The sequence below is a fragment of the Vanellus vanellus genome (genome assembly GCF_965231255.1).
Source record: "Vanellus vanellus genome assembly, chromosome: 4".
Classification (NCBI taxonomy): domain Eukaryota; kingdom Metazoa; phylum Chordata; class Aves; order Charadriiformes; family Charadriidae; genus Vanellus; species Vanellus vanellus.
This window is the reverse complement of record NC_138909.1, coordinates 39,430,376-39,502,464: the sequence shown is the minus strand read 5'-3', so window position 1 is coordinate 39,502,464 and position 72,089 is coordinate 39,430,376.

The following is a 72,089-nucleotide window of genomic DNA, read 5'->3' as shown; positions in this document are numbered from 1 at the left end:
TAAAACTTGAGGACTAAGGGTAAAAGCTTTGTATGTAACAGAAGTTATTTTAAGACTGAGAGGAACAGAAAGGAAAAAAACCATTGTAAATTGTTTTAGATTAACCATGGCAGGAATTTCTTACATTTCTTTTTTGTTTGTTTGTTTTAAATGTAGCTACAAGTAGAGTAAACAATAACCTTCCTAAGGTCAAAATGAAAACACTGGACCAGATAGACCTCTGGTGTAGTCCAATATGGCAATTCCTAAGACAAAGGAGATTAAAATTATCTAAAAATAAGAATGACGTTACATTTTTTGACAGAAATAGATCAATAGCAACAATGGTATCTTTCAAGTAACCCTGCTGCTTAAAGTTCCAGGTAAACTGAATACTATTGTTTATATGACATGTTTAATTTTTTATTAAGCAATGTTTTTTATATGGCTTTATTCCTACACTTTCCGGTATGATTTTTTTTGGCACTTGAGTTCAACCGCATGTCATACATTCTATCTTTACCTTAGCTCTACTTTGATGCAAACTTTATCCTAAAAAGCAGCTTACTGCATGATTAGGTAAATTATAATTCATGGTGCATACTTTATTGCACATACTCATCTATATATCGCAGATATTAGGCATTTCGTTGTTTTAATGGCAGTATAGCTATTGAATAAAAAACAAAGAGATGTCTTTTAGTAGGTAAAGGAAACATTTATGGCCTCGCTTCCAAAAGTTATGTCCCAATAAATATGAAGAATAGGAGAATAAAGTGTCACGAATTCCACAGTCATTTGCTGATATTACAGTATGGCTGTGATAAACAAGGGTAACCAGTCTGTTGAAAACACTATTTTTGTACTCTTCAAAATTGTGTACTTTTATACACCGATTCATTTTAATGAAACGTAAATTTAAAGTCTTATTTTTCCATTTACTGGTAAATTACTAAAACATTTTTCATACGTCCATTATAACCCTTTATTTCTTTTGTCATTAAAACATTCATTCTTCATCAATATATCTGTTTTTTCCTCAATGAGTTTATTTTACCCGCATATGTCCAAATTGTTTTTTTTATCACAAAAAGACACAAGCTTAAATGCACCAAATTCCCCAACATTTTGCAAACTGATTTTATTTTTCTTCAGTCACTTCAAAACATATACCAGCTTGATTTTCTTTGGAGAATTAGAAAGTTCTACGCCTGCCCTGCAAACAATCGCATAGTCAACTGGACTGCGGCATGCAAAAACGTATCAGACACTATGTACTGTATTGCGGTCACCATGTGCCCCAATTAGAGCTTATGATTCCTGAACTAAAGTTCATTTCTTAAATAACTGGAAGAAATAACAACAGTTGGTGAGATGTTTATATATCCTGCAACATCTTATAAAATGAAGCCTTTGATTTTCTTTTTTTTTTTTTTTAAAAAGAATGGCTGAAAGAACATTGTCATGAAACTTTACACTTTCTAGATTCCATTTGAAACTAACTAAAGTGAAACATTTTTCCTCTGCAGCTCTGTTGGCATCATATAACCACAACCTTTCTTACATTAACATTTAAGCAGGTACAGCTCTGACTTTATATCATGCTGCATTTCTGAATGGTTAGTAAAGTGGTTGCTGCTTTTTTTTTTCTTTAATAGAATATTATAAAGCTTTGATTTTAAAAACTCAAACACAGAACATCTAATGGCCTCTTTTCATTTTATTTTTTAAAGAAGCCAAGCAGTCTCCCAGACTTGATAGGGGATCAGAAAGATAGAGGTGTTTTCTCCCTTTTTCCCTGTTAATTTACAAATTTTAAAAAATACCAATACATTTTGAAAAATTTTATTGTGTTGTTAATGCATTATTAAATGTTATTTTTCACAATTAAATATTTTAAAGGGTTTAATTTTGAAATTTTATCCATGATCTCTGCCATTTTTTAGAAAATTAAACCTGGGAAAGCGTATTCAGATATATTTCTTTACTAATATTTTGAAGTAACAATTCTGCATCATATTCACTGAATTTGTCTGGAATGCCACCACGCATAATCTTTGCATAAGCACGTGAGTTTCAAAATGCTCTTTGGATTTAATTTGGCCATACTGACAGATGAGAGTTACAGAGTAGTGAAAGGATAAGAGCATCTGCTGTCTCACAGTAGCTGTAAATGAGTCCAGATTGGACAACTGAAAAAATCTTGATCTTGCTCTAATCAGTGACAAAATTTGCACTTTAGTGACGAGACCACAGTCTTAATCGATGTAGCATACGCATCACACAGAGTGACATAACACGCGTAATTGCTCTACGTTCTGTTCAAACTGTGTTGAAAAGTATTTCAAAGATATCTTTCTAAATATCAGTACCTCTCGTTCCTAAAAGATTTTTTTTCAGCAGCCCCCTTTCTTCCCCTGTGTGTTCTGCTTTTATTTGTTGAATAGTATTTCTGTCACTGGGTGGCAGTCTCCATTGGCAGACCTTCCTGAGACCTTATTTTTCACCCACATTAGCCCTTAAATGCACCGTCCAAAATAAAACCGAATCTAGGCAGCTGATACATTTCTGCAACTGTAAAAGAAGTACACCCAGCACAAGAATGAGGAACTTTGAAAGTAATTACAACCACTTCTGTTCTACTTTCACCCTAAAGCATCCATTCTCCTGCAGATTATAGCTCAGCAATTCAGATACACAGGAATCGGCAGGGCTCAGAATGCTCCTATACTCTCAGGATTTTAAGTCAGAACACTCAGCATTGTGGCTTTTTAAGCTAAAGCTTTTTGTTATGCACTTGAGCCAGATGAGGAACATCCAAACTTGTCTGTTATTACATCGCAGGTAACCCAAGAGAGGATGAGATTTTCTTTGCTGTTGGACTATGCCGGTGTGCCCGCACTGCTCAGCACCAACGCACCTCCACACCGTGTTCAAAGGGAACAAGATCCCTCTGAGGAAGCTGGGCAAGGGTTTCTCAACATCTGCAGAGAGAAAGAAGCCTTTCTGCCACCACAGAAGGCTCAAAGGGCTTTCAAATTTCACAAACGCTTCTGATCACTCCTGCTACAGGTACAGAGAAGAGCTATAGATCTGACAGAGAAAGGGGTACTATGGGAGAGAAGAATGAGGCTTTTAGCCTACCAAAAGGCAAGTCCAAGGTTTGATATGATTGCTCTCTGCAGATATATCAAGAGGCAATGTGTCAAAAAGAGAGAAATGTTATTTCATATCAAGGGTAATGCGGCACAAGAACAAACAAGTATCAATTGGGCATGAAGAATGACATTGTTTTGGAAATTCAAAGCAAGTGCCTTGTTACCGGTCACTTTTCTGAACTACTGGGAAGCCCAACCATCAAACTGCTTTTAATGCGGACTTCAATAAATTGATTAATGGCATTGCACGATGCACTTTCTTCTAATATTAAAAAAAGAAAAAAAAGGAAGTCATGCTTATCTAACCAGGATATAAATAGGAACATCTGATATTTCATTGATTGCCTCACAAACGGCAATGATTAAAGTCGATGATTCAGGCGCCTTTACAGCCAAGTTGATCATCCTACTCGCTGAAGACACCAGTGCTGCAATTCATTTCTCAGTGTTCATAGTCTGCTATGCATCATCTCCACCTTTTCAAGGAGTAAATATGCAGCACAAGAAGAAGGATTCGCATTTCCATTCTGCTATCAATAACCTCCAAGTAATATAAGAAACTACTGTACCTTACTCTATAGTTAGAAAAGCCTATAAAGGCAAAAAAAGGATCACTAGGTCACTCATTTTCTACACGTAAGTGGTCTTTCCCCACCCCCCCTCCCCAAGTGTTCTCATGAGAAGGAAATACTAGATGTCACCATCTTTGATGGCAAAGCAGTACAGATTTGGAGTCCCGAGGAATTCAATTTAAAACAGCAAGAGTTTTTTACAGGAAGTTTTTTTTGTAAGTGTATCACTCCAAGCCTTGTCTGCTAATGTGACCTTTGAAATTGTCTTTTCAACTGAATGTGGAGTACTTATATTTTGTCTTAGTTTTATATGCTTACTAGACACTAATTGTATAAATTATACACCTTGTTCTCTAGTGTATATCTTTTATACGAAAGCTCACTTCCTTCATGAAAGCCACTTGGATTCATTAAGAGTTAAGTAAATAAGTTTTGGAGAAGTACAGGAGTCCTACAGGCAGTATCCTAAAAGCCAAACATTTTCTGGAGAATTATGTTTTTTTCCATAGACTATGCTGTAGAATATATACAATTAACTACAAAATTTTATACAAAATTTGAAACAACTCACTGGGAAAGGTGTCATTGCTCTCAAATTCCCTAGGACATTTCTACAAGGTAACTGCACAGCAGCATTTTAAAATAAATATTCTTTAGTGATTACATTTGGTCCCATTGCAATTCGATTGCACTTGTGATAAACGTTCACGTCTTTATAACACTGGGTTTATTCACCATTTCAGATACGTACCATATTTTTTGACCATGGTGTATTATCAATACTGAAAAGACTACAGAGATTTGGGGGTCAATCATTCTCAATCTGGTACAATGATCATATCATAAAAGAAACTGGAGATAGTTTGGTGATCAATGGCTAAACAAAACTAATTCAATGAGAAAGAAATTTTAGTAATACCTGTAAAATTCAGTTCAGAAGGGAAACATTTTTGAAGTTCTCTATAAAATGAAAGTATAGGCATATATCAAGCATTGTTAAAGACAGTCAGTTTATTGATTGTGCTAATCACAACCAGAGGAAGATGACCTAAATAGGCAATTAAACTCCAGTGGACACAAAGCATTGCACTATGCTTATTGGCTCAGTACTCACTATCTTATTGGTCTTTAGCCATGAGACCACCTTTGCTTTTGGCACCTGTAAAATTGCCATTTTAGAAATCACAGCACACAGTCATAATGATCCAGAGAGATGAAAACAAACAAATATATGATTAAATAGGGAAATCTTACACAGGGAAAATAATGGAAACACCTTTGTTCAGTACCTGATGCCTACAGATGCTCTAACCCGAATTATATTGTCAATTACATTGACATAATTTATGTAAACTTAAAGGCAACAGGACAGGCATATAGAAGCAGATATTTCTAAAATTTTATAATTATATAGGAAAAAAACTTATGAAAATAAAATTGATTTTCAAATCTGTGGACCAAATCTAGAAAGAGACAAGTTGGCAACACATATTAAAAGCTCTGAAAAATGAGACATGTTATAATTGCTACATAAATTGTATAATCTTTGTGCAAATTCATAATCTAGCTTTGAAATTGGCATTTACTGGCAGTGAGACAAGTAATAATTATCTATAATGCTTACTGACAAGTTGGAGCACTAAAAGCACTAGGTGCCACTTTTTTTTTTTATTCTCTAGGTCGGCCAATATAAAGAGAAAACCTCTGCTTTTCCAGCAAGTTTGAAATACATGACAGCACCTCTTCAATGCATGTCTGTAAAGGTGACATACATTTCACAGAACATTAAATATGCCATTTGAATCTATTAATTCTTAAGAATTACTGATTTTACAGTTAAGATGTCTTTTACTCTATCACCAAATCTGATCTTTATGTTTTCTTTTGCTTAGTTTGGGGGAATACGGGTTGAATTCAATGTCTCAGATATAAGATACTTCTCATCCAAAACCATCTCAATTTTTCCTTTAAGGTACATAAAATGTGAGATTTTGGGGGTTTTAAATCAGTGGCAATATTGCTGTTGATCTTAATGGGGACCACAGAAAGGAGTGTCTTTGACTACACTCTTTTAAGAAAGAGGAAAAAAATTACAAAAAAATCCATAAAGTATTGACAAGTTCCATACTGATGAAGGAATACGTGCTTCAGACACAAAGAAGAAAAAACAAATTAGCTTCAGCATCTCAGCTGGATCAAGTTTCCAGTAATGATTATCTCCAACCTCTTTTTATGCAGTGGATAATGGAACTGTGTCTCAGTATCCTATTTTGGATCCTTGGCTTAAAGATTTCAAACACACAAATGTCTGAAATCGGTGTAATTGCTTAGTCATACAGGGTTTTGTGCTGAGAGCACTAATTATCATTACCACTTACCACCAGTACTTACATAATAGTTCAAGGGCATGTTGGCAACTGTTTCAAGTCACCTGTGAGAGTTAGACATGCTGCATCAGAAGAAAAATTGTGGAAAGACAGCACCAAAAAAAAAAAAAAAAAAAAAAGAGGTGGGGTGGGGTGTAAGAACAGTGAACATCACAGAAATTCAAAATATTCAGCTATACAAAGAATATATTCAAATCATAGAAGCCTATGTAAAAGAGGACTGTAAAAGCACCTGGCAATTATATAGCAAAAATTTATCTCTGCAGACCCAAGTCTGTGCATTTCTCTTGGTGTTAAATTTTACCTGTGGAAAAAAATTGAGATTCCGTGAAAAATACCTTTTTTCAAGACTGAAAAATAAGTCAAATGAAGCATCCCAGCTGCTAACTGAACCAGGAAAAAAAAAAAGTAATTTTGCATTGCCTGAGAATCCTGTTTCTTAATTAGACTCTAGATGTATCTTGGAATGAAACAAACTTTTAGAAGCACTGGGGTAAGTAATAAAGTCAAAGCGATGCCTTCCATCAGCAGTCCACAATATGTCTGACCTTTTTCCCCCTTCTTTCCCTGTCTTAAAGCTAATGGAGTAAATGCTCCAGCTTTTCTGGGATCCCCTTTATGTATTAACAGCCAACATAACATCAGGAGAAAAAATACAGCAGTAATAGGAATATTCCTGTCTCGAGAGGCAAGAGGATACAAAGGAAGGACGTTTCTTGTAATGGAAGGAACACAGGCCCACTGCTCCTCCTCTGTGGTACAATCTGACTTCATCAGCGTTACACCTTTTTCAGCTGAGGATTAGACTACAACAGAATTTCTCTCTTCAGCCAACCTTTTTCTCTCCCTTCCATCTCCTACCTCCATCTACACAATAGGCACTGATCAAGAAACTGACAGAACGGTGAATGAAGAGAACAAAAGATCTAAAGAGTAATATATTGATCTGTTCCTTCCTCTCAAAGTTTTGGCTAATTTTACACCACTTGACTTGTTTTAGCTAGAAACCACTTCCCCCATTTTATCTAACCTAGGAAAGTGATGTTATGTATTCATATACACGTATCACTTCACAAGGATCTCAAAGGTCTTTACAAATTGAATGTATACCATACAAGAATCTTTTCAGACACCCAGGAACTGCAATTTGTTCTGGGGTAAATTGCCCGGGCTATAGTGATTTTACACAATAGTTGATAATACCAATTGAAGATTGCATACATTTGGAACTGTAGGTGAAGTTAGGTAAGGAAGAAATAATTACCCAAATTGGAATTTGAATAGAGTGATAACAACTCCATTCTTGCAGAACCATACTGACGTTCTTTTGGTTTTGTCATTCATGTGAAAGATGTAATCACCTCTGTAATATGGAGCCCCTTACTCACTGCTGAGCCATAGATTCAGAATTGACTCAAATGAGTATGTTTAAAAAAAAAAAAAAAAACAAAACCAAACAAACAAAAAAAACCCACAAAACAAAAAAACACCACCTACCACTTGATTTTCTTTCTGGTTTTACTAGGAGGAAACCAGCCTCTTTGATCACGTTCTTTGTTCAGGAACCAGCCTGTTTGATTGCACAGCTGAAAAAATACAGCCCCAAATGGATTTTGCCAATGGAAAAGCCATTATAGATGCACTTTTGTGGTTGAGCCCAGTTCTCTGTAGCAGCACTAACATTATTTTCTTTGTCTTCAGAACAATCCCAGAAGCAAACACTCTTTGTATGTACAGCACAGGACCAAAGACCTGACTTATGTGTCTGTACTGTATTTTAGGGTTGTCGTAAGGTTGCTGTCAACTGTGGACTCATGGTCTGACAGTGAGCACTGAAGATCCAGGATCAGGTGAAGGACTGGGGTTCAGGACCTTCACATACCTAATCAAATTAGTATTCTGATAGACATGTCCCATTTGGCAAGGCAGAGAACAGGAGGATTGCTCTGACTAAGCCCTGTGAACTCTCCGTACTCCTTATGAATTTCCATATTTTTATATGCAAGGAGTTAGTTGTGATTTTCATACAAACACTAACTGTAATTTAAAAGACATCAAATTTCCATTAAATAAACCAAAAATTTGTTTTGTTTTGTTTTAGTTTTACCTTTACATGAACTCAAGAGTCAGTCTTCTCATCCAGAAGCAGAGCCTTTATGCTGATGGATACAATATCAAAATTTTACATGTACATTTCACAGAATGTTAAAATCACATAGGTTTTTCTCTATCACTGAGAAAGTCATAATTGTATTTAAGCTTGAAATTAACAAAATCTTTAAACATTACCAGCAATTATATTGAAAAAAAGCTTCTTATTGTGGCGGTAATAAACAACACCGCAAAAAAGACCCGGACATGCTTTTTCAGTTCCCTTTCGGCAGTTCAGCAGTTATTCTGTCTGAATTAGATATATCCATTGCAAATATCTTATATATTATAAGAAATACTGAAAGGAAACTGCAGCCTGAATACAGACAGCATATGTGGTTTAGACAGGGCTTCCAAGAATAGAGTACCAAATTACCAGAGCTTCTACATCATGCTTCAATTGGTGTTAAAACAATGGAGGGCAATACTTACCCTATCATCTCTTCATAGGAGGTGACGACAAATACATCTGTGCCCTTGAACTATTTCTGAAGAGATGAGAACAGCTGCAGAACAGGTCAGAAACAGAAGGGGTTTGTCAACCTTCTCATTAACCAAAACCAGATGACATATTTCCAAGGAGGTAATACATATCAGAGAGAAATGTACTGAGATTCAGCAGCAGAAGCTCACTACTCATTTCTATTCATCCCATCTTCTGATGGGATTGTGGCACCATGGAGAAGCTATTGCAATCCACTCCTCTTCTTTACTCAGTGGGACTAGGGCCCAGCAGACACCCTTTGACTCTGTTGCGCCAGGTCACACAGGCACTTTGAAGCCAATGCAAAGGTGGCTCCAAAGGAGCTGTGTGCTCAGGGATTCACCTCTCTTGGTGAATTTTTAGACCCAATTAGAGCAGGAGGACAGAGCACAGACTAGAAGAGGAACTGTTATGAGTTATTATAACATTATAATAGTTGGTCCTGCTCCTGCCTTTCATAACGTATAACACAAGACACTCAGCATTAGAATATTATTCAACATTTCTGTATAAGCCTTACGATCAATATTACACTATAACGACCTACCTCTGCTATTGTCCTTCAAGATTTGTACGTATTTTCCAATCCTGACATTAAACTATCCCATTCACCTTATCAGTTTTGTTACAAGTACTTTTCTTGCCGCTTTCCCACGGCCTTGACACTTTTCTAAAGAATAGAGGAAAACTTAAACAAAGAAACCTATACATAAAATCTCAGCAGCCTTTCACTGAGAGTTCAAATTATTTTAAGATGTAGTATAAGACTGTCGGAGTTGGGCTCTTGATCCGCTTCACCTAAAATTCCCACTGACTTCTTAGAGAGTGGAATTAGTCCGATGCTAAGCAGTTTTAGCAAATTAACCACAACTGCACCTTTCCTCCCATACTCTACATTTTTCCTATTCCAACCGCTCTCCTGCCCTTTCTTTTTCCTTGGGATTATTTGTGTTCGCTGACCTACATAAGTTTAATGTTATTTCACTCAGACTGTTTCTAATGTAACCTCGGGTTTTAATCCATGTTTAAATTGATATTCAGATATTAAACTTCAATACATGACTGTGCGTGATGAGGGGTTTATTTTAAAGTTGTTATCTTCAGTGTCTTGCCTATTCTCTCATCTCCTCATTTAAAAAGTAAATTAGAGTAATTAGCAAGCAACACCCATGTGGAATTTACTTGTGACTGACAGGTGAATTGTGCAACTTAATGATGGGTGAACTGATATAAAATGGATAAGCGAGAAGACTATCATCAATTCTGTTCCCCAGGATTAACTCATCAGTGAACACATATTCTGTAAGAGAAACAGCTCGATCCCAGTTTAAAAGACTTTTCTGCTAAATAGAACATGCTAAATAATTATAACTAATCTAACATTCAGAAGATTAGCCCCCTCGTATGGATTTCTGAACTATGCCATACATTCACCCTACCTAGAAAACACTAGCCCGTAAATCTTACTTCAACCTCCTGCTTTCTATCTTTTCAATTTAGAATTGGGGTACTTCCGGTTAAAGAAAGATCTTAATTTTCCTGGCACTTTTGATTCTGCACTGTCCAGATATAAACGTCAATACAGCACACCTTAATTAATTTCCTTGTTTCAGTTTTAGGTTCACATTTTCCTAAAAGCGAAAACCTCCACATTTTGGGCTTGACTTCATAAATGCAAATGACTCGTTTAGAAAATATTAGGCTGAATGCAAGGAAAGTAATTTTTCTTTACAATTACAGTACAAGTCTCATGTGCAGTATACTAATCTTCACTTCATTACACAACTGCAGTTATATAAAGTACTTTATGCCCAGAAAAACAATAATTTGGATGTGATTTCATGCAACAGAACAATTGCATCTACAAGATATTTTCTATTTAGAGTAAGTGCACTCTAAATGGGTTTAATTTTGGAGCTACAACTAGAAAATCTGCTGTTTAAATACTATTTCCTCACCAAAAATCTGCAGTAAATATCCCTTTTTTATCTAACATATAGCAACTGAAATAAAAGTTTTATGGAGAATGCTTGTTATATTCTAGCACCTCTTGTTCACAGTAAGTACAAAGTACAGAGTGAGATGGATCACTCTTTCCTTCAGACCCAGCAAATAAATAAATATAGTTCTGCAACTGACAGGAGAAGTATTGGTCCTTGTCAGAACTAACCCTAGCAATTTTCTGTGGATCTACTGGGAGTCAAAAATAAAGTCCTCCATAGACAGGTAATTTCCAGAGTTAGTGTAAGATTTGGGAAGAATTAGGAAAAATATTCTCTGGGATATACTCAAGTGGGACATTGTAAGAAGCGTTAGAGTGAAATCTATGGCTACAGAGTGAAAAATGAGACACTTAGTCTAAGTCAAACCTAGACTGGATTCAGATTAGAGATTTTTTCCTAACATTCTTTATCACACTTGAGGCCAGAACTGAGTGATGCACACTTAAAAGGCAAAATTCAGAACTCAAGAGGTAGACACATATAATAGAACTGTCTCAAAGTCTGTATCAGAGGTTTTAAAATAGATTTGTATCAGAAAGTTTCAAATTAACTAGAGATAAGTTCCTGTAAGTTCTTAAACTCAAAAGAAAAAAAAAATAGGCTTTTGTAACTATTAAAGGAATTCTACAATGTAGTAGACAAAGGTTGGATTTATTTTTTTATTATTATTACCAGCTCTGTATTTGGTGGCCTTATTAACATGCTGGAAAAAAGGCATCTTGAATGCTAGAGCGCTTTTTAAAAATCAGAACCTTTTGAGAATGGCATTAAATCCTCTGATAGTTTGTGTGTTTGCCTTTTGATTTTTTCCTTCTAAAATTGTTCTCTTTCAAATATGGATGAAAATTGCAAGATCTAATTATTGAACATGAGGCTAACGTGGGGCAAGAAAGAAGCCAAGAAAACCGAAGCTGTCACACCCTTTGATAAGTAAGCCCAAAGAAGGTGGTTTAAGGCAGAAAATAAGCATAGACTACCACACAGAAGAAAAGCTATCTGCTTTCAAAGTCTTCTAAGTAGGTTTATGTAAGCGGTGCACCTTTTTCATTGGCCTTCTCCAGAAACTGAGAAAGGAAAGATTAAACAGCCATACTGCTATCTAAATAGCCCAGAGTTGTTATATCTGTGGGGAATCCTCAGGGTCTGCGCTGAGTATTCTTGAAAACAGAGGGAATTAGAAGGGTAGAGCTCTTGAGAAACCCAGATCTCCTAAAACTTATGATGATTGTTAGTGCCCAGTGTGAGCGCCTCATGCTTTTGCCACTGCAAAACATGATACCACTGGCAGTTACGTCAAACATACATGTAATGAGAAAATGTCCACAGAGAACAGGACTGTGCCCTTCTGCAGCTTTCCTGGGGCCTGCGGTCACTCGTAGGCGTGTAGATCGCTGTAGGTCAGTAATCAAAAGTCAAATAGTCGCTAAAGACTAGTTCAGAAAAGCAATGTTGCTGATTAATGCTTTTTAACCGAGCCTCTATTTAGTACCACCAGTATAATATAAATTTGGAGCATAGTCCTAGCAGTGGAGTTCTGCAAATCTTCACCTCCCAGCCAGGCAAAATAATTTCAAAAGCTAAATGTGGAAAACCACATACTTATAAAAAAAAATAAATCTATTATTTAAATCAACTAAGTTCTGATAGAATCTGTCACGCCTTGTGCCGTATAAAAAAGACCTACTGAGCATTAGCTGATTGATATATGTAACACGAACCTTTCCATAAGAACTAACTCCAAACAGCTCAGACAAGAGCCTCACAGAAATATAACTTTCCACACCTTCCCCCCATCAGCTGTTTGAGGCTTAAGTGCTGCAAAGGTCATACACTTTCTCCTTTAATGAGGAATAAGTTACCCTATGCACACATCTGTTCCTATTCAGTTAATGAAACTTCTCTTCAATTGATTTACTTGTTGACATATAATATCTTGAAGACCTTACAAGCGATATGTCAAATTGTGAGATGTGGACATATAAAGAAACACGCCGTTGGCAGGAGTGAAATACAAACTTCAGGGGCAGGGAGGCAGCAAGACACATGATCGTTTTTAACTCCAGCCTTAAGAAAAGATGGGTTTGGATATGGGCCAAGAGTACTATCGAACTTGTCACAATGAATTATAAAATATAATACTATTACCTTTGGGAAAAAAAATAAGAATAATTAAAATGGCAAACCGGACGCAGTCAGTGACGAAAAAGAAGTAGAGGGCAACATTTTATATTCTCCACACCTTCTACGTTTTAGGAAGGCAAAATACCAGAGGAGGAATTCACACCCAAGGCAGCTGCACTTGAATAGACGGGCAAGGTGCACAAGCGCAATCGGAAGCTGTCTGCATAGCAAAGTGGAGGGAAAGAAGAGAAAAATATTCTTCTGAAAACAAACTCTACAGAACAACCGTACTCTGTGGACACTTAGGTGATGACTGAATGGTTCGCACATACAATAAAGGTACTCTCAGGAGCCAAAGTGGCAGGAACACTACAGGTCTAATTGAAAGGTCTGGAAAGGGTATGAAACCTCCAGAACATCATGTTTCCACACTGCTGTAAGGAGTCATTCAGTGGCAAGTAGAATTGGATTTCTCCATCCCCGTTTCCAAGACGTTTGCAAATTCTCCATCCCAGACACCAGACATGCAGACAATTGATTTAAGTCAATTGATTAACTACGCACTACTTAAGATCTACTTTGAGTTTCAGTGGAAATACAAAGAGGGCATAAGGTTTGTGCGAATCCTTTTACCCTGACTGCTCAGTGGGGCTCCCGTAACAGAAGTCAAAGCTGAAAGGAGTGTGAGTACAGTATTTTAGTGGGGTACAGATCAGTCCAGTGGAGGATACTGATTTGTACAGTCCCAAGCTACCAAATTGTCCTTATTGGGAGCAATAGGTCACTTGCCTCAGGACCTCATCAGGAGCTGCTGCCTTAATACGATTCAGTGGCTCTCAACAGAGTTTTGAGTGGTGGAAACTTGTACAGTGTGCAGCAGTCTGTTTTACAGCTCCTTTGGTAATTCGGCAGGAGTGGAGAGCAATTGCTTTATACAAAGGCAAGACGATGGCCCATTAATCAGTAAATCAGTGCCGTCAGGGTGGAAGAGTGACAATTTTTAGGTTGTTGAGGCTAGCAAAATACCTCACGCTAGCCATGCCTTCTCTTCAACTGAACTTTAGGACAAAAAGCATATGCTTTTGAAAGTCTGGATGGATTATTATTACAGAAAGTGATGATAAATATAGGAAGAAGGTACAAAGGTGAGGAGAAACTTTTCTCACGTTGAGAAATTATGTCATGGGCAGATTTCTATGAATATTTACTGAAAATTAATTCCTGCAAAAGTAACAGAAATTAATTTCAGTCATTACTGGATGCGAAGACGTTCGCTACGCCAAAACTCAAAATTGCACATAAATTTTGTAGTAGGTGGCACCTAATCAAAGCTGCCAAAGTAACCACTCAGACTAATCATTACTTAGGATAATTATTATATACAAAACAAAATTAAACAAAACAGTATAAATCCAGCAAAGAAGAGTCAGGAACTTCGAGTGTCAGCAAGGCCCAGAATGGACTGAAGATTGTCATTACAGTTCTTTATACATTAAAATAACCCAAGAAATACCACGTTAATTCTCACACCTAAACTATTCTCTTAGCTGGAGGGTTCAATGTTCAGCAGCCTCTCCCATTGCTCTCATAAACCAGCCACTTGCTTACCTACTTTCCAACATTTTCCGTGCTGGGTTGTAAAAGGACGAATACCGGGTGCGCCCAAGCCGTGACAGTGTCTGGCAGTCACCTACAAGGTGAGCACTGCTCGTAGTGGCTGGTGATGCCCAGCAGCATGACAGCGCTGTTGGTCTACACCTCATTCCTCCGGGAACTGCGGAGCTGACCACTGAGAAGGAACATCACAGCTGGAAGTTGCCCTTTGCTGCAATGCCACTGGCCATCTCCGTACGAGATTCAAAAATGCTACAACCTTTATTTAGATCTTACGAAAATATTTCCACGGCCAGCTGGTGAGCACTGCCTGATCTGCAGGGCCAAACAAACCACAGACTTACCTCGTTGGCCTTAAGATGCCAGGAGGACAGGAGAAGTGAATTTCGTGTGCTCCCTTTGGTCTCCTACTGCAAATGTGACCTACTCCACCTTCCTGTTGCACACGAGGCAGGTGCTAGGTGTCACCCACTGTGTCACAGATGGCACAAAAACCAGCACTGCCCATTAGCCACTTTTGTTCTGTCCTGCCATTAATGAATGTGTACGACACCTAGTTTTGCTGCGCTGTTGACAAAATCTATGCTGCCACAGCAGTAAAAGCTTGCAAGTCTACATCCTTAGACGTGTTGCAATACTTTTGCCATCCTCAGATTAAATGTAAAGTTAATTATATTGTGCCTCACCTGATTTATTAATCCTTTCCTTACCATTACTATTGTATTCATAAACATCCAGAGCCCATTTTTGAGCTATAAAAAACATTTTACCTCCTTGCGCTCCCTAGATTTCCAGCTTGTAAATTAAAAAGTAATACAGCAGCTATTCATTCCATTCTGAAGAAATTAAAGTTACAGCATTATGATTACAATTATTAATGAATCCATTTCCCAAAATTACTTTTTTATGATGTACATGAAAAAAGCAAATAACAGCATAACAAATAGGTGAAACAAATGTTGAATGAAGCGTGGCTAGCATTTGATTCTGATAATTAGAAATACTGAAGAAGAGTTATTTATCAAACCAGGGGGGAAAAGCATGACATTAGAAGCCAAAGTATCTTAATATTTTTAAAAGGAGCAAAGAACAAATCCTACTGCTGCTACAAGCTTTGTGCATATTTTGGGTTCGAACAGGCATAGTCCCCAGAAATGGAGGGAAACTTCATTCAAAGGGGTGCAGTCAGAGTAAGAGGCTGTTGCCTCTAGAAGGGATAGAATTTCACTGGGTGCATAGGCTCCATCGAGTCAGTTTTCCTTACTAGAATGGCACCTGCTGAAAGACTTTATTAGATTACGTTCTATCGTAACTGCTTTCTCAGGAAGGTGAGTTATGATCTGCAGCAGTTAATCACTGGTGATATTTTGTGCTCCGTATTTTCTCTACATCAGTGCACGGCACTGTCATTGGTTTATTATAGTGACTGATTTGATTTGATTTGATGAAGTATGATGATTTACTAAATATTTTTTGCAATTTTCAGACTATATTTCAATGATTAGTGACACATTCTGTTGCCATTACCTTCAGCTAATTAGTACTCCTGGATTATTTTTTTTTTTTTTTTTTTTTTTTTTTACACAACTGATTAAAGATGAAGTGCAACACTACCAGGAAATTGCATGAAGGATGTGACACCAGAAAGCTTGCAGTTCAAGTGCTCTGGACTGAATTCAAACCTGATATTTTAGCCACTGGAATTCCACTGGGGAAGCAAAGTTCCACTGATTGTATCACATTCGAATTTGGTTCCTTAATATTAAACTATGCTGCTGCTCTTGATTCTTTTTACAGAAGAGCTCCACTGTCTGGGTAAAACTCACCTCAGCACAATAAGTCAACACAAAGCCTATGAATTAGTTGAGTACCACTTATGTGTTGCTCAAAATAGCACTATAACCTAAATGGTCTTTTAGTCACCCTCTATAGAAAATTAAATATTCTCCCCCTTCCACCCCTCAGTATCTCTCTCTGCATATTCAGAGGTGTACTTTTCTGAAAAACAAAGATTGGATTTTTTCCTGTTAATTAATATACCCAGATAATCTAGGACCAAGGGCATCAAACAACAATGGTCAAATGAAATGCTCAAACAGGCAAGTTCAGTACTTGACAGCAGAATAAAAGGAAAGTGTTAGCAATATCTTTAATAGCATTCATGTCAGGAGCAATAAGAAATCTGACATCATAACTAGCAAATACTTCATAGGTGAAAATATTTTATATCTCCCTCTCATTTCCACTTGTATCTGTATCATCAAATGAACTGTTGATTCCAAAGGAAACATGATCAAAGCCTCAACCTGGAGTTGCATCTTATCTTCCATATACACTATGTCATTTTCTCTAACAGTTGTAGTAACTGCATTGTGTTTTGTGTTACTTTTTCTTTCAGAAATGTGTATGAATAGATTGTTACCTTATGCTTCCATTACATTGCCTTTAAGATTGGCTTTTCTTCTCCTATTACCTCTTAAATTGGCAATAAAAATAATAAGTATAACAGAAACTCAACCTACTGTGATCAAACTTCTGCCCTTTCCTGTTCCATTCTTGCTTGTTCAGTCTTGCTCAATCAAGGCACAGCATCATACAGTTAGTTTTATAATCCCTAGGTATTTTCCTCTAAAGCTGCAGGATGGCCACAGGCAACATACTTAAATCCACAAGCAGTATCAGATCAGTAGAAAACACCTTATATAGCAGCTTTATAGAATTTTTTAAAATATAAGTGTTCCATTAATATAATATTTCTTTATTTGGATAACATTTAATTAATAGATATAGTTTATTACAGTAACATATTCTCAGCTATGTTTATATGTAATAATTACGACATTTTATAGATATAGGAAACCTTGACCTTTCTTTCCAGTTACTTCTAATATTTAACAGTAGACAATGCAAATAACATATTTATGGTCATAACGTTTATTTTTATCACTATAACATACTCTCTGATGGTGATAGCGCTGTGATGACATCTTTTACCAAAGTCAACACCAGTTGGTTTTTTTATTGTTAGAATTATTAATGAGAAGAAAAAAAGCAAAACAAAACAAAAACCAAAGGATGACTGTGAAAGAAATGCTTTTGTGATTCCTTTTCGTATGACATGAAATGTCAGGAAAGGAATTAAAGGTAATGCTATAACTTAACAAATACAAGAAGGACACAGAGCCTTATTGTTTTAAAGTTAACAGTTAATTAACTTTAGCTCAGAATCAGTGTCCAAATTGGAAAAAACTCAGAATATTGCATATAATTCTGGTCCCTTTTTATTTAAGAAATGTGAATTCAAATTGAAATGGGTTGCATAGCAGGACTAATACAATGATTAGATGACTGGGGAACTTTTTCTTTAATTGAAAAACAGATTAAAAGAAGCTGGATTCTTTGGTCTACAGAAATGAAACTGGAAAGGGAAGCTGAGGAAGTCTGCAAATATTGTAGAGGCAGGAGTAAATATTAAGATGAGAGAAGAATTATTTCAGTTACAGGGCACAATGGTCTACGGTAACACTGATATAAATTTTTCTTGTAATAATGCAGTAGAAATGAAGGGTGCTTTCCAGGTCTCCACAGACAGAACTTTTAAAAAGGAATTTAAAATGGGTAGGGGGCACTTACGCTCTTTACAATTGAAAGAAAACATGACAGAATATAAGTGATCATGGAGGAAAAGCTTGAGTTTAAAAGCCTTTCCTAGCCATCTTTTTGACCTCAAAGGTAATGTTTGCAGGATGCTGAAATGCTGTTTGAGCGTCTGATCTCTCCTGCTTAAATCTTGTGAAGAATTACAGTTGATTATTTTGTTTCTTTCTGTAGATCTCAGGTTTATGACAGTGCATTGAAAAACATTTTACTAACTGTGATAAGGGGGGAATAAATGTTTAGGAACATAAACATATTATGTGGAAACCTGAGGTTGAGGAAGGGGACAGAGCTAAGTGCCTCGAGAAGTCCATTCCATCTTTCTTCTTTACATCATCTTTTTTTCTCCCTTTCTATCTGTACATACAATATTTGTAATCTCAATCATCACCCCTTCGGCCCATACATGCGTGCTCTAAAAGTTTTGTTTTGATGTTAGGGGGTCAGAGCTACAGAAGGAACCAACATGAACACATCAGTCTCCATCTCACACTCAGTGCTAGAAATTCATAACAATTTGCTAGTCTTACAAGCAGAAAAAAAAACCCCACAACTTCTTTCCTTCTAATCCATGAGCAGCTGTCAAGTTTCCTTTCCTCCTACTGCACAGTGGTGTGTGTGGTTGTGATATAAAAAAATTACCCATCCAACTCAATGTTATCCACAGCTTATGTTTACTTACAGGGAAATTATCAATTATCAGCTCTAGTAAGTTTTTCAGTTTCAGCATCAGTGCTCAGTTGCCTCACAAAAACAGAAGGAGAATTGTTCCTGAGGTCACAGGGACAGATTGCATAAACTAATTTCTGGAAACAGAGAGACATAAACCACCGTAAAGAAACAGTGTGCAATTTCACTGAACCAGAAGGAAAGGCAAACGTAAAAAGGCTTTTTTGAATCTGGCCCAATAATTGCCTTCTTCAATATGGTAATTATCAAAGATATCTATGCAATCATTCCCTTTCTTGCCATATTCTCTATCAGTTGGAAACCGAAGTCAATTCACAGTACTGAAATCATTACTGGTTTTACCATCAGAGACTACTGTGATGTCTCTAATTCTCTAATTTTTCCAACAGCAAATTGAGAGGAAAACCTAGGAATGCAAACCCACTATTTATATACTATAGCCCCACCAACTCAAAGCAAAAATTCCCTTCTAAAAGAATATGAACAAACTCATAGTATAACAGATTTAGCAGTTAATGCAACTGTATAGGAAGTATTTTTTTCCCTAAAGGTATTTTTTTTAAATTTCACATAATTTATGTACTTTTTATATTAATTACCTTCAAGAATGTACAGCTCTTTATGGCAGGAGAAATTACTTTTCTAACTTATTCTATAAATAATGTAAATAAGTGTACTTTAACACTGGATATAATGGAGTACATAGCAAATATAGCAAATACACCAGAAACAGTAAAAAAAAAAAATCAGCCAGTTTTTTTTCAAGGAAGAAGTAGTGCATTTCTTTTGAACATTGTTTGACATTAGCCTGATGAAATCTTTTTCGGATAGATTTGGAATGAGAGGACTCTCTTTTTCCCCCTGCAGTTTACCACACTACTCATGTATTTTCTTTCCTAACTGCCATCGCTGTGGCTCTGAGCATTACAGCTGTCTAGGATGCAAAATGCCAGAAGGTAATTTCCTGCTCTGCTTGATTAAAGTTGCATTTACCATTGAAGGTAAAAGAAACTAGATCTCTGTTAGCTGCCATTAAAAATAAGAGGTTTGCATTTTTGTTCAGGAGTGCCCTTGCTCCCCTAACTGTTGCTGTAACCTGCTAGAGATATTTTACAAATGATTCAAATTTCCCCATGCAATTGCCAAATATCAACAGCTGGTGTTTCACAAGCAATAGACTTCTGCTTTAACATGGGCACCAGAGTTTGCATGTGCCTAAAAGAGGCATACAGAAAAAAAGGCACATTGCTAAAAGACTGACGTGTTCACAAAACTCCCAGATACGAACACGCTTAGAGTTCCATGTTGCAATCTTATTTTCGATGTTGAACCTCTCTGTCCTTAACAATAATAAAAAATACATCAATATGAAAATACGAAGAAGATACAGCAGGAAGGCATTTACCTTTTCAATTTATTCCTCCCTGAAACGTCTATCTAATGCTTGGTCTTTCCAGAGTTCTTGCAGTTTGCTTCTTTTCTCGATGCGGCTTCTCTTAGGCATTTGTGGGCTTTGTGAACAGTCACTAAATATGTGGAACCAGACTCTGCCACTCACAAACAGATGTATAATAAAAAGGGATGGCAAAATACAACCTGGCAGTAGCCTCTCTACATCATGTTCTTGTTGAACACTGACGGTATTACATTCTAGTCAGCAAGGATCTGCCCACACATCCTAAGGGACTGTTGTTAAGGTCAACTGGAAAATAAATTACAGCAACTCCTGCAGAAACGGAACAATATTCAGAACATTTGCTCAGATTAAACAGGGAGAAAATTTATTTTCCGGATTTGTTTTTACTTATTTCTTGACACCAAAACCACTGACATTTCATGATACGCTGTTAGCTGTTGGGAAAGCAGGACGGATGATAGCTTTGAGGGATTATAGAATCCAAACTGCTTAACCTGGAAGGGTTATGGTGACCTATGGTCCTTCTTGTCTCCCACTTGCCCCAGAAAACAGTATGAATAACAAATACAGCTTCATAACTGCAGGTCTTTGCAGGTGCTCACAAGGCAAAGAACATAACAGCAGAGCTAGAATTTGAAAGCAAATAAATCCAGAAAGAGTATGTACAGCAAAACTACTGCAGAAGCATGACTGGAAGATCACAGCAGCATTTAATTAAATCAAGAAGAAAAAAATGCATCTTATTTGTTCTATTCCTTTCGTAATTTCTGCTAGCAGAACCACAGATATTTACTACTATTTTAGCAAAACGTTGCAAAAAGATGGATGTGACAATCGAACTTGTGCACTATACGTACACCATGTAAAAGGTTATTTCTCTGATAGCAAGAAGTTATTTGATTGAGAAAGAATTCTGTAATTCAATAGTTCAGAGACAAGTAAAATATAACTAGAAGTCTAGGTGTATACTTAGAGAAATAGGGATCTCTACGAGTTATTTCTTTAATGTATTTTATTTTGAAAGACAGGGTACTAACTAGTCTGGGAATCTATGTGACTCTCCAGTGATTTGCAGGGTATCCTGTTATCCTCATAGGAGGATTAACTACAAAAACCTAAAGCCCATCCGTTGCCTCCACGGATCACAATCACACTTGAAGTATTTTAGTGTAATGCCAACAGCAAATAAAAGTTCTATATTAAGTGCTATTTCTCTTGAGAATGGAGTGAACTGCTTTTGTTCCAAACTCTTCTGATTATCCATTTAAAATCTCAAGCTTGACTGCTTCAAAGTCTTAATATTCTATCAGATTTTTTTTATAGATTCTTAAACTTTGCAAAAACATAAAACATTTAAAACCTAATATGGTTGAAATACCTACCCTGAAAGTTGTTCTCTTTTAAGATGATGCAGTCTGCTAGACTTTTTTCATTTTTTAAATATATATTTTAATGCCAAATTGAAGGTGTGTGATAGCCTTCCAAAATTTTGGGACTGTTTTTCCAAAGTTCTTTAATGTGTTCTATAATGTAAACACATGTTTATTTTCACTGATTTAAATGAAAGGGTAATGAATTTTAGAGCAAATGATTCCTGTGTTTGTTAAAAACCGCTGAAACTAAACTAGAGCCATCCTTAAGACTAAATAAGGGTTATCTGCTGACATATAAAGAAAATGTTAACCTCCCTCTAGATAATTTTAAATCTATGTCTAAACTAAACAATTTAGAAACACAGCCCAGCAAGGTTGTATGAGAGAGCCAACACACATCAAAACTCTGAATGTCCTTTTTCACCTTGGTTTCCAAAGATGGTAAAGCTGTGCTTGGTCGTTGAAACAGCTATGAAACCTTCTGCCCCAGTATATAATATAGCTGGCACAGAACCAGCAGGACAAGCTGCCATGCACTGGAGTTGTACACTGACTAAACTGTCCAAATTTGAGGTAATAGGTATTTCAATTCCTCATCAATTCCCATATTTCCACCTTTCCCTTATCTTGCCTAATGTAAGGTATAAAAGTCCTCAAAAGACTTGGGCGCTGTACCTGAACTGCATTGTCCAGATTCTCTTTTTCAACTTCCTGACAGCTGCATGAGAATTCTTACTCCAACTTTTCTATGGTAGTTAGATTCCATGGGCCAAGATGTTGCAGAAATAATCTATTGTCAGTTCACATAACCCACACAGTACCTGCCAACCTTTTTTTTCTTTTAAGCTAACTCTACTAATTCCGTAAGCTTTCACCTTCTTCCAATGAGTTTGTGCACAGAGTGTTTTCCAAGTTCATGTTCCCCATATTTCTCCTTCTCTTCAATTAATACAGCTGCAATGTGTGTTGATTTGATCTCCTTCTGTCTAACCACCAGGATAGCCAGTCATATTTGCAATTGTGCTCTTCTCTTTGAGCCCCAATAACCTTAGTATTCTTTCTGCTTTGGCGTAAGAAACCGGAGTTCGAATTACTTCACACAAGACAGGGAAATGGTTCTCTGCCTCGCACTATTTCAGTACGTATTCTAAATTCTAGGTTTCCAAATAAAAGAAAATGTGGCTAAGAATCACTCATTTTTAAAAGAAAGACACGATCTCCCTCTTCAGTTTCTTTTTCCTACTTATACCTGCTTCGATCCCGGTTTCTGAAAGAAGGTAGGTCGACATCCACCTTTCATGGGCCACACTGTAGGCATGACTGGATATAGGCTGCTTCCTACATTCTTCTGCAGGTGCTAAATCTCTGTAGGAGATTTTCTATAGTCTTCTGTAGGAGCTAGATTTAAGACGTACCTCTGCACGTAGCATTTTCCATTGACCAGTAGAACATAGTTTACTTCTGGGACATCTAAGACTATGTGAGCACTCTTGACTCAACGGTCTTGAGGTAACCAAGGCAACTATAAAGCAGAAGTATAATTTGGAGATGTTAGGACAGATGCTGCAAGCAGAATACTCATATCAGCTTATCATTATTGGTATTACTTTAAAAATCTTATTTGCTAGTAGGTAGACTCCTATTTGAGTTAGTAAAGGTCACCCCCGAGTAAAATAAAACAAACAATAAATTTGTTTCATAACAAGAAAGTTAAGATGCAGTGCACTGAATCTAAGCCTAAACAACTCAGCCCAGATGATAATTACCTACAAGTGGTGAGATATGACAGCTCTAACCCAGACAGAAGTTTTGAAAGGTAAAGTAAATCCTACAGTGAATGTACAAAATCCTTGTTTAATTACTTTCATAAAAGCATGAAAAATTAAATTCATTAAAACAAGAGCAGCAAATTTACTGCTGGCAAAGCGTCAGACACTAGAAGGCCCTAAATATGCAAAATGGGAATAAGATATAATGGACCTAATTTCACATTATTTGTTATCTGTTTGTTGCCATTATGCAATAACCCAAATAGAATGAATTAAAAGCAAAAGATGAGCACATAAGGCTTAACAAGATTACGAGAAGAGAATGAGGGGCTTAAATTATGGGCATGCCAAAACTATAAAATATTCACGTTTCTGCAATATCAGAGTGCACAAGACAATTCTTTGCTTAATAGAATTTTCCTTCTCTGTAATTACTTCAGTGTCTAGGTCCACAAAGGAAATACTTCTAGTACACAAGTATTTTGCCATTTCTTTCCTCTTCTTTACAGTTTATTGTTGCTTTACTCTATTTTTATTAATCAGTGCTCTACTTTCTACTGTGTGTGTTGACTGGGGCCTTCTCTTACACAATAGTATGAGCAAATGCGAATCTATTCTATTCCTTGAAGTGTTTTCTTTATATATAAATCAAAGAACTTCACTAGATTAAGAGGTGAAGTGATTTTGACTTTCTTAACTCTCCATCTTAATAATGCTCTTTATTAATTACAGATAGTTTTTAAAAGTGTAGACTGTAGCATGATTCATTATTCCCTATTAAAACTTGCTCTACTTTGATACACTATTAAATAACCACTGCGTTTTAGTATTGAATGAAGTGATCTTGCTGTCATTTGCACCTCAGGTTAAGCCCAAATACTGGCAGGTTCTTACTGCATTTGTAAGCAGATCTATATTAATATTAAATTGATGAAGATATCTTTGCTAGCCTGCACTAAATTCACCTGTACTTACAGAGTAAGAAAGAATGAGAACAGTGGAAACCTGGAAGGTGGGAACAAGGCTCATTGCTGATAAGTCCATGCTGAACAATTAGGCTAAATTTCAATCACTTCAGAGAATCAACTTCCTCCCCAGAAGCAGAACAGAACACCGGGATTCAATTTCTGCTGGACACTGAATGCAGATGTTTAGTCTACATGCAGTTTGCAAGCTTCCATATGATCTTACGTGTATACCAAAGCTATGCAACACGCTGATTAGGAGACGTTTAGGAATTTGCTCTGAGAACGACTGGAGAGAGATTTCAGTTTCTTCAAAAATTTTTGAGGTTTTTTTCTTTGTGCATTGCTGGGTATTTCTTGTAATTTTGCAAACATTGCCGGCATCTTCACATTAAATTCTAAAAGAAGATTCTTATTATATGGAAAGTCAAGTTAATTCAGTATCAAATTGCATGTCCCTATGGCATAATTGATACAAGTTACTTAAGTGACTACATCTTCTCTTAAGCAATTTGATGAAATGTCATGACTACATCATAAGAAAACTAGCTCAAAGAACAAAAGTATATGCAACCTGAAAAAAAAAGATGGTCAGAAGCACATGAATATGAATATCCGCTCCTAAGCGGAAATACGGTACTTAAAGAATAGAGGTCTTAAAATCAAACTTAAGCAAGAAAAATTGTTTTCATTCATTCACTAAAGTGGACAAAACTATTATGGCTCTGAACTCTCCTCATGGCCTCTGTCAAAAAAAGAAAAGAAGTGCTTTTCAAAAAGTGTTTAGCATTTCCCCACATTGCAGGGCCGGTTTGAAACAACAGGCACTATAAAAAATAAATTACTAGTTACTACTTCTAGGCCCAATCAATCAACATTTTCCAAAGGGTGAAAACAGTGGCTTTGTCAAAGCATTCCCTTTTACATCATAATTTCTCTAAAGCCAATGAAGTAATTCTTACTTTTTGCCAGTGTAACTGATAGTAGCAACTCTGATCTTTGAATTTCCAAATCATAAAGCACAAAAAATAGAATATAAGGCTTTACCAGCCTATGTAATTTGCCTCAGGGAAAGTAAAGTTGCAGAGTTTTCCCATAATGACAGATACTACTGCTCTGAGTACAGGAATAGATACGGGATACTCAGAGCAGTACTGCTCAAGAGGAAACATTTGAGGGTGTTATCTTTCTCCCCTGTACATGTTTCTTGCTTTTTATTGATTCATGGTGCTACTTTTTTCTTTTCTTTTCTTTTCTTTTCTTTTCTTTTCTTTTCTTTTCTTTTCTTTTCTTTTCTTTTTTTGTCACTCTTTTTTTTTTTGCATAACAATATTCAAACTCCAGTCTCACCTCCGTTCCTAATCTCTACACCACCAGGCCTAATGATTTACACTCTAGATCCACAAGAAAATTCTGTCTCATGACTTCTTATTTTATTCTCCCTCACAAACCAGTATTCTGAAGAAATGAAATACGAAAAGTGGATTAGAATGGAATTCAGAATGTTAACGATGATCATAAATTTTGTTGTTCTGTGGCAATATAAAAAAGTCACATAAATATCTTCAAGCCACAGAATGACCAGCAAAAAATTAGATGAAAGGGCTAAATACATTAAAATAAAAGCAATTGTATTAGATGGAAGCTTCAGTAGGATAATCTCAGTGAGAGAGAATTATTTTTCTCAGCTGTTTCAATATTTTGTCATCAAATCATTGAAGCCATATGACCATGGTTGCATGGTTTAGATTTTCAGCTCTGCTACCAACTAAAGCTGCATGATACACTATTGGGTAAATTATTTGAGCAGACCAGCAATATTTGTTTCATAAATGGAAATGATTTTTTCAGGCAGCTAAACAATAATAATGGCTATCTTTATATGAACTGAGTATTTTCATATTCACATTTCAGATGAAGGTCACCTTAGTGTTAAGCTCTATGATTTTATCGCACTGTAAAACATTATTTGTAGAATCATTTAATAAATCAAATTGAATACTACCTATAAATAAGGCTGATAATTCTCCGAACAGTAAAACTAAAATGTTCTGAAAATAGTGTGATTTATTTTTTCTGTCTTCTTACTCAAGCTATGGACCACAAATCTTCTGAAACAGAAATCTAAATTAAGATCTGTGTCTCTAATAAATGGTCAATTAATTTTCAGCTAGTTAAATTTCACTTTCTATATTTTATCTTTTCAACAATAGATCTTAAAATCAGAATTACCTGAGAAATTTGTGGTTTACAATATTTCTATTTTATGTTCATCTGTTGACAACTGCTTACTAGCAACAAACTTTGCAAATACATACAGCCCTATAATCAAGCAAACCAGTACAGGCAAGATAGTTTTTAAACACTGGTACTGAAACAGTATGACAGCAGTGGCAACAAATATTTCATGGTTAAATAGAAATTCCTATTGGTCTCTGAATATCATTCAAACCCTGCTGCAATTCTTAAATATGATGACTTTTTAGAGGGATTGAAATAAATACATTTCATAATGACTGATTAAACAATCAATTAAACAATAATACGTATTACTGCACAGAAAGTTAATATCTCTTTAACATCATTACTATGATTGGAAGAAAGGCTTTTACAACTTCACATTATTTGAGATTGTGACATGATTAATGGCAGGTTCAGAGTTTCCATAAGCAATCAGACTCTTCAGAGACCTTTGAGGATTGCCCTAATCTGACTTTCCAATACAGTTTATGGCTTTATGGGATTTCTACTCTGTTATGAAAGAAAGATCTGTTTTGTAATGTAAATCAGCAACTTATATAAAGTTGTACGTTAATGTGAGAAAACCCTTTATTCTCCTGTAGTGGCATGGTGTAGACCATATAATCACATCTCTCTCAGCACTATTCCGTGACTCATTCTCATTCCTTTACTGCCTGAAAAAAAAAAGACAATTCTAAATAGACTCTGGAGAATTACATTCTCTACACTCAGAAAACAGACTCAGTACCTTTTGCTTGCGATAACATCTTTAGCTGCCCAATTTTTTTTTTTTTTTCAGTTTTATGGTCAAGCTACAAAATAAGAGAATTTTAAGAATTGATCTTTGTTTTACTTCTGAAAACAGAAGTAGATATAAGTATTAAAAAATTTGCTGTCACTTCTATGACGGATATATGTTTGGGTGTATAATCTAGCCATAAGAGAAAACACACATACGTTATATACAGTGATATATGATGTGCAACAGCAACATCAAGAAAAAATAACTTCTCTGAGTTTACTACGATGTGAAAAGACAGTGAACAGAAAAAATATCATGTCAAGTTTAGTAAAAAGGATTCACCAATACATTACCCAGACATAACAATCATCTTTTATTTTCTGAACTACTGAACTTCTGGAATCCAACCGATACTTAGAAATAAGCCACCACCCAGATACAATTAAACTGGGTTGTTTATTTTGCATAAAATGTAGAGAAACCTCTTCAAGGTTTGCTATCTGAAGGTGAAGAAGAGACCTCACTGATGCCAGAGGCTTCAGAAGGCAGGTAGAAGAGGGGTAGAGGGGAGCATCTGTCGGTCCCATCTGGGGTCCCCCAGGTCCCCAGTAGCCAATTTGGCCTAAACCACAACAATAACACATCTATTCTGTCAGGAAAGAAAAAAAAACTCTTCCTTTGTGAGCAAGGGTAGAAAGAACTGAGACACCATATATTTCCCATTATCCTGTTCTCACCCTGCAGGAACTGTTATTGTGCTGGGAGAGCCTGAGACAGAGAGGTAGAAAAATGCAGGAAAGGGGCAAGGATAATTCCCTTTTTCTTTTATTGTATTCCCCTGAAGGAAGCTGGTGGCACAAAGCTCGTTACCATCATCCATCATAGAAAAAGGTTCCAAAAACCCTTTTAATTGCTTTAACTACTTTCAGCGGAAATGTAGGTTTAGATGCACCTATTGATATGAGCAAAAAAAGCACATTTTGGTCTCAGGGTAAACTTAGAATTTAGGTAGAATTGGGGCTCAGTAATTATTTAAGTTAAATCTGCAATGGGAATTCCACCGTCTTTCGGTATCTGAAAGAATACGAGTACTGATACCAACCTACAGTCCTCTACCTCAAATATATAGCTTGTGACAGGCAGTAAGCATCTCTAACTCTGTTTTATAACATTTTAGCAACATGGTCTACCAAACAAAACAGAAGAATATAGCAATTTGTTGCGTGTACTGCTGCAAAATACCCAAAGTTTGACAGGATGGGGAAAATGTGATTTTTTTAATTATTTTGTTTTAAACTAAAACTAAGTCTATTTTAAAAAACAGAATGATGGTCAAAATTAAAAAAAAAAAAAAAATAAAGTCTCATATAATAAGTGCAGTCTATTTTCAATGGTTAGTCATCTTGTATGCCTGAATGAAAGGAAACTAAATTGCTTGGGGCAAATACTTATCAATATGTCATCATTTTTCATTTAGAAACAGGTTTATAAAAGACAGAGAATAAAACCTCCCTATTTCTTCTAAAACTGCATTTTTTTGAAGCCACAATTAACTATCCTATTGAATTGTCTAAATTTTAGATTATATGAAATTACAAAACCTTCTTTAAATAGCCTTAGAAAACTACTATAGTGTATGAATTTGCTAAACTGTTTTTCAACAGATTCATAATAAAATTAGGCTGATCAAAAAATACTTTTAAAAGTTAATGTGAAGATCTGGATCCTTTTTGTAATACATGGAAGCAGCTTCTCTAAAGTGAATATTCTCCTAATAGCATAATTTTATGTTCCCATTAAATCCTCATTTTAGATCCACCTCAAAGCATAAGTATACACCTTTGGACTGTAGAAATGCTTGGGTTTTATCCGGTCGGGTTTTGAGAGTGCACAGATGGCTATTATAGATTACTAAAATGGGACTGCGCAATAACAGTGCCAGCTGTGTAACAACCAGTCCATCTCTAAAAGAGATTGCAAATTCAAAGAGGGAATCCTTTCAGAAAAGGGCTGAGAGAGCTGCTTCAGATGAACTACCTCAGGAGGCTAGAATTCTGGTTTTACACAAAGGACAGAATGCTTCTAGTATATTTGCCATTGAAATTGCGTTTCGGTGAGTTGTTTAGGGAAATGAAAGAGGTGAAATACTCTCCTTTATATTACAGCAATTATACCATTAAACACTCAGCTCTGATTTATTTTAATTTTTCTAATCTGACCATAAAAAAATTAATTCCAGAGAGACTAGATCAGTGGAGAGAGTTACTCGGGGAGGGAAGCTGATTTCCAGACCATTAGTCCTAGCTGAGATGAGGTCCACAGTACCTGAAAACTGTCTCTTGAGGAATCTCTGCTGGTTTATTTGGAAAGATATGATGTCTTTGCTCTACATCTCACTGAACTAGTGGGGAAAAAAAAAAATACATTCAAAAGCTGGCCCTGAACTCTTACATCTTGGGATCATTTTCTATCTCTTTCAGGAAGCAGCAATTCCCCACAAAACTGGTCATTTCCCTCATTTCATTTCCCATTCCTTTTTTGCTGGCTCACTGATACATTTAGCAATTGGAGATTCACATTAGGCTAAATGCCTTTTTGATAATTACTGAAACAGTTATTGCATGTGTTTGGTATCCTAGGGTTCAGTGCAATAGGGATTGACAGTAATAAGTATCTTGCAGAGCAGGTGCTTTGATATCAGCCACAATTAATTAAAGTAAAACCTTTAATAATTCTATCATTATTGTAAATACAGGGCCTTCTTCACCAAGATGTCAATAAAGTCACATAAGACTTTGCACAAAGTCAATATTACAGTGGATACTGCTTTCTGGTGTCTCAGATGAAACACTGAAGACCAAAAAAATATAGGGTCATTTTTTCTCTCCTACATTCAGATTTAATCAAAACTCTTACTCCATACTGAAGCGCTGCAGTACTGTCACTATATTTTCCATATTTATATTTTACTAAATATATGAATCAAGAAAAAAACTTCCAGTCTTTTTGGCTTCTTTCCTTTCTCACAATGAACCTGATCCAATCTTTATTCATGCAATTCCCATCCCTGGAGGTGTTCAAGGCCAGGTTGGATGGGGCTTGGAACAACCTGGTCTGGTGGGAGCTGTCCCTGCCCATGGCAGGGGGGTTGGAACTCGACGAGCTTTAAGGTCCCTTCCAACCTAAACCATTCTAGGATTCTATGATTCTAAGAAACTTGCTCCCAGGAAAGATCAGTATTAAGCTTAATCAGCATGGAAATTTTATAATTTCTACTGTTTGCTGGAAAATCTGAAATAAAATTTGTCCTCACTGAATTTAAGAAAAGCTTTTCATGAGATTTGAGTTGAATCATTTCACCAGAATGTGTCTTGAGACCCAGAATTCTATCAACCCCTACAGAAAAGTTGGTTTAAAATATGCACTGCAAATTATTAGCTACAGAATTAAGCACTTTGTGTTTTCTCATAAATATGAAGACCCCGCTCCAACATCTATGAAACATTTATCTATGCAAATCCACTGAGTTTGTACGCAAATGCTTTTTTCCGCATATATGCAGATAGATATTCCTACAAACATGAATCCAATAACTGCTTGTCAAAACAAAAGTTCATTCTTTATTATACAATAATAGTGTACACTATTAGCAGTTCAGAGGACAAATATTCCAAACTGAACAGTTATGAGAAATTTAAAATTAGGATATCCACACCCTGGATAGCTTTCCATCTAAATTTCTTCATTTACGTACTATCTAACACTATTTTGGGGCTATTTCACCCACAAGTTCATCATTTTAATGCAAGGTACAACTACTCCAGGTGTTTTTGAATAGGAAAATAAAAGGAGTAGCACTTAGAAGATACACTTTTTAACAAGTTTTAAAGTTAAATCTGCAGGGGAAAAAATACTATAGATAGAACCAGAGTGGGAAAAAATTAGTATTATCAACAAAAATAACTGGGTTAAGGCCATAGAATGGCAGTGTGATTCTATACTTTCAGCAGCTGCAATTCATAAATGTACATAGAAAGCTAAAGGTGGAAGACACAAGTTAAAAACCTCTTCATCAGATGATACATAAAATATATGGCTTGAGGGGATAGAAAATGTTCTTCTGGCTGGCTAAGCATGGGGAATTGCTTCAACTACCATCGTCCCCTTCTAGGAACAGATACAATACTAAGCATAAAACCTTACAACAGTTCCTGCAGCAATGTCAGCTGGAGTTCAAGCAGTACCAGAGACTGTTGAAATGTCCTTTACAAGGTGAAGCTACCGTCCTGTTAATGATCTGTTGTGTTTTCCCGATAATGTCATTTGTCCTGGTTTATGCCTGACTTATACCACTATTAAGGAATAAAATCATAGGTATTTGCAATGGTAGAATATTTTAATGCTAGTCTTTTTCCAAAAGTTCATGTATTTTCTCAGTGAAGGAGTTCATTATTTAGTGCTTCTATTAGGGCAGACCCAAGCTTCCGAGCTGAGATTTTTTTTCTTCAGATTTAATGGCTCTTTTATAGGCAATTGTATCGTAAATTGTTTTAACTCTTCTGTTTGGACCTTTTCTTTGTTAAGAATTATAAACGTGCCTCTGGCTTAGGAGCTTTACTTGCTAATTCTCCAATTTTGTTACATCAGTTTTAAGGCTCCACTTCCTGGAAGGCTCCTAAGATTTTATGGGGTGACATTCTTCATGCTGCAATCTTCATCTTTGAGGTGGCCTCTTTCTTAGTTCGAGGTGGATTTATTAACTAGGGTGTTAACATGACACACATTGAAGATCGCTTTTTAAAAAATCTAGCGCACTCAGTCATTTCCTTCTAATTACCCCACAGAGGGAGTTATTAGAGCTGAAATTAGAAATAAGTTTTTGGAAGTTGCATTAGATTCATACCATTAGAGTATGGCTTTTTCTTTTCATGAGGGTGCAAAACAGCCTTTGAGCGTCTCTCTAATAGTCTTAAAAAGTGTTTCATTCACTAGACACAGTGATGAAAAAACCTAAATGAAATGATTTGGAAACCACCGTATAGTACATTCTCTGGCTAGGACAACTAGATAGATGATACCAAAGACAGGTAGATAGTAGCCAGCTGGATAATTAAAAACTGGCCAATGCACATGAAGGGAAAAATGGCTCTTTCAACATTTTTCTGCAGCCTAAGAGGTTGACGAGCGCTGGGTGTTCCAATAGAAAATCCACATAAAAAGAGCCCTAAGAGCAATGCTATTTCCTGTCCACTAGCCTCACTCCTCTCTTTCCCATTTCCTGAAACAGAAAAAGGACGGAAAGTGAACCATTTTTGGTAGACCTTGAAAGAAACATCCGTTCTGATAAGACTGCTTTCAGGAAGAAGCAGGGAGACAGAGCATGAGAGACCGTCTCACAGCATGCACAGAATTATGACATGATGCACAGAATTTTCCTAACAGCCACCTCTAAATTTGTGACATCAGTGAAGTTTCTCAAATCACTGCAACAGAAGATCAGAACCCGTGTATATTTGGGTCTAATTATCATGACAGTATAAAAGGATATACTCTGTAGCAGATAGATTGGAAAGGTCATGGCTAGATTACTGATTACTGAGGCTTTCCATACCTTTTTATTTTGTATTTCACAATCCATTACAACTTTGCTTATCTGCTCTTAACATTCATGAAGAAGGGTATGATTTTTTCCTCTAAGCAGAAAAGAAACAATCTAGAAAATATGCACATCAGATATTGTGCTTTTACATAGTTATTGATGCAGTGAAAATAATGAAATAATGAAAATGGCACATGTGTAGTTAAAAAATAAGTTGTTTGCTTGGGGCAGGGGGGTTATTTGTTTTGTTTATGTTTTTCCCAGAAAATGCGTTCACTAGCTTGTTTATGTTTGGCTAGCTCACCTTGCGTAGCTGTTTTCCTTCATCTTTCCTTCATCTTTCCTTCATCATGTGACATTTAATGGTTTGGCACAGCACATTTTTACTGCATTTAGCATCATGTAAACACCTACCTCCTCGAGCTAGGATGTCTGAGTGAAGTTGGCTGCTATCTTTTGCAATATTATGCGTTTATATATATTTATTTATATATACATCTTTCAAATATGGTGTAAATTCCTCTTATCTTTTATCACTCAAGTCAGTTAAGAGCTCCGAGATTAGAATCAATCTCCTCTTTACGTCATAATTTAAAGGGAATCAGGGAATCTTCTGTGACAATTTTTACCTTTTTTAATGCATATTTCAAACTCAGTTAAAAAAAAAAAACAAAATGACCAAACCCAAACCAACAAAACTTTCTGGTTTGGTACTTTTATTCTTATTACAAAGAATACAATGAAAAGAAGAATGTATGTTCAGAGGACAGAGACTATATATAACAGTCTAAAAGGTGTCTTCTTAACACTTGCTTAACAATATTCTGCTAAGAAGTAATAGGTACCATTTTAATTTAGATATAGTCAAAAACAATGGTTTTGTCTCCCTTTGGAATGACACTTTAGTTTGTTGTATTTACTTTAATTTTCTTGTACTGATTTATATGCAGGGCTTTTAAAAGATTATAAATGCATCCAATACCTTATGTACCAAGTTTTAGAACTCACCTTAGTAGTCTCAGCTGGGCATAATGTGGATCCAAAAAAACATCAGGAGCAGAAAGCAGAAATAGGATTCCAGGAAAAGAGCCAACAAACTATTTTCTCACATATATGTTTTCCTTGGTCCAGTAGTTAACATTTTTGAGCTGGAAAACACTGCAACATTTTAATAAATTTAGAGCTTTGGCCAACCCTCCCAAAGTGCTGTTATTCCCAATTTTGCAAAATAGCTGCAAAAGGTCTCAAAAATGGCACTAACAGCAGTGACAAAAAGTCTTCCAATTGTATTCTCATTCTATTATCCCGGGTAACAAATTTGCAGAACAACATTAATGGAAAAAAAGAATATGTGCTATTGTCTGTGACAAGTTTAACAATGCCTGGATGCACCTAGGTTATGCTAAAAGCAGCAACCCAAATATAACACCCTGCAATAGAGACTATCTATGTTATTGCGTTTTGAATTAAAACTTGCTTCAGCTGAACCAATAGTTTTGCCCTGACTTCCATTTCTAGTTATTACAAGAAAAGCTAAGTCATAAATGGAATGCTTCAGTGATGTTTTCATACGTATACACACATATGTACACAATGTATCACAAGATCCACAGCAGCACTAAATGCCATCATAGATGGCGATTGCAGCAAAGGACTAAAATCAGAAATGTTCAGCCTTATTGAGACATTTCTTTTTTCAGCTGCCTTGGACAAAGAAAAGCAGCAACTGCCCTGGTTAATTCCCAGGGAAAAAAATCCACAATTCTGAATAACTCCAAAACCTACTGTACATATTTCTTTGGTTCCAATTAACCCCATGGCCATAGCAAGAGCAGCAGAACTGTGTAGATTCAATAGAAAAAAAAAAAAATTGTTTGAGAAGAAAAAAAAAAACAAAAATAAGACCCCCCTTCCCCAGGGGTCAGTACTGGGTCCGGTCCTGTTCAATATATTCATCAGCAACTTGGATGAGGGGATAGAGTGCACCCTCAGCAAGTTTGCTGATGATACAAAGCCGGGAAGGGTGGCTGACACGCCAGAAGGCTGTGTTGCCATACAGAGAGACCTGGACAGGCTGGAGAGTTGGGCAGAGAGGAATCTTATGAAATTCAATAACGGCAAGTGTAGGGTGCTGCACCTGGGGAAGAATAACCCCATGCAGCAGTACAGGTTGGGGGCTGACCTCCTGGAGAGCAGCTTTGTAGAAAGAGACCTGGGAGTCCTGGTGGACAACAGGATGACCATGAGGCAGCAATGTGCCCTTGTTGCCAAGAAGGCGAATGGCATCCTAGGGTGCATCAAGAAGAGTGTGGCCAGCAGGTCGAGGGAGGTCATCCTCCCCCTCTACTCTGCCCTGGTGAGGCCGCACCTGGAGTACTGTGTCCAGTTCTGGGCTCCCCAGCTCAAGAAGGACAGGGAACTGCTGGAGAGGGTGCAGCATAGGACTACCAAGATGATTAGGGGACAGGAACACCTCTCTTATGAAGAAAGACTGAGGGAATTGGGTCTCTTTAGTCTGGAAAAAAGACGGTTGAGGGGGGACCTGATCCATGCTTATAAATACTTAAAGGATGGGTGCCAGGAGGATGGGGCCAGGCTCTTTTCGGTGGTGCCCAGTGACAGGACAAAAGGTAACAGGCACAAACTTGAGTATAGGAAGTTCCACCTAAACATGAGGAGGAACTTCTTTACCTTGAGGGTGACAGAGCACTGGAACAGGCTGCCCAGGGAGGTGGTGGAGTCTCCATCTCTGGAGACATTCAAAACCCGCCTGGACGCCGTCCTGTGCAACCTGCTCTAAGGTGTCCCTGCTCTGGCAAGGGGGATGGACTAGATGATCTCCAGAGGTCCCTTCCAACCCTATGATTCTATGATTCTATGAAGATAAATTTTCAAAATACATATGATAAATTTTTAGCCAAATTACATTTTTTTCTAATTGTTATGAACAGAGGTGAACAGGTAACTGACTACAAAGGCAAGCAGTGAGGCAAATGATTGTCTAGCTTTTACTGTATACATCTGTGCTAGCATTTCTGCCAACGCAGCATTAGCATTCATGATCCATCATCTGATCTGTCCTTATCAGGAAACGAGAAGGCATCTGTTTGCAACACAGTTGACAAGTGAGACTGGGATCCTGCAGGAATATTTTCAAAAGTATACCCTTAAGAGGCATACTCTCGATCCTTTCCCTTCCACCTCGACTTTTCTCCATCCTTTCCTCCCTTGCTGCAGTTTACTAGAGACTGATTTTGTATCCTCACAGTAATAACGGTATGCTTTCCCAGGGTCTAGCAGTTTGTGGAAGAGCAAGTCATTGAGCCCAGGAATAATGAAGGGAATGAACAGGATTAGAGCACTGCGCAGTACCCTGCAGAGACTCTAGGGATGCCTTATTCAGCAGTGTGCACCAGCAGCAGCACAGTACTGAGTTCAGATTAATCTGTCTTACTTCTCAGCAATGAAAATTAGCCAGGACAGAACATCATGTTGTCACAAATTTAATGCTTTAAACTAAAATACCAGAGGTACCTCTGCTAGATACAGGACAGCGTACTCCCCCTACCTGGAAAGTACAAGCAATCTCCTTCATCAATACTAACTGCAAAGGTGCCACCTCCAGTCGTAATGGCAAGGCACTGCATGTGTGAAGCCGTACCTTTCTTCCTCTTCAGCCATAACTCCCACCAACAGTATGATTTAGATTACAACGATCTATGTGGCTTTTCTGAAAACCCTTTCTTTATCCTACTGTAATTTGTTGCATCGCAGAAGACTGTGCCTATCATCTGACACAAGAATAAGGGAATCCAACATCTAAGCAGTTCATATAATTAAGAACTTTATAACCTTTGCTGTTTCTTTCCCATGTGTGGCTAGGATGCGTTTAGAAATAGCTCATAAACATTGAGTAGACTTTCATTTTAACTAGTAGATACTTCTTTTTTGAATCAATTACACATTTTTGCCAACAGTAGATGATTTGGGAAAGAATCACATAGGTTTTGCACAGTGTGGTGCATGTCCTTCCATAAATGTTGGTGAGTCTAAGTTAGAGCCATTGCTCTCATCTTACAATACCCCCCCAAAAAAATGCTTTCAAAAACTATCTATACCTTTCTTGACAGTTTTATTGTGAAAGACAGAACAGAACAACCAAAGACATTATTTCCTAAGAAAACTTCTCTCATTTTTTATTTATTTAGGAGGAGCTCACAGTTGCCCCTTTGGTTTAATGGCAGATTATTTTCTGCCTCTGAGATTCCTTGTTATATCCTATTAAGGATACAGAAGCATATGCCCTACTTGCTTTAGGGTTTGGCTTCTCTTAGGCAATGTGAGAAGGTACAGATGGCTTATATCATAGCTATCTTTTCTGAAGGATGAGCTGTTACTATTAATGATGATATAATAGTCTCATACTGTTATCCTTACCAGCGTAGAGCCGTCAAAAGCAATTCGAAAAGGTCTGGTTACGTAAATTATGTTCTCAGTTTCCATCCCTACAGAACTCAACTGGTCAAGGAGTCAGAATGAGTCTTTACTTCCTGGCGAAAACAAAAACCCCGCTAAATGTGCCGTCTGTGCTCACTAACTAGAGAGTGTTAGATGTCAGTAAGACCATAGTGCAAACCGAAAGCCGGTAGAGAAAGGTCACTTGCCTTGTTGAATTACTCAAAATTCATGGTGAACAAGTTGAGTCAAACATTCAGCTTGTAAGCATTTCAGACTTACAAAATCATATTATTCTGGTTTACAATGAATGCAAATATAAATTCGCACCTGCAGAGAGAGAGTACAATCAGAAAACTGAAGGGATTTGCAAGAAAGAGTTCAAGCTGAAATTTCCTTTCCCACTGAGCACTCCACAACAGACAACACTCAGGTTGTAGGTGACATAGAAGCATAAAAGATTCTTTTAAAAAGCTTGTAATACTATTGAACTACCGTGCTTTAAAACTAACAGTCCCGTGTGCATAAAAAGATATTCTTGAATCTATTTTAAAAATCAATAATAATTAAACTGTTTGTAAAGGTACAAGTTTTATATTTACTAATAAATGATAGCAAACATATAACTTTCAAATTGTAGTTAAGTGAAATATTTGATAGCTAGTAGAGGAGGTATCAAAATTTTCAGTTTAATACCCAGTTTTACTATAGCAAGTACAAAAATCCAGTGATATAGCAATGAAATATGAATCTATGCACATAAGCAACAAAAATATTTCATACAACAAGAGTTTACTAAGAGCCCAGGCACAGAAAAGTTGCAAATATTTTTCCTACCAGTAGTATTTTATTCTAGAATACCAGCTGCTAAACATTTATTTCAGAGGTGAGGCACATCACACTAAAAACTTACACTATACATCAAGGTTTCTGGCTGAGTTGTTAGGTTTTCCATTTTCTAAGGTTATAAATAACTGCAAATGTAGTAACTTCTACCATCTTCCTTGATTTACTTCCTTTCTCCTGTAGTGACTGCCAGTTGTTGGTCACTAGTTCTAGCCATTAGATGACAAAAAACTCCATATGCTAGATTTATCTCTTCCATTTTTTCTCCCATATTCTACTTTTTCCACAAAATGCAACCTTTAGCTAATGAAATTTTCTTCATTTTAATGAAAGTGGCAGGCCTAGTTGCTACCTCCAGCTTATATGAGATCATGTGGCTTTAAAGAGTTTGTGTGAAAGTAGGACCTCAGTAAAAATATTGCTTGGAATTATATCACTGTAGACCTCTTCTCGTCTTCTGATGTGAATTAGAGAAAAAGCCTGGCCCTTCTCCGTGTGCTGCTTCTATGACACTGGCCTTATGTCAGTCACCTAAAATCTCTCATTTGTCTTAAAACAACTAATTTTTGGTGAACTTCCAAGGTACACCTCCAGAAAACAAGGATATCATAGATACCACTCTATTTGATTCAGTGAAGCTCTGACAGATAAACACTGTAGCTATGATTTTTTCTTCAGATCTACTTCCACTGCACATCGCGTAGTGTTGACTCAAATAATTTACAAAAAGGAAATAAGATACATAACCAGTATGAGAGGTAATCTTAAAAAGTATCTGTCTTTTTGCAGCAAAAAATTGCTGACATTTTCCCCCTTCAGTACATCAGGATGAGTATTCCACTATAACGTAGGCACTATAGACGGCAATTCTTCTGCAAGTTCATTTCCTCTCAGACTTTATTGTCTTTTGACAATTTCTACACGGTCTTGATTTCCTCCTTGTTCTTGTTGAGTCCATTTCACTTTGTTTTGCAAGTATTTTGCTGGCTCTTTCCCAGCAAATTCTTCCTTGTAACACTATTTTCTTTCCTGAAAGGATTCTATGCTGACCAGATAGGAGCAACCTAAGCTAAATTTCACAAGAGTGTGTAATAGCAGCGTTTGGCTCACAGACTGTCTCAGCCGATAGCCCTGTCACGACCGCTGCTCCCATACCAAACAATAGGAACTTACAAGCAAGGCAGAGTTGCAACGGACAGTGGATTTCAGGGAGCCATCAGCTAAGTTATTTGCAGATAGAGCAGCTATTTACAATGTCTAGAGCAGTATTTAGAGTGCCAAAATGCATATGAGATCCTTTAGCATTCCCTAGCCATACTGATGCTCTCAGCTATTCACACTCGTCTCCTCTTCTCTGTCCTCTCCTCCTCATTCCCCCCAACACACAGGTACAGGCACACATAAAACCCTCTTCTGCTTGGAAATACTTTCCTATGAAGTTTCACAAGGACAAATTCTGTATAAATACACAAAATACAAGAAAGTAATTATGGGAATAAGAACAGGAGTGCTTGTTAATTGTTTGTGGCACTGGTGTTGAATTCCAATGAAAACTTTCTACTGCTTTATAATTACAATGTCCTTTAATTTGTAAGGATAATAACGAATCTTCTGACATGGAATATAATGTAATTTCCATGGAATAATTTATTATCAATGTTTTAACCACTGTACTGCCTATATTTTGACCAAGTCTGTGCATACTGTTCATAACTGAATGATAATGAAACAAAAAGTTCTAAATTGTCAGCTAGTTTAGATACATAAATCTTCAGCAGAAAATGCTACATCTATACCTGAACCATCCACAGCCCACAGAAATATTTTAAAAAAAAAAAATCTAGCATCAACGACGAGTATTTAAAATCACAGAACAGCCCTGAGAGTTTGTTTCCATTTACTGTACTATGAACTGCAAAACAAAACATTACTTGGGTCTGAGAAATACAAAGTGGTCAGATAAGCTGAGGACTCAATAGGTCCGCAAAATTTTCCCTCTTTAGAAAACACCTCTTTGGATTTAAGCTGGACCTTGCATCTATAGTTTACTATAACTCAGAATAAGCAAATGCAATATTATTTCCCAAGCGGAAAGACATTCCTAAAATGTAGTCAACCACAGGACTTCATTCTGTTTAATTATATGAGTAGTCACTCGAAGTGAATAACATAGAACAAGAGGGATCTGGGGTTGTTTAGCCTGGAGAAGAGGAGGCTGAGGGGAGACCTTATCACCCTCTACAACTACCTGAAAGGAGGTTTTAGAGAGATGGGAGCTGACCTCTTCTCCCTGGCGACAAGCGATAGGACGAGAGGAAACGGGTTCAAGTTATGTCAGGGCAGGTTTAGATTGGATATTAGGAAGCATTTTTTCACTGAAAGGGTTATTAAACATTGGAATAAGCTGCCCAGATTCACCATCCCTGGAGGTGTTTAAGAAAAGGGTAGATGAGCTGCTTAGGGACATCGTTTAGGAGTGGTGGTGTTTTTATCAGGGTAGGTTAATGGTTGGACTTGATGATCTTAAAGGTCCCTTCCAACCTCACTGATTCTATTCTATTCTATTCTAAAAAAAAAAAAAAACCAAAACCAAAAAAAGCCAAAAGCCTTATATTTCAGCATCTCGCAAAAGGACAAGGAAATATCTCAAACACTACCAAAAGTATCCTAACAAGGACAAAAATTTCTCAGTGTAATTCTGTAAGTCCTTACCTTCCAGACTTGAGTAACATACTAATTCCCCTTTCAAAGCTTTCCATTTTCTAGGCACTGAAAGAGAAAGTAAGATAAATTTACACAGTTACATGATGAATATTCATATACCCTAACTTTAAGAATCTATCTGAGGCTGAAGTTAAGATATGAGCCTCCTTAGACCTAGATTGCAGTCGCCGGAGAAAAGAAGGCTATTGCTTTGTGCAATTCAGAGAAACAAAATGAATCTCCTAGCCTGAACATCTGAAGAAGTGAAGAACAAGTCCCAGTGGTAAAGGAAGTTTAGAGAGAGCAGCTTAACTTAGATAACCACATTGGTGATGTGGATATACCCCCATTATTTTCTTTCCTCCAAATTCTTTTGCCAGCATACCTGTGACCTCAAAGACCAGATCAAGAGAAATTGTTATTAACCACTGACATTCGCAAATGTGGCGCAGCAGTACTTACAGACACGCTGAATCTTCTTGATTACAATATCTATTCCTATTGCAAAATTAAAATAAAGCAATAGCAAAATGTTCTTTGGAAAACTCTCTGCTTAGAGCAAGCTCTCTAATTACATCATTTCAAACCAAAGCAAGAACAGCCAGCAGCTCAGATTCAAGCATCTACTGTGAAGCAGTTGGAGTATGCACTTGGTTGATTCTGGCATATTCCAGGTAAGTAGAGTTACTGTCTTTGGACCAGTGGATAGTTAATAACTTACAGAAAATAAAGAACAGATTGAAAACAGCCCATCCCAATACAGTCAATTGCATGGTAGGAAGGATATTAATCTAGGGTGTGGACTAATTGTACAAACCAAATCTTGACTCTGAGCCTGGCAGAAACTTTGATCAAGGAAGCATGTAGTTTTCTAGGTATGACTAAAAGTATAATTCATGCATATGAAAAGTACTATAGACTGCCTCTGCTGCTCAAACATCTCTGAAAGTATTATGTAGGAAATGAGATTTCACCTGATAATGCACCGTTAAAGGCAGAAGAGAAAAGCATGCCAAAAAACAGTAACTCATAAGATAGATTCCTTGCATAAGCCGAAAGGAAACTGGATTACTTGTTTTTAATACAGACAATCTAGTTAACTTTCAAGAGCTGCGGCACCAAGAAAAACATTTCTTCTCTTCCAGCATTTCATGCTGTCTGTACAAAAAAAAAAAGCTGCAAAATTGTACAGATGGTAGAGCTTCACCTTGCACTTAAAGGGAGTACAAGATCAAGGGGAAAGGATTTATCTGTGGAGAGTTTTGTATGCTGTCTCATGCTGGTGTTGTTTCTCACACACAGACAACTGGTACAGTGATCAGTGATGACATTTTTTCTGTCCCTCCCTATCAAGCACTTTCAAATCACAGGAAAACCTGGTGGGATCTTTTCCCTAATCACAGGCATATTTGAGTCACCATTTCCTCACTGTATTTCATCTGCAATCGTAAGTTGCCCCTACATTAATTTTGCACAACATCTCATGTGGCCCCATCGGGACTTTGGACGACATTGTAACTTAGACTTGTTTACTGACCGTATTCTACCCCAGACTACAAATCACCACTGAAAATGACAGGTCCTTCTCTCCCCAGTGCATATACCAGAGCACAAATCACTTACAGATTCACCATGCTGATACATGAAAAGTCTTAAATGTTTTTTAAAAAAATAAATTACAGCAACACTGATTGTCCTTTGACTCACAGCACTGTAAATCAAAAATAACTCTGTTTTAGTCAATTATACTACACAGCTATAAAATCAGCCTAAAAGAACAGAAAGTTAAAAGCCCCACATGTTCCCTCCCACGCCTGTGTGCGCGTGTAATAAATCACCTGTAAATACCGTACTTTACCATAGGTTTTAAGGTGAAAGACTCTTTCACAGCAAATGAGACCAAAGTGTTATCAAAGTATCGCTGACATGTTTAGCCCAAGAGAAAGAATTATCTGTTGTTTATGGCTTTACTAGACAGGCAGAATGAGATGCAGTAGCACTATGCTCTTCAGAATGTTACCTTGAGCTGCCCTGGTTGCATCTGTGCTACTAACATTTTCAGACACACCATAACACTGTGTATCTAATTCCAGTCGCTGGCACAAGTCTGGTGGAGGATTTTGTCAAATGCTTTTTTTTTTTTCCCCCATGAAATAAACAACAAGAAGTAATGGAAGTTCAGAAAGTATCTAGCGTTCATGCAGACAGAGGGGAGGTTTTGTGCTTTCCTATTTGCATTTTTCCTCTCATAGATGGTGCTATAGCAACTGAAGGTGTAATAACTTAAAAAAAAACAAAAAAAACAAACAAAAAAAACCCAACAACAACAAAAAAAAAACAAAACAGAAGAAGAAAAGCAGAGTATTCACTTTTTATTCACTTTTTAAAAACATAGGCAAGAAAGCAAAAGTTCCAATTAGATTTTAAAAATTATTCTTTTATAAAAAATTAGACGAATTGTTAAGAACTGCTTTCATAATAATTACACACTTTCTGTTCATTATTTTAGCCACTGAAACCTGAGTTAAATCTATATGTCAGCTCATTTTGGCCTACACTTGTGGAGTAATTAGTGAATTGCTGTGTTCTGAAGGGACTTGCTCAGAAACTGCAGGTCATCCTGCAATTTCGTTTGAAAAAATTTGATACGTCTTCCTTTTCGTTTGAAAAAATTTGATACGTCTTCCTTTTCGTTTGAAAAAATTTGATACGTCAGGCTTGTGGTCATTTCAGAGGAGAAAATTTGCTTTTCCTTTTACTTTGCTAGGGAGCAGACAGAATTATTTACCTTGTTATCTTTCTAGAAGACTACCAATAAAAACAAGAATCAGAGAATGGTTTAGATCGGAAAAGACTGAAGATTATCAAGTTCCAACCCCCCTGCCATAGACAGGGACACCTACCACTAGACCAGATTGATCAAAGCCCCATCCAGCCCGGCCTTAGACACCTCCAGGGATGGGGCCTCAGCAACCTCTCTGGGCAACCTCTTCCAGTGCCTTACCACCCTCACAGTGAAAAACTTCTTCCTAATGTTCAGTCTGAACCTGCCCTCTTCCAGTTTAAAGCCATTCCCCCTCGTCATATCGCTACATGCCCTAGTAAAAAGTCCTTCCCCAGCTCTCCTGTAGGCCCCCTTTAGGTACTGGAAGGCCGCAATAAGACGTCCCCAGAGCCTTCTCTTCTCCAGGCTGAACAGCCCCAACTCTTTCAGCCTCTCCTCATAGGAGAGGTGCTCCAGCCCTCAGATCATCCTCATGGCTCTCCTCTGGACACGCTCCAGCAAGTCCATGTCCTTGTTATGTTGGGGACTCCAGAGCTGGATGCAACTCTGGAGCTGGATGCAAGAAGAACATCTTTGTAAAACTTGCGAATATGAAAGGGAAATGCAAAGTGCTGCTACAGAGAAGCTGAACACCCATAAAGAGGTAGTGTGTTACTAATCCCTAGGAGGGCTTTGATACTAAATCAGTTGTACAAAATCAACCATCTCTTCAAACACAGATATCATCGAGGGGAGAAGATATTAAATGCTTAAATGAGAAATCGTAGAAAAGCATAAAGAATCAGAGCATGCTTGCAATTTGCAATTCCAAGTCTTCTGACACCTCTAAAAGCAAAACTCTGCAGCATCCAGACTGACAAAGTGGAAGCAAGCAAATATAAAATGCAGGGAGATCAATAAGATAATGACTTCATTTGAACTATTTGGTGAACAGATCAATAAGCCAGAGAATCAATGATTTTTTTTTAATTATAAACTAAGTCAAAGCTGAATAACAAAATGAAAAGTGACATGAGAATGCAGAACTCTGTCAGAGCTGACGTTCAGGAAGGCAGAAAGAAAGACCAAAACTGACTGAACTTTCAAAAAAATATGACAAGTTATATTTTATTAAGAGCACTAACGACCCATTTGTCATTCTATCACCAACTCAGAAGGCTCTGCAAATCTTTATTTGACACACTGAAGCAATAATGACTAAAGACATTCACAGCTTTTACTGTTGTTCTTATCTAGTATTGAATGGGAACAAGTATAAACTTTGCATATGAAAAGAAGGATAGTAGACAAGGAAATTACTGAATTGACTTGGAATTTATGCAACTGGAGGCAAGGTCAGTGTTTCATTTCACCCTTCTGTTAAAAAATATATATGCTGACTTATTAATACCATACATGGTGATGTTGTTGCTAGAGTCATGTAAATAAGCAGATGCTGTGAGTACTGGGCATCACATAAACAGGTATTTGGTTCAGCCTCTAGTTCAACGTGTCTTAGTATCTTTAGTATCCCTATTACCAGAAGAAGGTAGAAACTGAAGTCAAAGTTGTGTCAAATGAACAAGAAGAAAATTGATATCAAGTACTATTTTAAGACAATATAGCGATTAGAATCACAACCAGTTTATCTTCAAATAAAAGACTGCAAGATCCAGTTTGACAATTCACAATACTCTCTTGTCCTAAAAGAAATAGATGGGTTTTCTCTTTAGCCTTAGAAGGTTTGCTATAATTACTCAGAGGCACTGCTGGGTTTTTTGAGATTATGTACACAGAGAAATTAAAATACAGTGATAACCCCCACCTAAATTGGAAAAAAAAAAAATTGTAGCTGACACTTCTGTGATGTTAAGTACCTCTGAAAGCATGTCTAAGAGGAAGGTATAACTATTGCCTGGTCAGCAGAATCACAAAAAATTGTAAGCCCAACCAAATAAAGCTCCAGTGAAATAATGAAAGTTTGCCCATGGGAATATAACGTCTGGGGCTCAAGTCTTTCTGAAAAAAAATCAGCCGTTTTATGCCTTTTTAAAAAAAAAAAAAAAAAAGAAAAGCCTTTCTATGTCTTTAAAAAAAAAATCTTTTGAGAAAATTAATTTAAAGTCGAAGTCCTTCCTAAAAAAAGAATTTACTGTAAGCCTGATAAGTTGGACTGGTCTGCTTATAATGCCATTTTCATTCCTTTCTTAATGTTTTCCAGCTGACTGCATGAGGATCAAATATTAAGATCAATAAAACCTACAAAAAAGAGTTCATAAAGAAGCAATCTGCTATCAAGAAACATGAAATACAAAGAAATGCATGACAGCATTCCACACTCTTGCAGGACAGGGAAACCGCACAGGCCTATGCCAACATGTAAAAACAAAATCTATTCTGACCAATGATGAAGGACAGCGCTACAACCTGCTCATACAATACCTGATATACATCGAAACAATATTGGCCTGACCAAGGAGAACCAGAAAGATCTGTCAAAACAGCAGCCTCTACTTATAGGATGGTATGAGCAGTGTTAACATACATTCCACCCGCAGCTCCAGAAGATTTTTAGGTGACCGGGTGAAAACAGACGGAAAGCAAATAACAGAAAGCCAAACAACAAAAAGTTAGAAAACTTTGTAACTAATGCTGCACGTTTAAATTAATTCATCTCTCTTCTCTCTATTTCTGAATTATGATACAGTTAATATCATAATTACATACATTTCACTCATTCAATAAATAGCAAGTCACTGCTTTGAAGAGAACGATCTTGGCTTCATTTCCTTCGGGAGCTGGCAGGATTATGGCAAATCAAACGAGATACTGCGGGGGAAGAAAGAACAATCATATGGCTTCAGAATTTTTACACTCTCCTGGAATATTAGATTGTATCCCTGACTCTGACAAAAAGTTCCTGGAGGAATCTGGACAAAATGCTTCAACTGAATCTTTTAGAAATCCTAACTAATCAGTTCCCATTATTTGGGCACAGAAATCTGAGACCTGATGATATAAATTGCAAAACCACCGAGCACTCACTTGTGAAAACTATGTCAGTAGGATTTGATTTTATAAAATCAAATGTCAGTGCTTTGATTTTAAAAAAAGTTCTGTCCAAATAAGTATCATGCAAGATTCTGAAATTTTCTGAATTACAAATATCATGCCATGCACCCTCGATTGGCAAACAAAATAACTAAAGTTTCATGTGTTTTAAATAATGTTGATAAAATTGAGTCAATATTGTATACTTAGGTCATATAAAAACGTATGAATAAATAAGAAATCCTGTCTTCAGAGCAGGGTTTAAATATCATTCAGTACTTTAGATTGGGCTTGCAGATTGAGAAACAAAGATAAAATATTGAAGCTGAGTGTCTGCTGCTTATCCTGTGCACTGAACAAGTCTTGGGAGGGGCAGGGAGGGGAAATCCGACATGTTATCATGCTCATGCGTTCTGTTTCAACAGTTTTTGTAAGCAAAAAGTGCCCAATAGACTTAAGGTATTAATTATTATTCCACTCAGTGCATCTCTTGGTACACACAGAAAGAGTTAGCAATCCTGTCTTATCTTGAGAATTCCAAGTTGTTTTCTACCTACTCTACTCTCTAATTTTGCTTCCAGCCAGTCTTACCACCATACAAATTTATTTTTGTAGACTTAAACCACATAGGCTAAGAGAATCTGGTGCCTGTTCAATTTTTAAATTTTTCATTTTTCCTTCTTAATTGTTTTCTTAATATAGTTCATTGTAATGCTTAGAGGTCAAGTCTAAGGATCAATAAAACATGCAACAAACAAGCCATAAAGAAGCAATCACTACTTTTTATTGGACCAGGTTTACAGTAATTCAGAATATGAACCGAATGCTAAAAATGTTAAATTATCTGTAATAGAACAATTCAAATTACAAACTGTCTTCTTTATCCCACTTAGAATTGAAAACTATATATGTATGTATATCATAATATAAGATGTTTTCTACTTCAGAGGAAGATTTCAGAGTTGTTTCCCTCAGGTATAAAATTGCCTCTCCAGAATATTTTAAACAGTTGTGAGGAAGCTTATAGAACCCAAAGTTGGTGAGCTTCACACACATGCACACACACCCAAATAGAATAGTGAAACACATCACATATCATCTATAAGCTAAATTTATTCTTATACTCTTGAAAACTCTTTGTAATGTAAGATACCGCCATCTTTTCTATCTAAAAAATCTGGATTATTACAAATGGTTGAAACAATATGGATCTGGCTGATCTTTAATCAGGAATCTTAGTGAGTTCTGATGAGAAGCTTGATCCATATAATTTAATTTTAATAGGAACCTTTTACTGGCTTATACAGGAATTTTGGTTCAAATACAACTGTCTTCAAGAGAAGGCATTTGCTAGAAACCACGCAGAATATTAATATACCACACATTGATGGTGTGTTTGTTCCTGATGTAAAACAAATTTGCTCCAGTTTGTTACCAGCTGAGAATCTGACCAAAACGTATTGACAAATTTACTGAATTCCCTCTGGAAGCCATCCACAAACACACATCTCTTGTGCTGCTCATATAGGTATGCTATCTTTCTTATAGGAAAAATAAAGAAAAAAAAAAATCAAATAGATGTAAACTTTTTCTTAGTTAAGCTTTTTTTAAAAAATCCCAAAACACAACACCTTATGCTACATTCTTCTCTCATTTCATTCTCTTGTTTTCTATTTCAGGTTAGGTGTCAAGAAATAAACATACTTGATTACATGCAAGTAGGAATTAAAAGAAAAATTTTTCCTGTGCCACAACACGTAGGAAGCACTCCTTGTGTATTTCTGTAAAGGCCCCTATAGAGCAATCTGCACTCTGGACCTACTATTAATCTGCTTTGACCTGAGAGCCAACACACTTGGCTCACCTGTGAGTTACCTCTTTTTCACTCACAAATGTCAGTGGTGCCAACTTACTGGAAGAATTAAGTCTCCTACTTGCCTGAAACAAGTCTAAACCAAGCCTGGAAAAAGCATTACTGCCAAGGGAACCTGTGGATGGGCAATAAAGGTACAGTTTACTGCAGTCTAGGATCTAAACACTTCAGTGTTGAACTCCTTTGCTTCCCAGTAAACAAACCTGAAAGTAGGGATTCCTTGAATTAATGCAAGGGGAGTCTCATATAGAAAACAAAAAACAAACAAAACTAACCCCCCAAAAAACAACTAACTGCTACACCAGAGGTGTGATATACTTCTAGGCAACAGGTTATAGACTACTCCAGGTCCAGACAGACCTGTCCAGGATAATGCCATGAAGGCAGCATCCCTTAGGAGGTACTCATACGTACTGAGGAAAAAGGAAGGAAACATTAGACTGGGAACTATGTAGAGCAAAGGAGAAAAGGACAAATTCAATTAGCCCCTGCCAGAGAAGGTATATTTTCCCTGTTGCTCTATTACCAGTTATATCTCTTTCAGTGTATATTGGCAGGACTTCAGCATAGGACATTTTGGTAGGCAGTGGCCAGCTCTTGTATCCCATTACCTTCTCATCCCCAAAGCAGAAAGCCAACAGAGGACCTTATAATAATGGTAGGAATAAAAGCAAGCTATATGCCTCAGAGTCATCTACTGTAATCTTGACTTCTAGAACAACTAAATGCTTTTCTTCACTTGACATTTGTTGCCTGGCATGTATTTCATATTGCTCTGCCATGCAGCAGAAAAGCGTAACCAGATTTCACTGCATCTGGGGTACGGTCAAATGAAAGCAAAGTGAAAACTGGAGATGTAGAAATGAAAATCACCAGCTGAAATAAAGCAACAGAAGTATACAGAAATCACCATCATCGGTTGGAGGTTTGGTGGTTGCTATGGGTGAGTAATCACAGTCTAACACAGTGATAGGCATCCTTACTCTCCAAGACTCTTTCAACACTGTAAAATATAAGCGTTTATGTTTAGATTAAATTCATTAGCGTGGATGTAGCCTCGGTGTATCAACCTATGAACCATGGCCAAAAGACTGAATTCTTCTTGCATTCATGCAAATTTTACCTTAGTGTTGAGGTGCAATAATAGGCATTGTAGGAAACTTTGAGGTCCAGAAATTATGCTTATTAAGAGACTCAACTGTTACGCTTGGAGACTGTTGGATACTCTGTTACTTGTTTCACTATCATTTTGATTATATGTTGTGTCATAGGATGTGGCTATAATTTTTGGAAAAAGCAAACAAAACAAAACAAAAAAAATCAACAACAAAAACCCAAAACAAACAAAAAAAACCAAGCAAACAAACAAACAAAACAAATAATAATAATAATAAAAAAAAACCAACAAAACACACACCAAAAAAAAAGAAACCAAAATTCAGAGCTACAGAAGCTGGCACTGACTGCACAAGTCAATTAGAAACAGTACTGTGGCAGCACTGGGAGAACTATGACTGGGGGTGACTGCTCCTGTTCTGGAAGTACAGCACCATTTCAGTGCACAGCACTGGCAGCAGATCAGGCAGCCCTCCACAGAGCATTTTTTCACTTTAGGTGGAGACACCACCACATACAGCTGGCTTGAAGCACATACCCCTAGCTAGCTTGAAGGATCTCTGCACTACGCTACATGGACGCCCACGGTTTCCTTAGGATCTGCAGCTTGCTTATAATTGTTGCTCTCATCATTTCTTGAGAGATGTGGGAAGGCTGAAGACATTTTGAAAGTTTAGTTGCAGTTTCTTGGTGGCAGGGAACTCCGTGTCCACTAAAACAGGTTCCTGAATATAAGTGAATTTTCTGAAAATCTGGGGGTAGGATTATTAAGTGCTACTCTCCGCTACAACTTTATCTAGCCTGTGTGAAGACATCACATCATACGGTGAATTTGCAGGGCTGTGTCACAGACAGTTTGTGCCCTGGGATTATTTACTCTCTCTAGTCTCATGTAGGCCACGGTAGTAGAAGAAAGGTTACACGACCTCTGCGCATGCTGTGCTAGTGATGTGATCACTATGAGAGCACTACATCCAGGTATGACCTTCATATTTTGGGAAGAACATAGATACATTTTTAAAAAATCAGGGAAAACCGCAAGAACAATTAATCATAAACTTTGATTTATAGAGAAAATAATAAGTTCATTCACTTTAGTTCATTAAAGAGAATCATACAACCTGGACACAAAAGACAAAAAACCAGTCATGGTTGGGGTCGGACTGGCCCAAATTCTCAAATATATCACTTGTATTTTTCAAATTAAGATATAATGGAATCTGTACAAGTTACGGATTAAAATTTAATATAAATCTTTTTTTTTTTTTTTTTTTTTTTTTTTTAAGAGAGAGTGCAGTTAGCCATTGGGATAGCTTACTAAGCATTGTTCATCAATGAAATAAGAGACTTGAGACTCAACACTCAAGGGTATTTTTCTAGAAGCAGCTACTCACCACTGTGGATCTTCCAGTCAGAAATAATTCACAGAAGTTCTATAGCTTCTGTAGCAAAGGAAGTCAGAGCAAGATGGTCATAGTGGTTCTGACATCTGAACTCAAAATTTATTAACCTAAATAGTAATAAAGAGACATTTAAAATTTTGCTGAGGTCTCCAGAATGTATTTGTATATACATCCCACAGTACAAAACAACCCCAGAATTTTCTGTTACTTTTCCCAAACGCCAGCTACACATATACAAGATTCAGTATCTGGGCTTCAGAGTACTAGAGCTTTGTGTAAAACAGAGATAATAAAGCTGTGAAACAACTTACTACATTTCACAATTTCCACCAGTATATTAGGAATTTCAGGAAAGAAAACCAAGTAAACTACCAGCAATTTTTGTATCCCCTTTTTCTATCCATGAGAAAATACCCTAACTGAAATAAGCTCAATTAATCTTACTTGTGAAGTAGCCTGTGAATTTCTCTCCGTGAGAAATGTTCAAATGTGTTTCCTTGTGGGAGAACTCTGGCTTTCAGCACTTGTCTAATATGTTTCTTATATGCATACAAGAAAACCTGTATAAAAGTGATTCCAATGTGGCTAGACAGATACATTTTTATTATTATTATCATTATTATTATTATTTTTTTTCAAGAGCTGACATATCCAAAAAAGCTCATTTTGGAGCATTCTCAAAGTACTTTCTCAAGCAATGTAATTTAAACGGCCTCTGACGTTTTTGAAGATAGTTTTTTTGTGAAAAGTGGCAAAACTCCTTCTTCTAGTATGCAGCTGCAATCAAGGATTTTTACTCACCATAAAACATGTCAAAATAACGGATGGCATTCCCAGTAAAGAAAATTAATTTAAACAAGTCAGGTAGAAACAAATACCTTTCCGTAGAGAAAAGATTTTTTTTGTAGAAGTTCAGCTTATTTATTGCCTTCATTGAAAACCATGCTACACAATTGCTTGGGACTGGTTTATTTTCCCAGCATATGCCTTCAAAATAAAACAAAATTCCAATGCTTCCACTGGTAATGTTGTTTCTTTCAACCTGTGTGCTAAAAAAAAACCCACCCTTTTGACTTCCAGCTGGCCTATTAGTTAGTTAATTAGTGCAGCTTATTACAAAATCAATGACAACATGCCATTGCTGATACATTTCCCATTTACAAATGTGAATATACAGGGCTTCCCAGTACTTCATTATTGAATTTATTTGTTGGAAAGATTATTCGTTGAGTAATGCATTAGGCTGGCATGAAGTCTCTCTGTTCCACATGTACAGAACACAAATAAAAGTGGGAATGAGGAAAGGCTGCTTACTACCTTTCTATTTCTATAAATTCTGTTTATTTATCAGACTTTTCTCTACTGTATGAAACATCAATAAAATAGACATTAAACTCCCCTACACATTTCTATAGGTTTTAATACATCTCTTTCTAACAATAGAAATAAAAAGAGCAACAAAATTCACCCACCCTAACTCATGCAATCCCTGGCAGTATCAATATTTTGTGTGACTGAGCTCAATAACATCAGAGGCACAACTACCTCAAGCATTGTAAAACACAAAGGGGGACATCTCTGGTCAGATAAAGACATTGTTAATAGTCAATAGGAACACAGTAATTCTAGCCAAACTAATGTTCTCCTAGCTATTGCAGTGATCTTAAAAAAAAAAAAAAAATTTGTTAATGCCATCACATCAAAAACCAAAGCAAGTTTGACTCTTAGATTAGACATACTTTGAAAAGATAGTAAGGAAGGATTTTGTCATTATTTTTTTGAAGACCTCATAAGTAATTCCAGTGCCAGACAAAACTGTGATGGTTACTCAACATATTTTAAGCATTATGTTACCAGTAAGTAATCTGTCTGGAAGATCTTAGAATCATAGAATAATTTAGGTTGGAAGGTATGTCTTGAGGTCAAGTAGTCAACCCCTCACTCAAAGCAGAATTCATAGAATTATAGAATGGTTAGAGTTTAAAGAGACCTTAAACATCATCTAGTTTCAACACCCCTGCTATGGGCAGGGACACCTCCCACTAGACCAGATTGATCAAAGCCTCATCCAACCTGGCCTTGAACACCTCCAGAGATGGAGCACCCACAACTTCTCCAGGCAACTTGTTCCAGTGTCTCACCACCCTCACAGTAAAGAATTTCTCCCTAATATCTAATAAAAATCTACCCTCTTTCAGTTTAAAACCATTACCCCTTGTTCTACCACTACACTCCCTGATAAAAAGTCCCTCTCCATCTTTCCTGTAGGCCCCCTTCAGATACTGGAATGCTGCTATAAGGTCTCCCCAGAGCCGTCTCTTCTCCAGGCTGAACAACCCCAATGCTCTCAGCTTGTCTTCATAAGAGAGGTGCTCCAGCTCTCCGATCATCTTTGTGGCCTTCCTCTGGACTCACTCCAACAGGTCCGCGTCCTTCTTAATGTTGGGGGGCCCAGAACTGGACACAGTACTAAAGGCGGGGTCCCACCAGAGCAGAGCAATGGGGCAGAATCCCCATGTTCAACCCACTGACCATGCTTCTTTTGATGCAGCACAGGATATGGTTGGCTTTCTGGGCTATAAGCAGGCATTGACAGCTCATATTGATCTTCTCATCCACCCACACCCCCAAGTCCTTCTCCTCAGGCTGATCTCAATCCATTCTCCATTCAGCCTGTATTTGTTCTTGGGATTGCCCTGACCCACGTTCACTTGGCCTTGTTGAACTTCATGAGGTTTGCACAGACCCACCTCTCCAGACTATCCAGGTCCCTCTGGATGGCATCCCTTCCCTCCAGCATGTCGAACGCTCCACACAGCTTGGTGTCATTGGCAAACTTGCTGAGCGTGCACTCAATCCCACTGTCCATGTTGCCGACAAAGATGTTAAACAGCACTGGTTCCAGTACAGACCACTGAGGAATGCCACTCGTCACTGGTCTCCGCTTGGATATCAAATCATTGATAGCAACTCTTTCACTGCAACCATCCAGTCAATTCCTTATCCACCGAGCAGTCCACCTGTCAAATCCGCGTCTCTCCAATTTAGAGACAAGGGTGTCCTATGGGACAGTGCCTAATGCTTCGTGCAAGTCGAGGTATATGATGTCTTTTGCTCTTCACTTATCCACCAACACTGTAACGCTGTCGTAGAAGGCCACCAGATTTGTCAGGCACAATTTGCCCTTAGTGATGCCATGCTGGCTGTCACCAATCAACTCCTCTTTTTCCATGTACCTGAGCAGAGTTTCCAGGAGGATCTGCTCCACGCTCTTGCCAGGCACAGAGGTGAGACTGACCAGTCTGTAGTTCCCCAGGTCTTCCTTTTATCCCTTTTCAAAAATGCAGGTTATGTTTCCCCTATTACAATCAGTGGGAACTTCACCAGACTGGCACAGCTTCTCAAATATGATGGATAGTGGCTTGGCAACTTCATCTGCCAGCTCCCTCAGGACCCATGGAAGAATGTCGTCAGGTCCCACAGACTTGTGCTCTTTCAGGTTCCTCAGATGGTCTCGAGCCTGGTCTTCTCCTACAGTGGGTGGTTCCTCATTCTCCCAGTCTCTGCCTTTGCCTTCTGCAACCAGGCCAGTGTGGCTAGAGGCCTTACAGGTGAAGACCAAGGCAAAAATGTCATTGAGTACCTCAGCCTTGTCCATGTCCTGGGTGACCAGGTCTCTGGTTTCCTTCCTGAGTAGGCCCACGTTTCCCCAAATCTTCCTTTTGTCACTGACATACCTATAGAAGCTTTTCTTGTTGCCCCTGATATCCCTGGCCAGAATTAACTCTATCTGGGCGTTAGCCTTCCTAACCTAATCCCTGGCTGCTCAGACAATTTCTCTGTATTCCTCCTAGGCTACCTGTCCTTGCTTCGACCCTCTGTAGGCTTCCTTTTTCTGTTTGAGATTGTCCAGAAGTTCCTTGTTCATCCATGCAGGCCTCCTGGTGTTTTTGCCTGACTTCCTCTTTGTTGGGATGCATCGCTCCTGAGCTTGGAAGAGGTAGTTCTTGAATATTAACCAGCTTTCCTTGGCCTCTCTTCCCTCAAGGGCTTTTTCCCATGGTACTGTGCCAAGCAGATCCCTGAAGAGGCCAAAGTCTGCTCTCCTGAAGTCCAGGGTAGCGAGCTTACTGTGCACCCTCCTCATCACCCTAAGGATCTTGTCAGTCCCTCCTTCTTGGTGAGAACAAGGTCCAGCATGGCACCTCTCCTCATTGGCTCCTCTATCACTTGGAGAAGGCAAGTTATCATCAATGCATTCCAGAACCTCCTGGATTGCTTATGCCCTGCTGTGTTGCTCCTCCAACAGATATTGGGGTGGTTGAAGTCCCCCATGAGGACTGGGGCTTGTGAACGTGAGGCTGCTCCTATCTGTCTATAGAAAGCCTCATCTGCTCAGTCTTCCTGGTCGGCTGGCCTGTAGCAGACCCTCGCTGTAATGTCACCCATCCCTGCCCTCCATTTAATACTGACCCATAAGCTCTCGATTGGCTCCTCATCCAACCCCAGGCAGAGATCCATGCACTCCAGCTGGTCATTGACACAGTGAGTGACACCCCCTCCTCTTCTCCCCTGTCTGTCCTTCCTGAAGAGTCTGTATCCTTCTGTTCCAATACTCCAGTCATAGGAGCCATCCCACCATGTCTCCATGATGCCAATAAGATCATAGCACTGCAGGCATGTGCACATCTCTAACTCCTCCTGTTTGTTCCCCAGAATTGATAGGATCAGATTGCTTACGGCTGTGTCCAGTCAAGTTTGGGGCATCTCAAGGACGGAGGTCCCAGAACGTTCCTAGCCTCTTGTGCCAGTGTTTGGCCACCCTTGTGGTAAGGAAAGCTTTTCTTTATATCCCATTTCCAGCAGTTAACTTCACTGGCAGCAGCAAGCCATCAGAAGGGGTTCCTAGAAAATGCAGCCCCAGGAGATGTTTCCTGAGGGAGGAGACTGCAAACTGCTGTGACAGCTGCACCACCTCCATTAGCTGCCTCTGCTGTTACCCTATATCGCATGAGAAAAAAATTACCAGTAGGGGGCACAGTGAGGCTCTGAAATGCAGGATGCGATTGTCTAAACTTTCCTTTTATGTTTTTGTCTAAATTTGTCATTATGCTTAACTGAAAAGCATCTTGTCTCAAAAGCCGGTCTCTGTCCCTGCTGTTATTGTAGCTACTTTTGGTTCTCTGTAAACTCAACCTTTTCCTTAAGCTCAACCTTTTCCTAAAGCAGTTTGTATTTTCTTTATACAATTTTTACTGAGAATAGCAAAGAGTAGACACGGCACATTGCTTCCTAAGCTGAAAGATTTCTGTAGCATGTAAGCAATATCTAAAAATAACCTTCTCACCTGTACTTGGCAGCAAGCAATTCAGGGGTGTAAAGGGTATTTACGTGGATCTGGACACAGAGAGACAAATTATGGGGCCATACGTTCTTTGCTGCAGGACTAACACTGAATGCAGAAAATAGCATTGAAATTATTAGGAAGAAAAGCCAGCATAATTGTATCTAGGTTTTTTGTCAAAGATAAAATGCTCAGAAAATTCTGATCAGGTTCTTCTGCTCACCTGCTTCGTCGGGTCCCAGCACACTGGATGTGTATATTTTAAGTTTCATTTTGTCTCACGGTGTTAGAACTTTATTTTTTCTTTTGAATTCTCCGACGTGTTTCCTGACCACTGGCACTCCCTCTTTTACTTCTTTACAGGAAGTTGGAGATTCACAACCCAAGTACTGTAGGTCCAGGTTACAAGGCTGATCTCTCACGGTTCATCAGGAGCTTAGGTTATTCTAATCATGTGATGACATTGGATTAGAGCTCAAATCTTCAGTGATACTTAGAATGAAGTTAGCAGGTCGGATTTGTACTTGTTCATCACATTCTGCTTAGTTCCAAAGAATGATGAAAGCCGGTGGGATTTGTACTTATTCACCGTATTCCACTTAGTTCCAATAATACAAAAAAATAAGCCCTGTAGAAATCCAGCCTCATTCATTTTGGCTCTTCTCTAAGTTACAGGGTGTTTCTATGCATTGTTGGTCTAAACAAGCTTCTTATGTGGCCAATTAAAAGCTCCTCGTGCTTATTTAATTTAGAGATTAACTCTTAAAGGTGCGTCAGATCTTCAAAGTCTTTCTTTACCTGAATTGTTGATTTCTAAAGCTCAAACTTGCATAAAGGGACCTCAAATCACCAGAACACTACCTGTTATTCACTCAGTCATAGACAAAACTAAACTACAGTGATGAAGTGGTGGAGCTGTGCTAGTCCCAGGGGACCCCGGGAATCTATGCAGCAGGTTTCCCTACACGTACAGAAAAAGTGTGTTTTTTCTCCCACAGCAATCACAGCGATCCACCAGCTAACAGGCTCTTTGAGCCAGTGATGATCTGGAAGCTATGCAGTGAGGTGCTTTCAGATTAGCAAGTGTAATCTATTAGAACCTGACCAGGAAGAGCATAATCAGGAATATCAGAACAAAAAAGTAAAAGCGAGGGTAAGAAGCACAACAGCAGTAGCTGAAACATGTGTTCTGAGTAAAAATGATACATATTCTTGTTGACCGTGGGAACAAATTGCTCTATTAATCAACTTTGAAGCTAAAATAGGGGTAAACAGAATTCTGGATACTATTACTTTTTGGAGGTGTTTTTCAGGTTGCAGTTTCTGGTAACGCATATGCTTATGTTTTCCCCTACTGCCTAATGCTTTCCTCGATTCCTCCCTTCATTGTTTTTAATATGTTGGTGGAAATTCATTACTTCTTGCTGACTATTGTTATCTTCTGATTTGTAATGGCTCAGATATCTTAGACAATTAACATCGTATACTGTGATTTGTGACCAGTATAGTTACCTATCTAGTGATAGCGACCTATAGTTGCTTTCCTTTGCAGTCTGAAGTCTGTGTGAGTGGTTAAACGCTTGGATGATCCGTTCAGGTGTTGTAGCTGAGCGGGCTACACACAGTAGCCCGTACCTGGTTCTTTTGTACTCTGCTAACAGCTCACGGCTGACAGTTCAAATATGGAAGCACAAATTTCTTCTCTCAGAAGCAAGAAATATGCCTCTGGCGTCTTTCTTTTGCACTTGTCAGTCATGAAGCTGTACACCATAACGATTCTGAGAGCAGCAGAGCAGCAGTGGCACCACAAGAGTTACAAACACACTGGTATTCAGGGATTTGAAGTAGAGGTTTGGTTTCATGGAAAAGAACTGATAAAATGTTTGGCAAACATTCTATGTCATTACTCCATTACAACAGTGCTTTGACTGTTTACACCCCAGCATCTTACTTGGGTAGTCCGCTTGTTGTTTTGAAATGAGTACAAAATCCAATTTCGGTACAATTTGACCTGCCCAGACTGGATTTACCCTCTCATCACAGAACTGACAACACCTAAATCATTTCTTTGTTAAAACTCTCCAAATATGTTCATCATCTTACCACAATCATTTTAAAAGAACAGCAACAATAAACCAAATTTTTGAAGTAGTGGCTTTAGCCTTCACTCCCCAGCCAGGATGTCTATGGGAACAGTCTGAAATCTCCCAAGCCAAACCTCATGGATTTTGATACAACCCATATTCCTCAAAGCTCTGATATACACAGGAGTCAAGTGGCTAAAGACATGAGGCTGCTTATAAATCCAGGTAAAAGGTGTTCCCAGAACATACTTTATGCTGCACTTTCTCTACATGATGCCCTGCTTTTTCTGGTAACCAAACAATCTTATGGCCCATAGAGGCCCTTCTGTGTAAAGTTCCAGAAGGACCAATGGGGTAGGAATGACCTACTAGGTGTTGGTATAAACATTTTCCCCTGAAATAAAGAAAGCAAGCTTCAGCCTAAGACTTCTGCCTTTACATGGGTCTTGGGAGGTAAACTGCTCTATAGAACTGATTTTGTTACTGCTCTTTTTTGCCAAGAATGGATGCTAAAAAGATCTGCCCATCTTCAAGGAATTTATATCTCCCTTGATAGTGCACAATTTTCCCCCAATGTTTGCAGAATAATATACTGTGATGAGAAAATGCTATACTAGACAGGGAATAGAATAAAGTTTATGAGAAAGGAGAGATATATATATTAAAAAAAACCCAATAATCAGAATACCTCAGAAGAAATTCATGGCTCATCCTCTCTGGGTACTCAAGGTGCTTTGTGCAAAGAACACACTCCAATATCTGTTTGCTCCACAGTCCCAGAGGGAATGTGAACGATGTTTTAAAAAAGCAGATTTCTCTGAACTTTATGTGACATAAGGTGAAGTGCTTCCCTCAAGTATACCATGGAGTCCTGCTCTCTGCACTGCAGAACAGGTCTGCTGTCTTCATGTATCACTGTGGATGCAGATAGAAGTTAGTAGATGTGCAGAAAGGAGTGCTCCATCCAGACACAGCATAAATTTTTAGTGCTTGTGAAAGCCAGGTTAGTAGAGACGGAGACAAACGCAAGGAACAAAGCAAGTAGGATTTAACTCTTTCAGGTACCAATGCACAGGAGAAAACTGTGGGCAAAAGTGGATCATCAAAATATGAAGCACAACTATTTAAGCAGAGGACCAAAATGGTTCTCAAGATCATTTCTTTGTGCAGTACTACATGCTGTGTCGTATTTATTATCAATTTTTCCAGCAGAGTAATTCAACAATATTTCCTATGCCATGTCACAGATCAAAGACTTGGATATCGTTCCCATTAAAAATGACAACTGTGATAATTATTTTTATTAACGTTCCAATGAGCCAACTATGTTATTTTTTGTTGGGAGCAAATGCATAGCATTATTGAACCTTCCTTGCATGTTCCTCTTTGCTAGAAGGTAAATGGGATGATAATTTTATTTCTCCATCGGAAAATAAGATGAATTTATAAATCTGTTTGTACCATAAAAGCACTGAAGTAACGGAGCAATGCAATATAGTCTATGGAGCATTTGCAGTGCATTTTCAGCTATTTCCATGAAATCAAACCTCTACCTTCAGTCCCTAAGGATGAGGTTTTTAATAAGTTTTGTGGTGCCACTGCTGCTTTACTGCACCATCTGCTCTTAGAAGTCAATCAAGAAAGAAAGTGAATTTTGGAGGCATTGAATAAAAAGCTTCTAAACACCAAGAGCAGACAAGGACAATCTTGAATTATTTAGATGTTTCTTTAGAATCTCCCTCGTGACTTGACAGTTCTGCTTGGTGAGTCATGTTGGGACACAGGTGATGTATTTAACAGGCACCAAAGCAAGTTATATGTAATAACTTGCTACTTATAACAGCAGTAAACTCCACTGCTGTAAGGATTGTAATTCTTAGCGGAATAATGCTCAGGGTAACCAGACATCCCCCCATAATTCATGCTTTGCAGTTCTCTCCCCTACTTGAATCTCGTTCCAGAGCTGCGAGACATAAGGTAAGGCAGTCTCTCTTCTAAGCAGCTTTCTCCTTGTGCTCCTTCCCAAAGTGTGCTCCTTTCAGCTCCCCTATGCTCTGCATGAGTACAAGGGACCACACAGCTTACAATTAATGCCTGAGAATCCCTCACGTAACGTTTTTCAAGTGTATGACTAAAACTAAAAAGTTCAAACTAAGGTATGAGAAAACTTGGGTGCTAGGAAATCTTACCAGCTCTGAAGTCAACTAAGACACCACTCTGCTGAATGACTGACCTTAGGAGGTCAAATGACAGTGTTTCAATCAGGTGTGAAAATCATTTTATATGGAGTAGGCACATTAGAGTTCTGCAACAAGATCTCTTTACAGAGTAGCAAGCTATGAATTTCAAAGTGGTATCCTGATGCCTTTTTCTCGCAGGGGAATAAATGATCAAAAAGATATCAATGGCTTTGATCTATGCAGTGCAGGTGAAATGACACATTTTAGCAGTACTACTTTTAAAAAAGTGTCTACGCGTAGATTTAGTTCATTTAATACTTCCTATTTTGTCTTTCCAGTTAGCACAAATTTGTGGGCACAATGGCCTGTTACAAGTAATCATTGACTCAAATCTAAATTAATGTCTTTGAAAAACTCTTCAGCATGTGCTGCATTTTGTTTGCTCTTGCTATCCATAAATGTTTTTGCCCGCAGATTTTGTATTTAGATGTTACACGGGTGTACATTACGTGGGCTCATAATGACAGGCAATCAGAAAGTGACAATATTAGTGGTGAGATTGTAAGATATATTAAGTGACAATATATGGTAAGATTTGAACACAGATCTTAATATCTTTTAAATATTTCTCAGGCAACCAGCATATACCAAGTAGTATATAGTAACCACTGTTCAGTCTGTTTCTCAGAATTGACTAGAATTACTTGATAAGAGATGATTGAGCATTAGGGACTTTCTTTTGCACTACATCATGACTTCTTGCACTAAGCTCTAACTTGAAAGAAATTCTTTAAACAGAGCAAAAAATTCCGTAAAAGCTTACCAGAGATCACACAGGTTGGAAGACTACACCACAGTCTCAGAAGATCTCTACATAGAAAAAGAACAGAAAAAGAAAATATCTATTTAGCAAGTTCACTTTTTATGCAATATGTCAAGTTCTCACACCAGTAACTGTAGAAAAAACTCAGTAGGAACTTAAGAGCTGTAACAAAGGAAAACTCAGTCACTACACAGAGTATCTTACAGTCAAATGCTCATGCTTAAATTGAGTTCACAAAGCTTTTTGCTCTTAACTTTAAGTTGCCACAGATTGCCATGGGAACTGAGGTCAGGAACTAGGAACATTTTTTAGTGAAGGATCATAGATAATCTAAGTTTAAACTTGCATGACAAAGAGTTTCCTTCAGTTTGGTTACTGGTTCTACACTGTGACTAGAAATCTGGAAAGTTTCTCAACTCTGAAAGCATTCTCTACAACCAAAACCTTTAATGCTCTCTACTTTTAATCTTGTCCTTTCTTTTGGAGCATTGTTGAAAGCTGCTCATCAGAAAAATAAAGTACAATTGAAGCAGAATATGAACTGCACTGTGAAAGCTTTCCAACAATTTTCTTCCAGTATAAATCAACCTGTTTTAGGTTAGATCAACCTGAGGATCTAATTTAATATCACAAGAGAAATGACTCTCTGTGCTCACTTGCTCCCTGATAATTGAAGTGGGGATTTTATGCACTTGAATTCAAGAAAACAGTACAGTACTACGGAACGGATGCTTGGACCGAAGACTGCAGTTCATGTCTAAGTGCCATTTTCTAAGGTGCAGCTCGACTTTAGCCGTTGGTGGTGCAGCCATACACATACATGTAAGGTGGGCAGTTTCTCAAAATAATTGGGATTGTTCAGGAAACAGAAGGCATTATGAGCTATGATAAAAGCTGATGCTATCCCAAGGACCTACTGAAAAGGCGGGGAAATGGATGTTTCTTGCACTTTCTGCTTCTTGTGCTGAGCCTGATAGAACCAAATGCTTGGAAACTTCCTCTTTTTGGAGGTGTTATATTGTCCTTGGCTTTTATTTTAAAAGCATAAGAATTCAAATACAGAATTATATCGTCAACTTCACTCTTTCTTCTCAAGAGTTTCTCAGCAGCAGTTCATTTTAATGAGACATGCCGCCACATCAAACCTTTTTAAAATCAATTTTATATATCTCTATATATCTATATTTTATATAGATTTTCCTTATCAGTTGAGTTGGTAGCACCCAAATTTCAAGTCTGAAGACATGCATATGGTTGCTAAATCTCAAGTTAAGAAAACAGTTCTTAATTTTGAGGAAGCCCTGAAACTGTGAAACTGCAATTTTATACTCCATAGAAAATAACTTTATTAAACACTAGCTGCTGCTGGGGCTATCTTCAACTGCAAGTTCAATGAATTCCTAATAAAAGTAATTTTATGTGAATGTGCAGAAAACTGGGAATTATTAAGTGAAAAGTAATGATCACATTTCCACCAGAAGATGGATGATAAGAAACAGTAGTCAATACCCCATTAGCAAGTCCATTATAACCTTGGAATAGAAACATGCTTTATTTTAGAAAGCTAAAACAATTGTAAGTGAATTTTAACAGCTGAATAAATGTACGTGCTAATCTATGGTTACAAAAGTTAAATAAATTAGTCATGCCATCACTTCTACTGCACAAAAAAGTTAGTAACTCATTATCAGACCCATTATCAAACTCTTCATTATGACTACACACACTTTTATGGTTAACGTTGTGTCAGCATTTCCATTACAGACACTTCAGGATCTTATGATTCAATCATTGCTGAAATTCTGCTTTGGATCTTTCATTCTGAAAGGTGTTTTTATAGATGGTTTTAGCATAGTTCTAAAAAACTTAGTGCAAAAATTACAGTTATTATTTGACATAATTACTCCAGGTTCAAAAATTCTGATGCCGTTGCAAACATCCAAGTCTCTAACCAACTCAGGTCAAAACTGACAGGTCAAACATTTTTCAAGACTGAAACGTTGAAAAAATGAGGTGAATGAACTCCCTCCTTTTTTCTCTAAATCAGATTAATTGCTGGGAATATATTCCTTCATGCAAAATCCTGGTAATTACACAGTATCTAGATTTCAATCAATACAATGAGAAAATTAGATTTCATTTTTGCTGATCCAACAGACTTACAGGATCTGACTCCCATTTCACATACGTTGTCTGTCAGTGGAAGCACAATACCGACCTACCGACATGATTTAAAATAGTTGCCTTGTCTCATTCCAGTTGAAATCGGGAATGTCAGGCTCACAAATTCAAGTCTCATGGTTTTTTCCTTTGCCATAACAAAAATGGATATTCAGTGTTCACGTGGGCCTTATCAGTTCAGGGGACTTCCATCATTTGAGAGAAAAGGATACAGGAAGAAGTCAGGAAAGCATATTGCACTCTGTCCTCGAAGCAGTGTTTCCATTTAGCTTCCTCTGGGGTGGTCTGTCATGGAAGAGTATGCTATTGTTCATTGGTTTGAGAGTCAGGGTGAAAAACAAATTCTGCATTTTCCTACATGTTTGAGAAGCAAATGCCTTACGTAGGAGGACTCCGTGAAACAAGTCTTGCTGAAACAAAGGAAATAATTTTTGTGGTCTAGCTCAGTAGTGCAAAATGTCGCACTACCGGATATGAATTTCAAAAGAAAATAAGGGAATCCAGCTGTGCTACAGCTATTGTTAAACCAAGTTTGATGTTGAGAAGGGGTAACTCTTTAAAAATTTAAAAATTTTACATAACTATTCTTACCACGTCAAACTTGCCCATACCTCAAGATGATGAATAATGATAGCGGATCAATCCTGGTCTATTTGAAGAGGAGGCCTCAGGTTAACACCTATTATAAAGAGCATACTATGAAATGCTCCTTCCCCACCAATCCATAAGATCAGTTGTATGACAGTTACATATGTTAGTACATAAGCATGATCCTTTAAGCAGGAAATCTGAAAATATTTCGATGGAGGTTGCAGGTCTCTAGAACAGCATATTTTAAACACTCCCTTGCTAGAAAGACTCAAACGCATATACCTGGACAAGCTAGACAGATGGATTTATAGCAGCTCACAGTCACATAGCTTAAGGGGATATGTTATGATTACTGCACCTTAGGTACATCTACCGAATCCAATTTTGAACCTCGTTCTTGGCAGATAACCAGATACATATGCAGTACACAGCTCATATCTGCTTTTTGTGTTGGATGGACTCACAGACACAGGTGCACCCTTCTGAGAATTGGTGTTACTTTGAACAACTGTTTCACAGAAAGTAATTGAACTGTATGTGCTTTAAAAGATAAGTGACACTGACTGATGGACATATTGCTTCCCTTCCACCTGGAGCGCACTGATTAACCAATTAGGACTGGTTACATCACTGAAGATGAAAGACATTCCAGACAAAATATGGTGGTGTGGGGAGGGTTCACAAATGGAACTTGGCATGTTTGAAGAACCAGGGGTTCCTAACAGAAAACCTTGTGAATGTAGGATTCTCCTTTGAGAGATGCAGAAAATTCAAAGGCAAGAGATTGTGAGACATGAAAAGGAGTAGAAAGGAACAAAACCATGTGGTGATCAGTCCAAGAGCCCTATACAAATTTAAAGGTAACATAACTGGAGTACAAGCATTTAAAAACTTCTTGGTTTTGGGGAACTGCAAAGAAGTAAGTGTGATTTCTTTTGTTTGTTTGTTTGTTTTGTTGTTTTTTCTTTCCAGAAAGGATTCCAAGGAAGATATAAAAAAACTACAGAACAGTAGACCCTATGGCTATGCTGGTCAAACTGGTAGAAGATTTAATGAAAATAACCCAGAAAAAAAAAGATATAATGAACTTAAGTCAGCTTGGCTTTTGTCAAGAAGAATCATGCCACAAAAGTCACGAGAATTGTCTGAAAGACTCAAAAACCATGAGAATAAAAGTAATCCCACTTCATACTGCATTTCTAAAAGGCTTTTACAATGACTTCCAGGAAAACTAAGCACCTATGAAAACAGAAAGAAGACATTCGTGTGAACAGAAACTTCGTTCTATTCATGCAAAGAAACAAAATGTAACTGTTTTTACTTCTCAGTGAAGTCACAGGGACATATGTTGGGATCACAGAAACATCATAGAATGGTTTGGGTTGGAAGGGACCTTGAAGATCATCTAGTTCCACCCCCCCTGCCATGGGCAGGGACACCTCCCACTAGACCAGGTTGCTCAAAGCCCCATCCAACCTGGCCTTGAACACCTCCAGGGATGGGGCATCCATAACTTCTCTGGGTAGCCTGTTCCAGTGCCTTAGCACCCTCAGAATGAAAAATTTCTTCCTGATATCTAATCTAAATCTACCCTCTTCTAGCTTGGAGCCATTCCCCCTCGCCCTATCACTACACTCCCTGATAAAGAGTCCCTCTCCATCTTTCCTGTAGGCCCCCTTTTACATTCTCCTGCCCTCTCTGTCTTCCCAAACGAAGATCAAAACCCAATGCAACTCTCTTCCTCAGCCTTCCACTCATCTCCCCCCAAAGCCTGTTGTGCTTTCTCTAATTCTATGATACAGGGTAGAAACCTCTCCAAAGCCATATTTTCAGAAGGATCCTGTGTATCTTAAGCAACTGCTTGTGCACCTTACAAGTCTCTGAATCCCCCTGCCCATATTAGGAGGCCCCTCTGACAGCAAGAACTGTACCTCACATCCCTGCAGCATCTCTCTCTGGACTTGAGATCTCTTATGGCACACACTGCTGTTCGGTCCAGTTCATCCACACCTTTGTCCAGTAGCCAAAACCTTGCATGGGGAGAAAATGGAAGCGTGAGAGAAATATGTTTCTGCCTGCCCCAGGATAACACTGTCTCCATAAACGCTTTACCAAAAGTGTTATGGTTTAAGTCCTGTTGGTAAAAGAATGTAAGTGGAATAAAAAATTTATTGTTAGCTCAGTTAACATCCAAATTATCCAAACAAAGTACATCAGTTGTCATTAATTCAGTTACAATAAGATCAATGGTCCATTAACAAATAAAAAGTCCTTAAAACTGTCATGGAACAAAACTTACTCATATCCACTCCTTTTCTCTCACGTTATGCTCAACTTTCCAATGTCCTCCTACATCGGAAGGTCGGTGACTCCAACTCTTCCCCAGGAGGAGGTGTCCTATGAGGTGTGACTGTGAGGTATCAACATCCATAATTATCCACCATAAGCAGTAAAGTGCTGGTGATAGGTCTCTCTCTTGGATCCACTTGAATCTAATTTTAAATATTTTCCAAACACAGTCTGCCTTTTTTTTTTCCACTGGTTCTCAGATGAAGTTTGAAAGCTGAATAACCTCCCTTTGTCTCAGTTGGCTCAAAGGGTTGTTTTTTGTTGGGCTACCATACCATACTATCTGTTATGCTAGACCTGATAATCTACTCCCTAGGTTTGTCTGACTTTTATGATCTTTGGCACTCACAGAGTGTCAAACAGTGTTAAAACAGATAGACAAGAGTTAACCACTAGAAAATTGTTAAAAGAAGCTAAGATCAGCTCAGGCCCAAGTCCTATCAGGTCAATACAAAACCCATCAACTTAAACTATCCATGGCAAAATTCCTATTTACTGGGCTGGGAAAGATAATGGTTTGCTGCCTGAATTCTCGTTTCCACCCTCCCCTGGCATGTTCCATGGGCCAGAAGACAAGAAAAGACAGCTAGATAAAGCAGTGGGTAGCAACTCTTGCTTCAAAACATCTCCAATACAGAAGGTGTAGGTTACTATCACAATTCTTTTTACTAGAACTACGTAGTCATTTCTGAAAGAAAAAAAAATTAAAATTTTGCCTTTCAGATTTTGTTCTTACAACGTTTCAGATGATCCTATTTATTTTGTTTTCCTTCCTGCTGGAACTGAACCACGAAAAGGCTCTAGGCTTAGTTTTAGTTTGGTGATTCAACGTTACCTGCTACCAAGGAATGCTTTCCTGATTGTGGCATTTGAATTATGCATAATCACAATGACTGTTTAGATATTCATTGTTGCTATTTTTTCAGCATCACTGTAGAAGCTACTAAGTAAACGAAATAAAAATCAGAAAATAAGGAGCAAGATAATTACTGTATTCCACAGACTCAAAATAAACTTTCACATTTAAATTTTGTCATGTCTGAATAAAGTATTATACTGAATAACTGGATATCTCAAGGAACTTTGGGAAGAGTTCTGAGGCATTACAGACTCCTGCTTATTAGAAAGTTATCATTGCAAAATATAGTGATGGATGAGTGATTCTCAGGCTCATTATTTATTTCATCACTTTTTTTTTCCAGCTCACTAGCTAGAAACTGCCATGCAGAAAAGTAACTCATAACTGCATCAATTGTTACCAGCCCTTCCCTTGAACTCAATGTGGCTTTAAAACTGTTTATGTCTTGGTTATACTAAAGCATCTAACAACACACACATTAGCTAAGTGAAAGCTCACTATAATACAGGCTCATGATAGCAGCACATTACTATTTATGTTTAAAAAAGTTTTTTGTAGACTACAGAAAAAGCTATTGAACACTCACGAAAAGTTACTATTTTTCACAACAACAACAACAACAAAATAAAGCAATAAAAATATTTTTTTAAATTGAGGGGGGTGGCAGGCCTGAGTTTTTCAGGAATAAGAGTTTATTGCAAATCTTGCAACATTTGCAGGGTCTTTTGAAAGCGATTGTGGAACAGTGTTTCTGAGACACCTCAGAAAACTAACATGATGCAGGTCAGATTATGTTTCTTTCTATCTCTTGATATTCTTGCTTCTGTTATCAAGTAGAAACTGGAAATTGATTTCATCAACTCTCAGCCTGAAAAGGATGACCTCTAGATACCAGGTAATGATAGCAACATCAATTCTCATTCTTAGAAAAGCAAGAGCATTAACAAGAATGGTAACAGGTCTCAAGGAAAGAAATAAAATGTCAATGCTGAAACCCACTGGTAAACTATACAGTGCATTTAAAATACAAACTAATGTGACTAACACAAATAAATACATCTGAAGCACTTAATTCAACTTGCAGGTCCGGGGAGGCTTCCTTACCTCTGAGCTCCAACACAGATCTTTTATCATGGATTTTCCTTTGTTTTACTTCAGCTTGTCTCCCATGGAAACCAAGCTGATTTAGTAACTTTCTCTGTGCCATTGTCGGTGTCGAATATGTCTTCAATCACTTCCATATGAACTGAACAATTTCAAAAGAATTTGACAGAGGTGAAACAGTCTCAAAAAATAATTGCTTTTCTACAATTTTCATGAAAATAAGCAGCCAGATAGAGAGGAAAGATCCTCTAAATACCATTCCTAGAGAAAAGCTGCAGGATGACCTTCAACCTTCCTAGACTCCATAGCCAGACTGTCCCAAGACAATTCTATAAGAAAATAGGCTGCCTTGGATTCTACATTTTAGGGAAATATTTGTTATTTAAAGGAAACTTAAAATAATTCTTCATTTCTGCCACTTGTTATTCCCTTTCCCATGCTCTTTCCAGAATAAAAATATATTAATTGATAGATGAATGTATTTTCTGTAACTTTAAACCCTGACACATAAATCACAGAAAGCATTTTCTGTACTAAGGAACTAGATTAAGAATAGGATGAAGGATCCAAATAAATGTAGGCCTCTTTCTTAGCATGAGTGAAAAAACCTTTTTTTTCCTTTGGTTTACCTCAATCAGCTTAAAATAAAATGAAAGATACTACAGGTACCCATTCCAGAAAAAATGTTACTATGTATATTTCTCATTTTATTAGTTCTATTAGTGTACAATGTATAGACAAGCCTTACCCAGCTCTGCTAGTTTCATAAGACACCGCTTTACTGGTTTACTTTTTCCCCTGAAGTACATTTAGCAATAGTTGTTTATCTGTACTTAATTAAATGTGGCATGAATCAGAAATGTGGGTTGAAAGCAAAAAATAAGCCACTATAGTAAAAGGTAAAGCCTATGCGTTGTCCCCCTGGGCTTTCTATTTAAGAAAAAAAAAAAAAAAAATTGTCAACAACTATGTGCAAGAGAAAATAATTTTTTGTACACATCTATTCAATAAGAACTTGCACAGAGCACACAGCACAGCTGCTGAGTGCAACTTGGAAGTTAGATTATTATTCTGTAGTATTTAGGTGCCTTCTGTATTCCACAGACAAATCACGTAAAGTGACAGACAAAACGAGGAGTTATCCAATAAGGACAAGCTGCAAATCAGGTGTGTCTTCCACAGAGGGATGCAGATTTATGTGGGTTTGGGTTCTGATTCAGAGAAAAGAAGGCAGAAAGAAGGGAGAAAAGAAGGCAGATGTTTATGCACACACACAGAGAAGTTATTTATGTTTGTCTTACCATAGCTTATTGTATTAGAACTGCTTATCTTTACACGTAGTGCATCAAGTGTATCAGCTGAGGTGTATGTTCTGCTGGAGAATTAAGCAAAGTATACGCCGAGAAGAACAGCACTGATGTTATATAAAATTCTCTGCAGGGATATCTGCAAGAGAAGTGTCAAGATCAATTCCATTAACCGGAAAGCATCACTGAAATAGACTTTAACCCCTTGGATGTAATTACTCACCAAGATTGCCTTAGCACCGCTCCATCCTTTTGATGGATTGAAAGCCATTAGCTATTCAAGTTTTACTAAGACTGTAAAGTTAACTGGAGCATCTAAGGATAGATATTTGGTGTTGGACTCAACTGAGATACCACGTTCACCCAAAATCAGTTTTTAATATTACGAGAAGCAAGAGTGTGAGATCAAAAGAAAAAAAAAAAAGCAATGGGGTGATGTCTCCTTGCATTACCATTTGGCCTCATTTTTATTTGCAGGTACTGATATGAACTCATAATGGAAACCAAGCCGCTTCGGTTCTATTTTTCACCCTTTTCCCAGAATCTTTGTGGAGGAAAAAATGAAGAAAATTACAACTCCCCCGTGTTACAGAGCCATAGTTTGCCTTTATTCCCTTCCATATGCATGGCCTACTTTGAAAGTATAGGTTTTGACTTTGCTTACTACCAGCTAAACAAGCTACAGCTACCAATTCATCTCCACAAACTGGCTTTTTGCATGGCCTCTGGAAGGCTACGTCCTAGAAAGTGAAGAGCTTTAAGAGCAGGACTACAAAAAGACAGACATATACGTCTAGTTCAATATTCTGCTTAAGAATTTTATAATGAAAATCACGACCCTCTAATTCTCAAATTCCTTACTGAACTGCTTTATGTGTTTCAAGTCTGTTTTGTCCAGAGAAGTATTTTGAACAGAGAGCTATACCTGATGAAAATCTGACTCTTAATTTTCAAAGAACTCTGCCAGGATCAAGAAATGATGAATTCTGCTGTGTATGTTGCTTGCAGGGCCTTTTAAGATCTCCTAGAGAAATCATACCATTTCACATGGAACAGGAGGTCTCTCCCCATACCCACGTGCCTATCTAGTATTTGGAGATGTGTACCCCCTCTTGTGTGCAGTGTCTTTTTCTCCTTTACCAATGAACCTTGAATTATTTCATGAACAGCGGGATATCGTATGCAGCCAAACCTAACAATCTTCGCCTCACCTTAACAGACTGTTTTTTCATAGTTAAAGAATACTAAATAGATGGTAGGTGTGGGAGTCATTTCTCTCAAGCATAAAGAGAAATTCCTTCCCTCTTCTCTTACACCATCTCTCAAATTTTGTACGAATGCACTAACTACTGAGCTGCTAGCCACAGAGCGGCATTTTTACGATATATTCAGAATTTTGTGTGAACGAAAAAAACTAGGCATTGGCTTCTTGGAAAAAAAAAATGAGTGTCTAACTGCGTGTAATAGGAAACACTTATGGATCATAAAAAAAAGAGGATTTAAATATACATGCTTTATTCGGGCATTTCTTCAGGATAATTTAAGCATTCGAACTCCTTACTTATACATGCACCTATATCCCTGCACTTAACAACTTTACAGCAATCTGAGAATGTAGATTCTGTCACAAAGACAATATACTAAAAATTAAGTTCTTCAAAACTAAACATTGCTGCAGACAGCAGCAACCCTTAATTCCTCAGTTCTTCATGGACGTGGAACACATACAACCTGTCTCACTGCAGTACCTGAGAGTACCAATGATGTCAAAAGCTCTAAAATTGTTCAGTCAGGGCTGACATGAACCAACTTGAACAGGAGTATCATCAATCCAATGGAGGAACACAGCTATAGCTATTCAAATCTGTAAAGTTTCATCTTCAACAATATAGTTTAGACCGTTAGTAAATGGGGCGGGGGGAGGAAGCAGGAGCAACTGTACGCACAAAAAGCTGATTATGAATGTAAATTATGCTGGAGAGTATTTTTCAAGCTTCTGTACCAAGACATTAATTCTCTTTATAACTTTTCAAAAATTAAGAGTTAGGAATTGTGGGCTAAATGCTACCTTCTATCCTGGCATAAATCCAGACTAGCTATTGTCTTCAAGTGAATAACATTATGTTACTGACAT